Source organism: Chiloscyllium plagiosum, unplaced genomic scaffold, assembly GCF_037043375.1.
Source record: "Chiloscyllium plagiosum isolate Xiang-an unplaced genomic scaffold, Cpla_swu_hap1 HiC_scaffold_6, whole genome shotgun sequence".
Taxonomy (NCBI): Eukaryota; Metazoa; Chordata; class Chondrichthyes; order Orectolobiformes; family Hemiscylliidae; genus Chiloscyllium; species Chiloscyllium plagiosum.
In genome coordinates, this window is record NW_028270144.1 from 125,744,398 (window position 1) to 125,816,486 (window position 72,089).

General features: G+C 44.7%; 1 protein-coding gene across 2 annotated transcripts; it reads left to right on the forward strand.

Moving 5' to 3' along the window:
• Positions 1 to 20,627: 20,627 nt before the first annotated feature.
• Positions 20,628 to 52,356, forward strand: LOC122551177 (kelch-like protein 24). 2 transcript variants are annotated; one of them, XM_043692809.2, is made up of 7 exons: positions 20,628 to 20,755; positions 23,943 to 24,842; positions 25,512 to 25,696; positions 31,254 to 31,372; positions 40,660 to 40,848; positions 44,483 to 44,671; positions 47,368 to 52,356. In XM_043692809.2, exons 2-7 carry the CDS (start codon positions 23,971 to 23,973, stop codon positions 47,575 to 47,577), a joined length of 1,764 nt encoding a protein of 587 aa, XP_043548744.1. In that variant the 5' UTR covers positions 20,628 to 20,755; positions 23,943 to 23,970; the 3' UTR covers positions 47,578 to 52,356. The 2 variants fall into 2 exon arrangements, with proteins under 2 accessions (XP_043548744.1, XP_087844559.1); XM_087988433.1 differs by lacking the exon at positions 20,628 to 20,755 and adding an exon at positions 22,200 to 22,529.
• The last annotated feature ends 19,733 nt before the right edge of the window (positions 52,357 to 72,089 follow it).

Consider the following 72,089-nt stretch of genomic DNA (forward strand, 5'->3'; position numbering starts at 1 on the left):
GGCAGCAGTGCTAACCACTGTGCCACCATGCTGCCCACATTTAGAGAAGTTGTGTGAGTGGGCACCATGTGATAGCTGCAGTACATTGTGATCACTGTGAAGTTGTACACAGTGTGAAAAGCAGGAAGGCAGAGTACTATTGTGGGCGGCACGGTGGCACAGTGGTTAGCACTGCTGCCTCACAGCGCCAGAGACCCGGGTTCAATTCCCGACTCAGGCGACTGACTGTGTGGAGTTTGCACATTCTCCCCGTGTCTGCGTGGGTTTCCTCCGGGTGCTCCGGTTTCCTCCCACAGTCCAAAGATGTGCAGGTCAGGTGAATTGGCCATGCTAAATTGCCCGTAGTGTTAGGTTAAAGGGGTAAATGTAGGGGTAAGGGTGGGTTGCGCTTCGGCGGGTCGGTGTGGACTTGTTGGGCCGAAGGGCCTGTTTCCACACTGTAAGTAATCTAATCTATTTAAGTGGCGATGTATTGGGAAGTGTGGATATACAAAGGGATTTGGGGAGGGTCCTTGTACACCAGTTAATGAAAGACACAAGATGGTGACAGAGTAGGATGACTCCAGCCAAGCTCCTCTACTCCACCCATTTTTGCTTTCCCACCTTTTCCTCCCCCCTTTACTGGAGTTGTGGATTTTTTCAAACTATAAACTCATTTAGAGGGGAATGGAGGAGATGACCCCCAGACCAAAGGCTGTCGGAGGTGAGTCTCAGACTAGGCTGGTGCGGGGACACGAGTCCTGGACCAGGCCAGCATGGTGAGACATGTTCCCCACCCCTCCCCACTGCACCGGGCCGGTGCAGGGAGGCAAGTCCTGGACCAGGCCGGCAGGGGGAGGCATGTTCCTCTACCAGGATCAGGCCAATATGGGGAGGTGAGTCCTAGACCAGGCCAGCGCAAAGAGGCGAGTCCCGAAGGTGAGCCTTGGACTGAAAGCTGCCGCAGAGAGGTGAAGCCCTTGCATTACCAAGTAGCGATCAGAAAAAGCTATGGAAAAAGCACGTCCCACCCACCCCAGCCAACAAACCCCTCCAGAGACTTCCCGGTGGCAGAATCTGCAACTCCAGGGTCTGACTATTCAACCACTGCAGGACCACCCCCATCTAGAGCAGAAGCAATCCTGGGGAACAGCTAAAGGAGATGTAGGATATGCTGCCAACCACATTCCTGAGGAAGAGCTTATGCTTGACACGTTGACAGTCCTGATCTTTGGATGCTGTCTGACCAGCTGTGCCTTTCCAGCACCACACTTTTTGACTGCCAGCCGAGCAGACTACTTCATCCTGGATGCTATTGAACTCTTTAAACATCTCTCCACCTTCTGCCAAATCCGTAAAATGACTATTTTCTTTCCCCCTCCTATCCAGTGTTGAGCTCCTTAACAGTTGTTGGACTGCACCATAATAATTAGGAGCAGGAGTAGGCCATTCAGCCCCTCCAGGCTTCTCCACCATTCAATTGGACCATGGCTGATCCAACATTCCTCATGTCCACTTTCTTGTCCTTACCCCGACCCACATTCCATGTTCTGCTCAAATCTTTTCTCTGTAACCTTGCACAGTCTTCCTTGTCAAATAACAATCTCCCATTGTTTTAAATGAAAAATAAAAGGAAGAGGTAGCATGGTGGTATCATTGCTGGACTGTTAGTTTAGTGACCTGGGTGTAACTGAAGAAGGGTTACACCTGAAATGTTGACTTCTCCACCTCCCGATGCTGCCTGGCTTGGTGTGTTCTTCCAGCCTCCTGCCTGTCTACCTTGGATTCCAGCATCTGCAATTCTTTTTGTCTCTAATCCTTAACCAGTCTGGCTGACATGTAACCCCAGACTCACAGCAACATGATTGACTTTTAACAGCCCGCGAGACAATTAGAGATGGCCAAGAAATACTGGCCTAGCCAGTAATGCCCTCATACACTCATAGAGTCATACAACACGGAAACCTTTTGATCCAACCAGTTAATTCTGACCATAATCCCAAACTGAACTAGTCCCACCTGCCTGCTCCTGGCCCATATCACTCCAAACATTTTCTTGCTTATTCAAATGTCTTTTAAACATTGTAACTGTACCCACATCCATCACTTCCTCAGGAAGGTCGTTCCACACGCAAACCACTCTGTGTAAAAAAAAGTCTCTTTTATAGGTCTTTCCTCTGACCTTAAAATATGCCCCCTAGTCTTAAAAACCCCACCCTTGGAGAAAAGAAATCTGCCATTTACCTTATCTATGCCCCTCATGATTTTATAAACCCCTATAAAGTCACCCCTCAACCTCCTACGCCCCAATGAAAAAAGGGCCAGCCTATCCAGCCTCTCTTCATAACTCAAACACCCCATTCTCCGCAAATTCTGATAAATCTCTTCGGAACTCTCTCCGGGTTAATAATATCCTTCCTGCAACAGGGCAGTCATAACTGTGAATAATAAAAATTCTCCATTAAACCTGTGTTGCCCATACTTTGAGGTAATGTATTCCAGCTAATTGCATGAGACAGGTTTTTTTTTTACATTTGTTAGAACCTGAACTGTTAACAGAAGTAATATTGGACAATCAAATATGTGATATCAAATCAGCATATGCCACCTAATCAGATTGGCAGCATTACTATAGAATGATAGCTTTCCCTGGAAGTCATAGAACATAATAAGGTTATTGCCAAATCCTTAGCTTAAAAAAAACTCTGATCAAAGTTTGGGAGGAGAATGTTGAGGAATCATTTTTGGAATGCATGGATGTTTGATCAATGGAGACAGAAACAGTTGGGAAAACTCCGCTAGATCTGATTGTTTCTATCTTCCACAGATCTTGAGTTATCATTTCAGTTTAAATATGATGTTATTTCTATTTATTTGCTTATTTGTTTATTTAATTATTTATGGGTTATGGATATTGCTGGCTGGGTAATACCATTGAATGTTAAGGGGTACTGGTTAGATTCTCTTGTTGGAGCTGGTGATGACTCAAATGGCTCAGTGCTTAGCACTACTGCCTCACAGCACCAGGAGCTGGGTTCGATTCCCGCCTCAGGCAACTGTCTTGTGGAGTTTGCACATTCTCCCAGTGTCTGCATGGGTTTCCTTCAGGTGCTCCAGTTTCCTCCCACAGTCTAAAGATGTGCAGGTCAGGTGAATTGGCTATGCTAAATTGCCTATCGTGTTAGGCACATTAGTCAAGGGTATATATAGGGCAGGGGAATGGGTCTGGGTGGGTTACTCTTCGGAGGGTTGGAGTGGACTTGTTGGGCCGAAGGGCCTGTTTCCATACTGTAGGGAATCTAAGTACAAAGGTCGGTTAATTTTTTTGATCGGTAAGACATAAATCAAAAATGATTTCACTTAATAGGATAACCGGTTCAAGAGCATTAGTGAGTTTGATGGGTTTTTCCACCAATTGACAATGGATTCATGATCATTTGAAGAAATTGATTTATTATCCACTGCTATTAATGAGGTGATGATCCACCAGTAACAGCATTAACTGTTTCCTAATGCCTTTCATCAAAAATCTGGCTCTGATTTCATGGTCATATCACATTGCCTGAGAAACCTCTTTTGATTAGGGAGTCTATTTAGTTTATCACAACCTTAATAACCTCAATTAAATCATCACGTAATGTTCTGCAGTTTAGCATAAACGAGCTTTGTTTACGAAAGCCTGCCCCATAAACTGATCTTTGGAGCTCCGATAACATTCTGGTTAATTTGCAGTGCTCTCCTTTGATGTGCTCACATATCCTTTCTACACTTTACCCTATCATGGGCTTCTAATTTTATTTAAGTTAATGAAATATACACCAATGGTTTAATGGAAACTTGCAGAAGACAATAGAAACTTAGTAAATTAAACTAACGTTATTCAGGGTGATGATACATCAGCCTCTGCCCTGCCTACTGGTCTCAAAAGGCTCAATTCTGGTTTCTTGTTGGCACTCACCATGCAATTTAACCAGAATTTTTATTGCAGTAGAATAGCAAGGTACTCTTTATGTATTGCAGCCCATTAGTTGGACAGCAGAGGAACAAGTGAAGTTTTAACATAAACTCTTTAATGGGAATGCAGGTATAGAAGGACTTGAGGTGTATAGAAATCATTGATGGTGACAGGTCCAGGGCGAGACCACAGTTAGTAAAGTATACAACATCCTAGGCCTCACAAATAAGGCACAGACTATAACAGGAGGAAGTTACGTCTGTCGGAAATGCTGGTTCACCGTCAGATGGATCATTGTGTATAAGTTTGTAGGCAGGATGTGGAGAGGGTGCAGAAAATATTTACAAGGTTGTTTCCAGGGATGAGCAACTTCAATTTTTTTTAAAAATTAATTCACAGAATGTGGTCGTCACTAGCCAGCCCAGCATTTATTGCTCGGAGGGCAGTTACGAGTCACGTGTAGGCCAGACCAGGTAAGGGTAGCAAATATTTCCCTAATATTCTTCCCTAAAGGACATTACTGAGCCAGATGGATTTTTACAACAATAGAGGCTTCAGGGTCACAATTAAACTCCTGATTTGATTGAATTAAAATTCTACCATATGCTGTGATAGGATTTGAACCCACAGAACATTATCTGGATCTCTAGATTAATAGTTCAGCAAGAATACAGCTGCACCCTTGTCTCCCCTGAAAGGACGACAGCACCTGGACAGAGACATGGATAGATTGGAGATGATGGGACTATTCTCCTTGGGGATAAAAGAAGATTGAGAAGAGATTTGATGGAAGTGTTCAAATTTGACAGAAAGCTCAAGAGCCAGTGGGCACAGATTTAAAATTAAGGGACGCAATGGTGAAATGAGGAGCTGTCTGTTCCACTCGGAAATGTTTCGGATCTGAACGTGCTGCCTGAGAGTGTGGTGGAGGCAGGTCCAATCAAAGTTTTCAAAAGGGGAACTGGATCACTATCTGAAAAGGGAAATATTGCAAAACTCCAGGGAGAGGAGTGGCACTAGCTAAATTCCTTCCTTGGAGCTAGCACAGACCTGGTGGGCCAAATGGACTCTTTCTTTGCTGCAACCACTCTGTGGTTCTATGACAACTAAGAAGGGAAGGCTAAATTACCCATAGTGTCCAGGGATGTGTTGGCCATAGGCAAAGCAGGCATGGATCTGGGCGGGATGCTCTTCGGAGGGTCAGTATGGACTTTTGGGCTGAGTGGCCTGTTTCCACACTGTTGGGACTTATGTCTGCAATGCACAGTATATTTTCACATGAATTTCAGATTTTAACATGAGTATTCTGGTTTCATGTGACAATGTGCCAACCAGGTACAAAAAATGACACGGTTTTTTTATTCATTCATGGGATGAGGGCAGCACTGTCCTGGTCAGCATTTATTGCCCATCCTTAATTGCCCAGAGGGTAGTTAAGCGACAACAACATTGCTGTGGGTCTGGAGTCATGTGTAGGCCAGAGCAGGTAAGGATGGCAGTTCCCTTCTCTGAAGGATATTTGTGAACCAGATGGGTTTTCCCAATAATCAACATGGATTCACAATCATGTTGTCTAACGATGATCGTGTATCAGCAGATGCATGGGAGCCCCATCCCCCGCAAGTTCTCCTCCTAGCCACTCACCACCCTGACTTGGAAATATATTGCCATTCCTTCAGTGTCATTGGATCAAATCCTGGAATTCCCTGCCAAACAACATTGTGGGTGTGTCTATCCTCCAAAGACAATGGCAGTTCAAAAACACAGCTCACCACAACCTCCTTCAGAACAATGAAGCATCAGTGATTAATACCAAATTAGCCAGTGATGCTCGCATCCCATGAATGAATACTATATAAAAGAATTACTCAGTGGTTCAGGGAGCATCTGCAGAGGGAAAAGTGGAAATCGTGTTTCCGATCAATGACTTTCTTGTTAAAAGGGAGGAATGTGAAAAAAATCAGGGGTAGATCAAAGTGGAAGGTCTGTGCTCTGATGGAACGTAGGGGTGGTTAAATAATGGAAGCCAAGAAGGTGTAAGAAAGGCTGAGGAGTGGGTCATGGGAAAGGTAAAGCAATGAAGAATGGGTGTAGAGGAGATGTACATGACAAGAGCAGAATTACACCGACATCACACTCCTGCTCATTGACTACAGTTCTGACCTCAACACCATTATCCCATCAAGATTGATCTTAAAATTCCAAGACCAAGGTCTTGGCTCCGCCCTCTGCAACTGAATCCTCAGCTTCTTGATCCACAGACCGTGATCATTGAGGATAGACAACAGCACCTCCTCCACAATAACACTCAACACTAGAGCCCCCAGCCCCCTACCGTATTCCCTATACACCCACGACTGTGTAGCCAAAATCCGAACAAACGCCATCTGCAAGTTTGCTGATGACACCGCCATGGTAGGATGGATATCTGACAACGATGTGTCAGAACACAGGAAGGAGATGGAGGGCTTGGTGACTGGTGCAATGATAACAACCTCTCTCTCAACATCAGCAAAATTAACTGATCATTGACTTCAGAAAGAAAGGAGGAGAACACGGAGGTTGAGAGGGTGGAGAGAGTCACGTTTCTCAGAGGGATTGTAACTGACAATCTGTCCTGGACTTCCCACATGGGTGTAACTGTCAAGAAGGCACAGCACCTCTTCCTCCTCGGGCAGCTCAGGAAATTCGGCATGTCTATAAGGACCCTCACCAACATCTACAGATGCACCATTGAGAGCATACTGTCCGGGTGTATAACGGCCAGGTACGGCAACTGCTTTGCCCAGGACCATAAGAAACTGCAGAATGAACCTCTCTAACTTCAAATAATGTTGATCTCATTAATTTTGACCTTCTCTAGCAAACATCCTGTGTGGTGTAACCTGTGTACCTCTGTCGAAGTGTTTTTTTTCACCCTCTGATCTGTATGTTTCTTGCTCACTGTGATCTGCCGGTACTGTTCGTTAACAAAGCGTTTCACTGTACTCATGTACACGTGACAAAAAATTAATTAATTAAATTTATTGCTCAATTTAACGGCTGCTGTTCATAAAAAAGGGGGCTGAGGTTTTGATCTAAAATTGTTGAAATCAAAGTTGAGTCTGAATTGGTGAGGTGAGGGGGTGTTGATTTTAAAGTGACTAAGATGAGTTGCTTACATTGGGAAGTGAGAGAGAATTAAAATACACCAGACTGTTCCAAATTATAATATATATTACATCCTACATTTTGGCGATTGGGGCATATTGATTCCTAATTCACTCATTGCTAATACTCTTACATATTCTCCACTCCTGTAGAGCAGATGACCCCACACTTGTGTGCATTGTAATCTATCCAAAGTTTCACCCACTACTCACCTCTACTTGTAATGTTCTCAGTGTCAGTGCTGAGTATCAAAAGGCGATGGTTTGCATTGTGCTCTGCTGTGTGCTCACCGTCAAACACAACAAAGAACCACAGAAAACAAAAAAAAAACAATGACACGGGTCAGGAAAGAGAATGTTTCGAGTCTAGATCACTCTCTTCATCAAAGCTAGACTGCCAATGCTGGAGAAAGTGAGGACTATCATCTCTCAGACCATACACAACCTCATCACCTCCGGGGATCTCCCACCCACAGACTCCAACCTCATAGTCCGGGAACCCCGCACTGCCCAAATCTACTGCCTACCCAAACTTCACAAACCTGACTGCCCTCTATCTCCTCTGTGTCTTTCATTTTCCCGGCCCCCAATGCCTCATCTTCACCATGGACAGCCAGTCCCTGTACACATTTATCCACCAAGCCCTCCGTTTCTTCCTCTCACATCGACCCAACCAGTACCCTTCCTCTGACACATTCATTTGATCGGCTAAACTGGTCCTCAACCTCAACAATTTTTACTTTGGTCTGGAGCAATGGGAGGATTCAAAGGGGTAGCCATGGGCACCTGCATGGGCCCCAGCTATGCCTGCCTTTTTGTCGGTTACCTGGAACAGATCATCTTTCATAATTACACTGGCACCATTCCCCACCTTTTCCTCCGTTATATCGATAACTGTATTTACATCACCTCATGCTCCCACGAGGATGTTGAACAGTTCATCAACATCACCAACACATTCCACCCAACCTTAAGTTCACCTGGACCATCTCGGATACCTCCCTCCTCTTCCTGGACCTCTCCATCTCTATTTCTGATGACTGACTTAACACAGACATCCACTACAAACCCACCGACTCCCACCCTGCCTCCTTAAAAACGCTATCCCTTATTCCCAATTCCCCTGCATCCACCACATCTGCTCCCAGGAGGACTAGTTCCACCACAGAACACACAAGAGACCGCAATTTCCCCTCCCACGTGGTCGACGATGCACTCCAGCTCATCTCATCCACTTCCGATACTTCGCTTTCGAACCCCACCCCTCCAACCACTACAAGAACAGAACCCCCGCTCATCCTCACCTTCCACCTCACCAATCTCCGGATACATTGCAACATCCTCCGCCATTTCCACCACCTACAAACAGACCCCACCACCAGGGATATAGTTCCCTCCCCACCCCTATTTTGTTCTGGAGACACCATTGTCTCCGCACCTCCCTTGTTAGGTCTACATCCCCCACCAACTCACCCTCCCCTCCCAGCATCTTCTCCTGCCACTGCAAGAAGTGCAAAACCTGCACCCACACCTCCCCCCTCACCTCCATCTAAGACCCTACAGGATCCTTCCACAACCGACAAGGATTTACCTGCACTTCCACACACACATCATATACTGTGTTCGTTGCTCTCGATGTGGTCTTCACTACATTGGGGAGACAGGATGCCAACTTGCAGAATGTTTCTGAGACCTTCTCCGTGATACCCACGCCAACACATGCCACCGCTCTGTGACTGAGCACTTTAACTCCCCCCCCTCCCACTCCGCCAAGGACATGCAAGTCCTAGGCCTCCTCCATCGCCATACCCTAACCATCCAATGCTTCATGTTCCGCCTTGGGACCCTCCAACCACATGGGATCAATGTGGAATTTTTCCAGTTTCCTCATTTCCCCTCCCTGCACTTGTCCTTCTTCCTTCCCACTTATCCATTCCATCCTTCTCTCCGATCTATCACCATTACCCCCACCTTCATCTACCTATTGCATTCCCAGCTACCTTCCACCCAGCCCTACCTCGTCCCATTGGGCCACGAGCCTCATTCCTGATGAAGAACTTATGCCCGAAATGTCGACTCTCCTGCTCCTCGGATGCTGCCTGACCGGCTGTGCTTTTCCAGCACTACACTCTTCGAATGCTGATGCTGGAGGTCTACAATAAACAAGAACAGAAATTGCTGGTGGAGCTCAGCGAGTCTGGCAGCATCTGTGGAGAGTGAGAAAAACAGTGTTAACATTTCAAGGCCAGCGTAAGAAGGACCTGCTGAGTTTCTCCAGCAATGTCTGTATTTTCTGTGATGGTGTGGTGTGGCCCAGGGACCCCATTCTGATGTGGTGGCTTCTTTGTTGCATTCGCTGTAGACGATGCCAGTGAGCTGAGGAGGTGCAGGAAACAGTGGGTTCTGTTTTCTCTCGCCAGGTGAGCTTTTCATTTCCAAAGCTTTTCGATTGAGTCAGCCTCTCAGAGGTTTTGGTTGCCTCCCACAACAGGTGTTAGATGAACACGATCGATACTCTCCCAGTTTCTGTCCCAGGCTTCTATCTTCTGTATTCAGGGAATTGAGTTGGACAAATTATTTTATGCCTCTCTGCAACTGTTGGAGCTGATAACAAATCGATTTTATAATGAACTTGAAGTCCTTTATCTGGCTTTCTGGAAATAATCCAGTATAAATAAACTGACAAGAAATGTTGAAATAACTGCAGTATTTGGTGAGAGTACCTTACATTTTATGAGCAATTAACTTTTTTTGTTGACATAAACTAAGTCCTGGAACCTTCACGTGCACATCAAGTGACATTGAGTTGAGTCCTTTATTCACCGTGCTTATCTCTCTTCCTATCACCACGCACAAAACCTTACATTTTCAGTTTTGTGCAGTAAATTATAGCTGTTTACCAAGGCGCTTAATTCTTACAACATTTAAAAGACATTTGGATAAGTAAATGGATAAGAAATGTTCAGGGGGAAATGGACCAGGAGCAGGTAGGTGGGACTAGATTAATTTGGGATTATGGTCAGTGTGGACTGGTTGGACCGAAGGGTCTATTTCTGTGCTGTATGGTTCTATGACTCTAGAAGCTTCCAGCCACTAAACCAAATGGGAGTTCATTGGATTAACTTTCCTCATAGTTTCTCACCAACTTCCAACTGCTCCCTCAGTTTGTTGTGTCAAGATGGGAATTTATGCCAGCAGAGAATGATAATCCTCAAGGAAGTTTCCTATCTGGACTTTATCTTATTTCAGCCTTTCTACAAGCATCCTTCTGGACATATTCTGTTTGTTTGAGGGGCTGGGGAACCAATGGGAGTGAAATGGTCTTGTTAGACTATTGCTGGGTTATTAATCGATAGGTTAATAGTAATGAGGTAATGTTCTGGGGACCTTGGGTTCAGATCCTGCCATGGCAAATGGTGGATTTTGAATTTAATTTTTTTAAAAAAGAGCCAAATGACGATTGTCGATTGGTGGAAACCCGATCTGGTTGATTAATACCTTTAGGAAAGGTAATCTGCCGCCCTTACCTAGTCTGGCCTATATGTGACTCCAGACCCACAGCAATATGGTTGACTCTTAACTGCCCTCTGGACAACTAGGGATGGGCAATAAATGCTCGTCTAGTCACTGATGCCCACTTCCCAAGAGTGAATTAAAAGAAACGTTATATTCCCTGTAAATCAGAGGGTCAAAATCCCAGAACACCCTTCCGAACAGCAGTGTGGAGTATCCTGAAACCAATGAACTGCAGTGATGTTCAACACCGCTTTCTCAAGGGCAACTAAGGATAGGGAATAAATGCTGACCGAGCCAGCAATGCTGACATAAATGAATGCTCCAGAATTCAATCTGGTGATAGGGGTGGCGGGGTGTGTTGAGAAATTACTCACCGTGGATGAATTTGGAATTTGGGATAGCCATCCATCACATACGCCTCCTTGCTCCTGTGATCAAACAGAGAAGCTCAAGAAGATCAATTCAGACTGTAAAAGGGCTCAGCTCTTACAAAGGGAGTCTTCCTTATTTTGGACTGCAAGCAGCTCAGAAGCAGAAAATCAACTGGACCTTGATTGCGTTCACAATTGGTGGATGAAACATAGAAATTAGGAGCAAGAATTGGCCATTCAGTCCTTCAAGTCTGTTCTGCCATTTAATATGATCATGGCTGGTCACCCAACTCAATCATTTGTTCCCTAATTTGCTCCATATCCTTCAATCCCCTTAGCCTGTGAATTCCACAGGCTCATCTCTCTCTCTCTCTCTCTGGGTGAAGAAATTTCTCCTTATCTCAATGGGGGGGATACAACTCAATGGTTAGCAATGGTTAGCCTGTAGATTATATTGCAATTCATTGTACAGATATCACTTTATCGGAAACAATTGAAATAATGTATGGGAGGGATGTCTCATGGTAAAAACCCCAAATGACCAGGAATTTTCTGAACTAGGCTTGACAGCTCTCCCGTCCATCCGTGTAAAAGGCAATCCATGGAATGTGGTCTTTCAGGTTTAGTCCGTTGCCAGTGATAATGACAGGCTGATAATTTACGCATAGTGATGATTAGACAGGAGCTTGGAGTTTGCTGAGTAATTGTGGTTGCTGATTCTGCTTGGCATGCAAAAATAGTTTGGATGCATTCTGCTCTTTGTACAATCTTCTGCCTTGTTCACCTGACATTCCTCAGTGTTGCCAGAGTGGTGAGCTGGTTTAGCCAGGGCCAGTAGATTTACAGTATGTTAGATAGTTCTCTGCATTGTCATCTGCAAAGCCATGTACCAGATGCTGGTAAGCAACATTAGAATGGATGGCCAGTTTGTTCAACAGGAGCAGACATGATGGTTTGAATGCCCTCTGTCTGTGCTGTAACATTTCCCTGCTCTGTCAGTTATGATTCAGTGGTTGCTCCTGAATCAGAAAGTCATGGATTCAGGTCTTGCTTTAGAGACATTAATGAAATGAAAGCTAACATTGCATTTAATTTCCATTGAAGGTTACTTTTGACCAGAAACTCAACTGGACTTGCTACATAAATACCATGGCTATAAGAGTAGATTAGAAGCTAGGAATCCTGCAGCATGTAACTCATCTCCAGGCACCCCACTTGCCCGGATGAGTGCAGCTCCAACAACCAGCTTGATACCATCCAGGGCAGAGCAACCCATTTTGTCACTACATCCACAAACATCCACTCCCTCCACCACTGACAGTCAGGAACATCAGCATGTACTATCTACAAGATGCACTGCAAAAATTAACCAAGGTTCCTTAGACAGCACCTTCCAAACCCATGGCCACTGGTACCTGGAAGGACAAAGGCAGCAGGCACAGGGGAACACCACCCATCTGCAAATTCCCCTTCAGGCCATGCACCATCCTAACTTAGAAATGTATCTCCATTTCTTCAGTGTCATTGGGTCAAAATCATGGAATTCCCTCCCTAACAGCATTGTGGGTCTACCTTCAGCACTTGGACTACAGCAGTTCAAGAAGGCAGTTCATTCCCACCTTCTCAAGGGGGCAACTAGAGGTGGACAATAAATGTTGGTTCAGCCAGTGAGGCCCTCATCCTACGAGTAAGTTAAAACTAAGTTATCCATTTAAATAGCACTGTAGGATTGCTTTCCGCAGCACGGTGGCTCAATGGTTAGCACTGCTGCCTCATAGCAATATGGATTTGGGTTCAATTCCAGCCTTGAGTGACTGTCTGTGTGGAATTTGCACATCTCCCAGTGTCTGCGTGGGTTTCCTCTGGGTGCTCTGGTTTCCTCCCACAGTCCAAAAATGTGCAGGTTAGGTGGATAGGCCATGCTAAATCGCACGTAGTGTTCAGGGATGTGTAGGTTAGGTGTATTAGTCTAAGGTAAATATGGGGTAAAGTGTTTGGGTGGGTTACTCTTCGGAGGGTTGGTGTGGGCTTGTTGGGCTGAAGGGCCTGCTTCCACACTGTAGGGATTCTATGCTTACATTCATCTGAGCAGGCAGACTGGGCATTGACTTAATACTTCATTTGAAATGACAGTATCTTGGAGAGGGCAGAGAGCTGAACTGCTAACTCACATTTCCTGATTGTGGATTCAAGTCGACATCATTTTACTTGATAGACGGGAGTGATTTCAATACCCGTGACTACAATTATGCTAATGAAGGGTTGCTATGATATCACTTATCTGCCTTTTTTCTTGGAAGCAATAAAACACGGATTATAACTTATTTGGAATTATTGAATAAAAATGAATAAAAATCAAGCAGTGAAGGTGGAAAATTTACCTTCAGTGCACTAGGATATTGACAGGCGGTGAGAAGGTGAGTGAGGGGAGTTACCAGTGAGGGTGGGGAAGAAGGGTGCTGTTGGTCTGTCTGAATTCTGTAGTACTGTCAAAGGGCACAAAGGAACAGGAGTCGGCCATTCAGCCCCTCAAGCCTGTTCCACCATTCAATGAGATCTCTATACCTGCCTTTGGCTCATATCCCTCAATACCTTAGCTTAAAAAAAAAGCCTCAGATTTAAACAACAACTGCTGTTTGGGAAAGAGGGTTCCAAATGTCCATCACCCCTTTGAGTAAAGAGGTGCTTCCTAACATCTCTCCTGAATGGTCTGGCTCTCATTTTAAGGCCTGTAATAATGCATCTATATTCGAGACAATAAGCATAAAACTGAGTGATTAGGGCTCTTGTGGGGCAGTGGTAGTGTCTCTACGTCTGGGTTCAAGTCCCACCTTCTCCAGACATGTCATAACTTGCCTGAACAGGTTGGTTTAAAATTACTTGAAATAGATTGGTCACTCCATGGGTGATATTCTGTAGGACTCTTTAAAAGAGGGAGTGAGAGAGAGATCAGGGAAATCACAGACAGGTGCAACAACTACAGAGCTGCTTCTGTAAAGATTTTGAGGGAGTTTAATTCTTGAACGGTATATCGAGAATTCTTTTAGAACGGAGGATTATGAAAGGGGAGGAATTTCAGAATAGCTCCAGCAATACCTGTTCTTGTTTCTAATTTCAGAAATGTGTGTTGTGGTAAACTGCATTGATCAGTACATTCTCAGTCAAGTTATAAAGAAAGATGGTGGATTTGATGGTGGAGGGCATTAGATTAACCAAATAGGGGGGGATCAAGTGTCTGTGGGAAAGCATTTGAAGAACGCATTATTCTCCAAAGAAGAACCAGGCTGATTGCTAGGATGGCAGAAGAGATACTAGTTAAGTTAGGACGATATTTACTGGAGTTTAGAAGAATGGGGAAATTTTATGTAATGTGAAATGGGACTGACAACCTGGGCATAGAAAGGATGTTTCCTCACATGGGGCAATCTAGAATGCGAGATCATAGTTTTGTGATAAGATGTAGCAGATTTTACAGAGATGAGGCAAAATGACTTCTCTCAAAAGATCAGGAATCTGTGGAATTCACAATCCCAGAGTGAGGTGTTTGCTGGGACATTGAATATATTTAAGGAGGAGACAGACAGGTGTTTAAATTAGACATGGATTGAAGGGTTATGGACAGCGGACAGGAAAGTGCAGTTGAGGATGAGGTGAGGTTAACCATGATCAGGTCAAATGGGGGACCAGGCTCAAGGGGCCAAACAGCCTACTCCTGCTCCTATTTCTTTTGAAACCAATAAAATTCTAACAGGACTACACAGGTTTAACACAGGAAAGATGTTCCCAATGACAGGGAGAGTCTAAAAGCAGGGATCACAGTCTAAGGATACAGGCTAGGCCATTTGGGATTGAGATGAGGAAACTTCTTCACCCAGACTGTGAGGAGCCTGGGGAATTCCCTGCCACAGAAAATGACTGAGGTCAAAACATTGAATGTTTTCACGAAGGAGTTAGATATAATTCTTAGAACTAAAGGGATCAAAAGGTAAGGGTGAAAATGGAAACAGGGGACTGAGTTGGATGGTCACCCATGATCATATTGAATGGGGGAGTAGGTTCAAAGGACTGAATGGCCTACTCCTGCTCCTATTTTCTATATTGCGGTGAATGATTATTGTATCATGAGGTTTATTCGTGTTAGAGCAGAGAAAGGAACAATTTAGAATAGAACTTTCAAAAGAGTAGGGGGTGAACACCAAGCTGATGGGAAAGGATCTAGGCAAGGGGACAAGGCAACCAAAGATTGACAGGTGACACTGTCACGCAACAATGAATGATCTTTAATAAAGAGATATTTCAGATATTGGCTTGTACATTCCAACAAGGGTGAAAGGTTAGGAAGGCCAAGCTAGAGCTCTTTAATAAGGAAGAACATAATGAATGTGATGAAACAGCTCACAGTGTGATTCACTTGCCTTTGCCAGAAGCTACGTCTATTCATAATAACTCTGATATTTGTTGCCAAAGGGAATTTGTTGCAGGTATCTATAGGGGAGGTGACATCCTAGTGGTATTATCACTGGTCTGTTAATCCAAAAATCCAGGTAATGCTCTGAAAACCTGGGTTTGAATCCTGTCATGGCAGATAGTGGAATTTGAATTCGGTATAAAGAAAGCAAATGTGGAATTAGGGATCCAATAATGACTGTGAATTCAATGTCAATTGTCAGGAAAAACCCATCTGGTTCACTAATGTCCTTTAAGGAAGGAAACTGCCATCCTAACCTGGTCTGGCCTACTTGTGACTCCAGATCCGCAGCAATGTGGTTGACTCTTAGTTGCCCTCTGAACAATTAGGGACAGACAATAAGTACTAGCCTAGCCAATGACATCCTCATTCCACGAATGAAGTTAAAAAAAAACTTGTTCATTCGGTTATGGGGATTGCGAAACCTTTTTGAATTCTTCATAGCAATGTCTTTCCTGAAGAGAGTCTACCTTCTTCTCCTGAGTGTAATCAGCGAAGTTAGATTGACAGTTCACAGTTCTACTAACCTCCATGCCAACCATGTCCCAACCACCAGCACCTTCTTCCCGTGCTGTATAAATTGCTGTTCCCTTTCTAAGTTTGGCTTCCTGTGCCCTAGTCCTGATGAGTGTCAGACGGAGAGCTTGACTTTGTGAAGATTCTGAGCAATGTTTACGATGTGTGCTACTGATATTTAAGGAGAATTTTGTCATGGTATTTACTGAGGAAGAGCATGCTGACAAAATATCCGCACAAGTGGAGGTGGTAGAGATCATTGAGGAAATGAAAACTGAGAGATAGAATGAACTAGAAAAGCTGGCTACACTTAGAGTTGATTAATCACCCAGTCTGAATGGTTCATATCATGATTTGCTCAAGGAAGTGTGAATAGAGGTAGTAGGACGCGTTTGCCCGAATTGTGCAGTAGGGCTGAGGTACAGAGAAAGAGCCAGAGGATTGAAACCAACATTGACTCTACATAAGAGAGATTGGTCAGCAAGTCGACTGTGATTGGTAAAGGCGTTGCCATGGAGAATGCACCTATTAATAATGATTGACAGTTAACAGTCAGCCTTCGTTAAAGGGTGCAGGAGTGTTGCTTGTAACTACAGGCCGGTCAGTTTCACAGAAGCGATGGGTAAAGTTTTACAGGCATTAATCCAGGGGAACAAATCTCTCCAGGCATTTGAAAAGGTTTGAGCTAATTAGGAATTGTTGCCAAGGGGTAACATGTGGATAAGGAACAGGAGGGCATCCAGGGATAGATCCTCTGGGACACCAGAGGTAATGGTGTAGGAACAGGAAGTCATTGCAAGTAATTCCATGGCAAGTTTCACCTTAATTACTATTCTGTGCTGGATGAACAGCAGATGAGAGGGATGAGATGGAATAGTGCTGCTGATTATATGGGCTTTTACCACTACAGACTGCAGAGGATATCAAGAAAGGCAGAGAGATAAATTGTAGGTTTGAAATACAAACCGTAAATGCTGGAGAAGCTCAGCAGGTCTTGCTGTGTATGTGGAGAAGGAAAGAGAGTTAGGATTTCAAATCAAATATATTAAGGACAAAAGGGTAACGAGGGAGAGAATAGGGACCCTCAAAGATCAGCAAGGCAGCCTTTGTGTGGAGCCACAGAAAATGGGGGAGATACTAAATGAATATTTTGCATCAATATTTACTGTGGAAAAGGATATGGAAGATATAGACTGTAGGGAAATAGATGGTCACATCTTGCAAAACGTCCAGATTACAGAGGAGGAAGTGCTGGATGTCTTGAAACGGTTAAAGGTGGATAAATCCTCAGGACCTGATCAGGTGTACCCGAGAACTCTGTGGGAAGCTAGAGAAATGATTGCTGGGCCTCTTGCTGAGATATTTGTATCATCGATAGTCGCAGGTGAGGTGCCGGAAGACTGGAGGTTGGCAAACGTGGTGCCACTGTTTAAGAAGGGCGGTAAAGCCAAGCCAGGGAACTATAGACCAGTGAGCCTGACCTCAGTGGTGGGCAAGTTTTTGGAGGGAATCCTGAGGGACAGGATGTACATGTATTTGGAAAGGCAAGGACCGATTAGGGGTAGTCAACACGGCTTTGTGCATGGGAAATCATGTCTCACAAATTTGATTGAGTTTTTTGAAGAAGTAACAAAGAAAATTGATGAGGGCAAAGCAGTAGATGTGATCTATATGAACTTTAGTAAGGCATTCGACAAGGTTCCCCATGGGAGACTGATTAGCAAGGTCAGATCTCATGGAATACAGGGAGAACTAGCCAATTGAATACAGAATTGGTTCAAAGGTAGAAGACAGAGGGTGGTGGTGGAGGGTTGTTTTTCAGACTGGAGGCCTGTGACCAGTGGAGTGCCACAAGGATCGGTGCTGGGTCCTCTACTTTTTGTCATTTACATAAATGATTTGGATGCGAGCATAAGAGGTACAATTAGTAAGTTTGCAGATGACACCAAAATTGGAGGTGTAGTGGACAGCGAAGAGGGTTACCTCAGATTATAACAGGATCTGGACCAGATGGGCCAATGGGCTGAGAAGTGGCAGATGGAGTTTAATTCAGATAAATGTGAGGTGCTGCATTTTGGGAAAGCAAATCTTAGCAGGACTTATACACTTAATGGTAAGGTCCTCAGGAGTGTTGCTGAACAAAGAGACCTTGGAGTGCAGGTTCATAGCTTCTTGAAAGTGGAGTCGCAGATAGATAGGATAGTGAAGGCAGTGTTTGGTATGCTTTCCTTTATTGGTCAGAGTATAGAATACAGGATTTGTGAGGTCATGTTGCGGCTGTACAGGACATTGGTTAGGCCACTGTTGGAATATTGTGTGCAATTCTGGTCTCCTTCCTATCGGAAAGATGCGAAGCTCGTAACAGTTCAGAAAAGATTTACAAGGATGTTGCCAGGGATGTAGGATTTGAGCTCTAGGGAGAAGCTGAACAGGCTGGGACTGTTTTCCCTGGAGCATCGGAGGCTGAGGGGTGACCTTATAGAGGTTTACAAAATTATGAGGGGCATGGATAGGATAAATAGACAAACCAGAACTAGAGGGCATAGGTTTAGGGTTAGAGGGGAAAGATATAAGAGAGACCTAAGGGGCAACATTTTCACGCAGAGGGTGGTACGTGTATGGAATGAGCTGCCAGAGGAAGTGGTAGAGGCTGGTACAATTGCAACATTTAAGAGGCATCTGGATGGGTATATGAACAGGAAGGATTTGGAGGGATATGGGCCGGGTGCTGGCAGTTGGGACTAGATTGGGTTGGGATATCTGGTCGGCGTGGACGGGTTGAACTGAATGGTCTGTTTCCATGCTGTACAATTCTATGACTATGTCTCTATGACATTGGTGAGGCCTCTTCTGGAATACTGTGTCCAGTTCTGGTCACCCTGTTATAGGAAGGATATTATTAAGCTGGAGAGGATTTGGAAGAGATTTATTAAGATGTTGCTGGGTATGGAAGGTTTGAGTTATAAAGGCTGGATAGGCTGGGACTTTGGTAAAAACAATGACTGCAGATGCTGGAAACCAGATTCTAGATTAGTGGTGCTGGAAGAGCACAGCAGTTCAGGCAGCATCCAAGGAGCTTCGAAATCGATGTTTCGGGCAAAAGCCCTTCATCAGGACTTTTTTCACTCGAGCATAGGAGGTTGAGAGGCGACCTTATAGAGGTTTATACAATAATGAGGGATAAAGATAGAATTAATGGTACTTGTCTTTTCCCTAGGATAGGAGATTTCAAGACTAGGGGGCACATTTTAAGGGCGAGAGGGGAAAGATTTAACAAAGAAATGGGAGAAAATTTTATACAGCGGGTGGTTAATGTGTGAAATTAACTTCCTGAGGAAGTGGTGGATGTGGGTACAGTTACAACATTTAAAAGGCATTTTGATAAGTACATGAATGGGAAAGGGTTGGAGGGATGTTGTGGTCTGGTGATGGAGGAGTCCAAAGACCTGCACATCCTTGGTGGAGTGGGAGGGGGAGTTGAATGATATGCAGGTCTTTGGACTCCTCCATCGCCAGACCACAACAACACGACGGTTGGGGGAAGAGCGCCTCATCTTCCGCCTAGGAACCCTCCAACCACAAGGGATGAACTCGGATTTCACCAGTTTCCTCATTTCCCCTCCCCCCACCTTATCTCAGTCAAATCCATCGAACTCAGTACCGCCTTCCTAACCTGCAATCTTCTTCCTGACCTCTCCGCCCCCACCCCAGTCTGACCTATCACCCTCACCTTGACCTCTTTCCACCTATCGCATTTCTGACGCCCCTCCCCCAACTCCCTCCTCCCTACCTTTTATCTTAGCCTGCTGGACACACTTTCCTCATTCCTGAAGAAGGGCCTATGCCCGAAACATCGATTCTCCTGTTCCCTGGATGCTGCCTGACCTGCTGCGCTTTTCCAGCAACACATTTTCAGCTCTGATCTCCAGCATCTGCAGACCTCACTTTCTCCTTGGAGGGATATGGGCCAAGTTTAGTTTGGGAATATGTTCGGCATGGACTGGTTGGACCACAGAGTCTGTTTCCGTGCTATATATCTCGATGAACTGAAAGGGCCTGGAAAAATAATTAATATTCTGGGCAGGAGTTAAGTAGAGCTGATAGTAAGGGTATCTAAAGCAAAAGACAAATGGAGTGCCAGTGGTAGTAAAGAAGGGATATAGATTCATGTTAGATGCTAATGGCATAGAATAGTTCAGCTCTGGTGGGAGCGAAGACATTGGGAAAATAGGCTGGGTGGAGGGGAGAGAGGCAATCGACATGGAGGGTGGTGTTCCAGGTCTAAAGCTCTTCAACGCAACCTTAAATCCTGACAGCTGTAAGGTGCCGAAGTGGAAAAATGAGATCCTGTTTCTCAAGTTTCACGGGAACATTACAGAAGGCCCAGATCAGAAATGTTCAGATGCAGAGCAAGATTGTGTGTTCAAGGGAATTTTAGGGAATTTGGAGCTCAGGGTAGCCAAGAGGGAAGAAATTAAACGTGGAATGGGGGGTTGGAGGGCTGAAATCGTGCAACCATAAGGCGAGAGAAACAACATCACTTCATAGGTCGCTCTCAAATCCTTCCCCGTCGCTGTTTTTTTTTAAGCTGAGCGCCAATTCGCCAGTTCGGGTTTTACTTCCCTGAGGAAGTGTTTAAACAGCGATCGTTATTCCACAGAAGCAGGGAGGCGGTCTGTATAATAACAGTGCATCTCCTCCGGCAATGTTTATAAACAGCACTCGCTGCAAAAAGGCGAGTATCTGAGAGCACGGAGTTTGTGTAGAGACTGACACAGTCAGATCCCAAACGGAGGAGGAGGTAAGACACAGATAGACAAAGGATGCAAAAAAAAACAATGAAAGCGATTTGCAAACCAGAAGGATTTGTTTTACAGCCTGTGTTAACTTGGTAAATTTCGCGACAGTCTTTGCCACATTTAGATGAATGTTTAACCTTGATTGTTTGCTCTTTTGCAAACAGGGAGAGGAAACAGAATGTTTATTTTGAATTCCATTCCCCTACTTTCCGGCAAGAAATCCAGTTCAATAGTCGCCGTGGTGCAGTGGAAACACCAAACCTGATTGGAATAGAGTTTTGTTTGCCGAGTTTTTTTGTGTGTGGTATCCGATGCGTTTTGATATTTGTGTTCAGTGTTCTGCATTGAGGTCGTGACCCAGTTGGAGCCTGGTGTTTTAAGTGAATTGTTTGTGTTTACCTGTGTGTAAGGAGAATTGACCAGTCTCACAGTTCGATGGAGACAAAGCGCTAGAGAGAAGGATTAGTCTCATTGATTCTGTCACTCTGTCACTGAGGTTCGCTTGAAGAGCAGGACATAGTGGACAACACGGAGAGGAGTGGGTGAGCTGGGGACCCTGTATCTGGTACTCCCTGTCACTGAGAAAATCCATCAGGAAGTGGGCAGCTCTTAGTGCCCTGGAGACCCTGTGGGAAAAGTAGAGGGTAGATCCTGTGTGACAGTTCCCTGAGCAGACTGTCAAAGCCACTTAGACAAGCAGGAGGTTGGAAGAACACAGCAAGCCAGGCAGCATCAGGAGGTGGAGAAGTCAATGTTTCAGGTGTAACCCGAAAGTTACACCCGAATCGTCGACTTCTCCACCTCCTGTTGCTGCCTGGTTGCCGTGTTCTTCCAGCCTCCTGCCTGTCTACCTTGGATTCCAGCGTATGCATTTTTTTTTCGTCTCCTGTCTTTGTAACAAAAACCGGGACATCACTTGGCTGGTGGTGGGAAGGGCACTACCCATGAGATCATTCATGTGCACTCTGTCAATCAGCACCACCACACAGTGCCCTCGGAGCGGCTGCCAGGGTGGGGGTCAGGGTTGAGACTGTCACATATCTCCTTCTGGATGGTACAGAAAACAATAAATGCTGGGGGTCACAGCAAGTCAGACAGCATCCCCAGAGAGAGAGCAAGCTAATGTTTTGAGTCTAGATAACTCTTAATCAGAGCTGACATGAAGTGTGGAGGGGGCAGCATTTATGCTGCATTGTGGGGGGATGTTGTGGGAGCGGTGGGGTGGAGGGTGCTGGGGGAGAAAAGATGTTGCTAGTTCAGATTAAGTGATCGGAATGTGAAAGTGGCCCTTCACTTCAGTTCCAATGGAGTGAGGTCATTGAGACTCGAAACATTAGCTTGCTCTCTCTCCTTGGATTCTGTCTGACCTGCTGAGATCTCCAGTGTTCGTTGTTTTCTGTACAGATTCCGGCACCTGCAGTAAACTGGTTCTCCTTCTGGAATGTGCCTTTGCAAAGGAAGTCTGGAAAGAGCTGCAGTGGTTTTTGTTGAAATTCGTCCTGAGCAGCTCCGTGACGTGGGACTCTGTGCTCGACGGTCTGTTCCGTGGACGCACTCTGAGACAAACATCGACTGCACCTGTAGAACCATTCACTCGGTGAAAGGCGCCCTTTGGTCTGCCCGAAATGTGTCGGTCTTCCAGAGCAATGTGTTGCCCCTGACCGAGTGTTGCAGACTGGTACATTTCAAGGTCCAGGACGACGTGCTGAGTGACACACTAACACTTAGGGCAGCTGCTGCCAAGGTGCAGTGGGGAAAGAGGCCTTCCTGCTGAAGGTAATTGGGGGTCCATTCAGTTATCGGACCCTCCCAGTGCTTCAATATATGGAAATATAGTCTGATTCAAGTAAGAGAAGTCTTTGGTTTGTTCGGATGCAGTCAAACTCCAATGTTTATTTCTTTGATATGCCACTATACAGAACTGAGTTGCATTTATGAGTATTTATATATGCAAAGATTTTTTTAATCAAGAAAATATATTTTTTAAATAATGCAAAAGGAAATTGTGGAAGAACTCAGCAGATCTGGAACTATCCATGGAGAGAAAACTGACTATTTTCTAAACAGGGAAAAGCTTCAGAAATCTGAAGCACAAAGGGACTTGAGAGTCCGAGATCAGGATTCTCTTAAGGTTAACATGCAGGTTCAGGTGGCAGTTGCAAAAGCAATGATATCATTCATTTGGAGAGGACTAGAGTACAAAAGCAAGGATGTACTACTGAAGTAAGGCTCTGGTCAGACTGCATTTGGAATACTGTGAGCAGTTTTGGGCCCCGTATCTATGGAAGGACGTGCTGGTCTTGGAGATGGTCCAGAGGAGGTTCACAAGAATGATCCCAGGGATGAAGGGCTTGTCATTTGAGGAGCAGTAAAAGACTCTAGGTCTGTACTCAATGGAGTTTAGATGGATGGGGGGTGGGGGGGGTGGGGAATCTCATGGAAACTTACAGAATACTGAGAGGTCTGGATAGAGAGGATGTGGAGAAGATGTTTCCACCAGGAGGAGAGACTAGGACGCAAGGGCCCAGCCTCAGAGTGAAGGGACGACCCTTTAGAACTGAGATGAGGAGGAATTCCTTCAGCCAGAGGGTGGGGAATCTGTGGGACTCATTGTCAAAGAAGGCTGTGGTAGCCAAGTCTTTGAGTGTATTTACGACAAAGATAGCTAGGTTCTTGATTGGTCAGGGGGTCAAGGGCTATGGGAAGAAGGCAGGAGAATGGGTTTGAGAACAGATGAGCCATGACCAAATGGTGGAGCAGATTTGATGGGCCGAATGACCCAATTCTGCTTCTATGCCTCATCTTCTTGTGGTTAACATTTAGATATTTAGTGATCCTTCATCAGAACTCGTGAGGATCCTGAGACAGGAAGTCAGCATCACTGAGATGGGTGGATGAGCTGAAGACCCTATGTCCTCGTGAAACACATTGCATGAAAGAACAGTGCAAGCAGGCTCTATAACAACTTGGGTAAGAGCTTTGGATAATTACTTGAAAAGGAATAAAAGACTGGGATCAGAGAAAGAGAATTGAGTGGCATGAAATGGATAGTTTTCTCAAAGAGTTGACACAGACCAGAGGGCCGAATGGCCAGTTTTGTGCTCATTGAAAAACAGAGGGGTATCTTGAGGGCATTTAGGAGTGACAGTTTCTACCCCATGTGATTGAAAGCATTTTTCATTTCTCTAGGTAGACGGAAGATCCTTGGTGGGCAAGGATGGGATTCGGAAGCATGGGTCCAGAACACCAAACGCTAGAGACACAGATGGGCAGCAATTCTGCCACCATGGACCTTAACCTGCAGGTGTGCCACGCTGAAGATGTCTTGCAAAATCTAAACACTTTTCGTAAAAGCAGATTGTTTACTGATGTTGTACTTCGTATTGACGGTCAAGAGTTCCATTGCCATCGAGCCACTCTGTCCGCCAGCAGTACCTACTTCAGGACAATGTTCAGCACTGATTTCCAGGAGAGCAAACAGGACACTGTTGACATCAAAGGGATCTCAGCTGATACCATGGATTGTGTGATAGATTATATGTACGGAGGAAGGGGGAACATCCGAGAGGACAATGTTCTGAGTCTGCTGGAAGCCTCTGACCTCTTCCAGGTGTCCGTGCTCCGACAAGGCTGTGTGGAGTTCTTGGAGAAGCAGCTGGACCCTTGCAACTGCCTTGGCTTCTTGAACTTTGCCAACCTCTTTGCCATCCAGGCACTGTCCGAGAAAAGCAAGCGGTTCCTGCTGGAGCACTTTCCAGAGGTGATCCAGCATGAGGAGTTTTTACAACTGCCCAAGGAAGTCCTGTGTGATCAGCTGTCCAGTGACCTCCTCGCCATTCCCAAGGAGGAGATGGTCTTTGAAGCGGTGATGCACTGGGTTCGCCATGAGCTGCCCACCAGAAGACATGCGCTGAAAGAGCTTTTGGAGCACGTTCGAATTCCCTTACTGGATCGGATATACTTTGTCGAGAAAGTAGAAACGGATGAGCTGATCCTGAGCTCGAAGGAGTGTTTACCTTTGCTGCAAGAGGCACGGAGGTATCACATCTTTGGTAATGAGATAGTGTCTCCGAGGACAAGACCACGGAAGTAAGTTGTGTTTGCTCGTGGGGGACCTGGGTAGACATCATAGAGTCCTAGAGCCATACAGCACAGAAATAGACCCTTCGAGTCCCCATGGACAGGGTAGATAGAAATCAGCTGTTCCCTGAAGTTGAAGGGAACAAGGGGGCACAATTTTAAGGTGAAAGGCAGGAGGCTCGGAGGAGACTTGAGGGAAATGTTTTTCAACCAGAGGGTAGTGGGAATCTGGAAAGCACTGCCTGGGAAACCTCACTGCTTTAAAGGTATTTGGAAATGTGTTTGCAATGTCGTAACATTCAAGGCTGTGGTCTTGCTGCCGGGAAGTGGAAATAGTGTAGCATTGCCAGTACACACATGATGGGCCAAAGGGCCTCTTCTGTACTGTATGATTCTATGAACATACCTGAGTGGTGGCTGAGAGGGCGTTAGGAGTACCCTGCTATGTGTTACAATTGTGTCTCCACAACCACCTGATGAAGGAGCAGCGCTCTGAAAGCTGGTGCTTCCAAATAAACCTGTTGGATTATAACCTGGTGCTGTGTGATTTTTAACTATGTGTTATAATGTCTTGTTCTTTTGATGCTCTAGTTCTCATTTCCTGGATCAATAGTGTAAGCCTGCAGAGCAGACCAGGTAAAAACCCAACCTCACCACAGACACTTTCCTTTCACTCAGATTCACGAATGTTGCAGAGGTGATCGTCATGCTGGGAGGCTGTGACCGGAAGGGTCACACAATGCTGCCCTACACCGAACAGTACAATCCTGGGACGGGCGAATGGTCCCCTCTGGCCAAGATCCCAGACTACTCCAAGTCAGAGTATGCCGTGTGCACCTTCAAGAATGACATCTTTCTTTCAGGTCAGCAACCAAACCCTGGTCTCATCGAGTCGTCGGTGTGGGAAACTCTGTGGATCAGTGAAATCAGAAAGTGTAGGAACATGTGAGCGGGTATGCATTTCAGTATGTGTGAGCTTGTGTGTGTGTACGTGTGTGTGTGTATGTATGCACATGTGCAAGCATGTGAGTGTGCATTTGTATGTAAGGTTGCATGTGTATATGTGCACGTGTGTATACACCTGAGTGTGTGCAAGGTTGAGTGTGTGTGTATATGTATGTGTATATATATATATATACGTGTGTGTATATGTGCGCATGTGTACGTATGCATGTGTAAACATCTGAGTGTATGCAAGCTTGAGAATGTATATGACTCTATATATGTCTGTGTGTACGTGTGAGTTTGTATATATATCTGAGTGTGTATATGACTGTGTATATGGGAGCATGTGTATATATATGTGTGTACGCGTGAGTGTGTATATGTGAATATGAAACCTCTGTGTAATTAGTTTAGCTAGTTATATATCAGCTGGGCTAAGTGGGCAACATTCTTGATTTACAAGGTTCGAGGACTGTGTTCCAATTCAGGCCTTGAGCACAAGGTTCCGGGCCGACGTTCCCGTGCAGTACTGACAGAGTGCAGCACAGTCATAGCTGCTGCCATCCCAGTCTCAATAGATTTATACACTTAATGGTAAGGACCTAGGGAGTGTTCTGAACAAAGAGACCTTGGAGTGCAGGTTCATAGCTCCTTGAAAGTGGAGTCGCAGGTAGATAGGATAGTGAAGAAGGCGTTTAGTATGCTTTCCTTTACTGGTCAGAGTATTGAGTACAGGAGTTGAGATCAAAGTTTGGGTGAAGATTTGTAGCTCGGGTGCTCGTTGCTGTGGTTCTGTTCGCCGAGTTGGAAATTTTTGTTGCAAACGTTTCGTCCCCTGTCTAGGTGACATCCTCAGTGCTTGGGAGCCTCCTGTGAAGCGCTTCTGTGGTGTTTCCTCCGGCATTTATAATGGCCTGTCCCTGCCGCTTCCGGTTGTCAGTTTCAGCTGTCCGCTGTAGTGGCCGGTATATTGGGTCCAGGTCGATGTGTTTGTTGATGGACTCAACCACAAACTCCATCAACAAACACATCGACCTGGACCCAATATACCGACCACTACAGCGGACAGCTGGAACGGACAACCGGAAACGGCAGGGGCAGGCCACTATAAATGCCGGAGGAAAGATCACAGAAGCGCTTCACAGGAGGCTCTCAAACATTGAGGATGTCATCTAGACAGGGGACGAAACGTTTGCAACAAAAATTTCCAGCTCGGCAAACAGAACCACAACAACAGGAGTTGAGAGGTCATGTTGCGGCTGTACAGGACATTGGTTAGGCCACTGTTGGAATATTGCGTGCAATTCTGGTCTTCCTATCGGAAGAATGTTGTGAAACTTGAAAGAGTTCAGAAAAGATTTACAAGGATGTTGCCAGGGTTGGAGGATTTGAGCTACGGGAGAGGCTGAACAGGCTGGGGCTGTTTTCCCTGGAGCGTCGGAGGCTGAGGGGTGACCTTATAGATGTTTACAAAATTATGAGGGGCATGGATAGGATAAATAGACAAAATCTTTTCCCTGGGGTCGGGAAGTCCAGAACTAGAGGGTATAGGTTTAGGGTAAGGGGGAAAGATATAAAAGAGACCTAAGGGTCAACGTTTTCACGCAGAGGGTGGTACGTGTATGGAATGAGCTGCCAGAGGATGTGGTGGAGGCTGGTACAACTGCAACATTTAAGAGGCATTTGGATGGGTATATGAATAGGAAGGGTTTGGAGGGATATGGGCCAGGCGCCGGCAGGTAGGACTAGTTTGGGTTGGGATTTCTGGTCGGCATGGACAGGTTGAACCAAAGGGTCTGTTTCCATGCTGTACATCTAAGACTCTAAGTGAGGTTCTGCCTGCCCTCTCAGTTAGATATGAAAGACCAGCAGCACTACTCAGGGTGAGAAAGTGCCAGGGAATTCTCTCCAGTGGGCTAGCTAATGTTTGTCCCTCAATCGACATCAAAAGAAAAACACAATCTGATCATTACCACTTTGCAGTTTGTGGGAGGTGGTTTTGTCCAAAATACTGTACCAAAAACTGCACTTTAAGAAAAAAACTCAGAGACTGTAAAATGCTTTGAAATGTTTGGAAGGGTGGGAATTTAACTTTATACAAATGAATGCAGCCAAACCTCTGCCACCTGCCATACAACCGGGCATGGCTTGTGATGAAGCCCAAAAGTGCTGAGGAATGGAGTTTTCCGGGAGTCCCCTAATCACTCCCTGGTCTGGGTAGCTCAGTTGGCTGGATGACTGGTTTACAGTGTGGGTTTAGATCCTGTATCCAGCTGAAGTTATGAACCTTCTCAATCTCACCCTTTGCTGCTTTGAACCATTTACATATCATTTCAGTTTTGTCACAGAGTCAGACCACAGCATTTGGGGCTCCTGTGGCACCGTGGTAATGTCCCTGACTCTGGACCAGAAGGTCTGCTTTCAAGTCCAGGCTGTTCCTGAGGTGTGTAATAACATCTCATGAACAGGCTGATCAAAGTATGACGGGAGTGTTACAAGGCAGAAGGAGGCCATTCAGCCCACTGTCACCTAGTTCCAATCTCCTGCCTTTTCCCTAAATTCCTGCACACCATTTCTATCCCATTGGGATGCCATTTTGCAGCTGTGCAGGACATTAGTGAGGCCACATTTGGAATACTGCATTTAATTCTGGTTGTCCTTCATTAGCAAGGATACTGTTAAACCTGAGAGGGTGCAGAGAAGATTTACAGTGGTTTTGCCAGGGTAAGAGGGTTTGTGTTAAAGAGAGAGGCTGAAAAGGCTGGGGCTGTTTTCCCTGGAGGCTGAGGTAATTCGTTCATGGGATAAGGGCATTTGTGGCTGGGCCAGCATTTATTGCCCGTTCCTAATTGCCCAGGGCGCAGCTACGAGTCAACCACATTGCTGTGGAGTCACAAGTAGGCCAGACTAGGCAAGGCTGGACATTTCCTTCCATATAAGACAATCATGAACCAGATAGGTTTCTCCTGACAATTGGCAATTGATGTGTAGTCATCATTAGAGTCTTAATTCCAGATATTTATTGAATTCAATTTCAAAATTGAAATTGAAAATTCAAAACCTACTGTTGTTGTGTCAGGGTTCAAACTCAGGTCTCCAGAACGTTACCTGGGCCTCTGGATTAACCGTGCAGCGATAATCCCATTAGGCCATCACCTTCCCTTATAGGGGACCTTAATAGGGTGATATTAAAGAGGTTTATAAAGTCATGAGGGGTATGGCTACGGTGAATGGCTCAGGTCTTTTTCCCTGGGGCGGGGGAGTCCAGAACTAGAGGGCATAGGTTTAAGGTGTGTGTGTGTGTGTGTGTGTGTGTTGGGGGGGTGGGATTTGGCTAACTGTTTCCTGCAAAGAACGGTATGTGTCTGGAGCAAGCTGCCAGAGGAAGTGGTGGAGGCTAGTACAATTACAACATGTAAAAGATATCTATATGGAAATATGAATAGGAAGGGTTTAGAGGGATATAGGCAAAATGCTGGCAACTGGGACTAGATAAGGTTAGGACATCTGGTTGGCATGGATGAGTTGGACTGAAGGGTCTGTTTCTATGTGACTCTATGACTCTATCCAAAAAATAATCCAATGCCCCACTCGAATGCCTCAAATGAAACTGCCTCCACCACAGTTCCAGGCATTTTGTTTTCAATAACAGCTGCAGGGGATGGAAGTGACAGTGGCACAGTATAAATGTCACTGCGCTAGTAATCCAGAGGTTTAGGAAAATGCCCTGGGCCCATGAATTCAATTCCCAACATGACAGCCACAGTAAACGAAGATAATAAAGCTGGTTTCAGCACTATCTTGTTCACTAAGGCCCTTTAGGGTATGACTCCAGTCCCACATCAATGCGGTTGACTGTTTGATTTCCCTCTGAAGTTGCCAGCAAACCTCCCAGTTCCATGGCATTTAGGGTTGGGCAATAAATGCTGACTTGCCAATGACAGCCACATCCCAAGAAACAATAAAAAAATAAAATGCTTCAGTTGAAGAGACGAGAAGTAATTTTATTTCTCACCCAGGAGGTCCATAGGACAATACAACCATAGAAATAGGAACAGGAGTAGGCCATTAGGCCCCTCGAGCCTGCTCCATCATCGACAGGATCATGGCTGATCAGGCATTCCACGCATCCATTTTCCTGCTCTTTCCCCGTTGCCATTAATTCCCTGATAGATTAAAAATCTCTCCATCTCAGCCTTAAATATATGCAAGGACTCTGCCCCCACAGCTTTCTGTGGCAAGGAATTCCAAATATTCAACCCTCAGAGAGAAGAAATTCCTTCCCACCTCAGTCTGAAATTGGTGCCCCTTTATCCTGAGGCTATACCCTCTTGTCCTAGACTCTCCCATGAGGGAAAACTTCCTCTCAGCATCCAACCTGTCAAGCTCCTTAAGAATTCAACATGTTTCAAATAGAGTATTAAATTATGGAAACCCTTCCTCGAAATGGCAGTGGGAGCAGAGTCTTTGAATATGTTTAAGGCAGAGATGGATGGATTGATGATTAGCAAGGGGGGAGCGAAGTGTGGTGAAAGGGGCCTGGGGTCAGTAGGACTGCAGAGTAATCAGGTCTGCCATGACCTAATTGATTGGCGGACCAGAGTAGAAGGGCTAAATGGTGTTATGGACCAGGCCAGAGCCCCCTTCAAAATATTTGAAGAAGGTAGCCTAGACCCTAACTTTATTTTAAAGGAAGATGTGAAGTGAGTGTTCCGGGTGTGATACAGCTAGTGAAACAAAACAGAAGCAAAATTCTTCTGTTAAATAAATTCTTAAGCAAAACAGAATTTATTTAAACAGTTGAAATACAAACAAAAGAAAATGGAATTCAGAATAACGTAACGATTAGAAAACTTAACCGACCTGACACAGCAACTTAACTAATTAACTGTTCCAATGCAGTAACATCCCATAAACACACCCCTTGGCAAAAAGGTGCATTCAAGCATAGATTCTTAAAGGCAGGAGGGAACAGCATCCAGAGAGAGATTTCACAGGAAAGCCACTCCCCTGAACTCACACGCCTTGTGACTGCTACAGCTAAAACGAACTAGAAAACACCTGACTTGGGAGAACTGGCCGCTCCCCTTCCGGTGTTAAACTAGACACATCCGTATCGCTGTCTTTATGACCTCTCTTCAAAAAAATCCAATGACAAAATAACTATTTTACAGTGACAGCATCCTCACAATGGCATACTCTTGCTCCTACTTCATACAAACTCATGTGTGCATCATTTTAACAAGGTGTAAACATGTCTTTTTTAATGAGAAAATACACAGGGACGCACCTCTGGAAGTCCCAGTTACCATAGAATTCCAATTAGTGGAGTGCCAGATGAAAAGAAATTTGATTACTGCCCCCTGGGTGTTTATGTAAAATCCCAGTTTAATGATCAGGTCGGAAGCAGATGGGCACTTAGTTGTTTCTGTTAGACTTGTTATAAAACGTCTTTCCTTTTTATACCTTCTACAGGTGGGAACTTGTACAGTAATGACGTGTGGATGTATAACTCTCAGCTCAACCTCTGGGTCAGAGTGGCTTCTTTAAATAAAGGAAGATGGAGGCACAGGATGGTGGCACTGCAAGGCAAGGTATGGACTGGACAATGTTGTCATACTGACCATAAGACATTGGAGCAGAATTAGAACATTCAGTCCACTGAGTCTGCTCTGCCATTCAATGGAACCATGGCTGGTCTGACCACCCGTAACTCCACTTTCCTGCATTTTCCCATAACCCTTACTGATTAAAAATCTATCTTGAATATATTTAATGATCCAGCTCCCTGCAGTCAAAAATCCCACAGATTCACTATCATCACAGAGAGAAGAAATTCCTCCTCATCTCTGTCTTAAATGGGAGCCCCTAATGCTGAGAGGAAGCCTCTGATGTTAGACTTTCCCACAAGGGGAAACAACATTTCAGCATCTACCTTGTCAAGTCCCCTTAAATTAGACGAGATTATATTAGATTAGATTAGATTCGATTCCCTGCACCAGGGACCCAGGTTCGATTCTGGCCTTGGGCAACTGTCTGTGTGGAGTTTGCACATTCTCCCCATGCCTCCGGTTGCTCCAGTTTCCTCCCACAGTCCAAAGATGTGCAGGTCAGGTGAATTGGCCATGCAGTGCTGACCACTGAGCCACCGTGCCGTCTTCTAGTATGTTTTAATAAGCTCACCACTCATTCTTTTAAACTCCAGTGAACACAGGCTCAATGTAGTCAACCTTATAACACAGACCCTGCATACGTGGTATCAACTAGTGAACCTTCTCTGGACTGTCTCAAATGCCAGTCGAGAGTGTGTTGCTTGAAAAGCACAGCAGGTCAGGCAGCATCCAAGGAGCAGGAGAATCGACGTTTCGGGTTATTCCTGATGAAGGGCTTCTGCCTGAAAGGTCAATTCTCCTGCTCCTCGGGTGCTGCCTGACCCACTGTGCTTTTCCAGCACCACACTCTTGACTCTCATCTCCAACCTCTGCAGTCCTCACTTTCTCCTGTCTCAAATGACAGTATGTCTTCCTTTATATACTGGGACCAAACCTTTGCACATTATTCCTGCTGTGTTCTGACTGGTCTATAGTTTGAACAAGACTTCCCTAAGTTTGTATTCCATTCCCTTTGGAATCAAGGCCAATATTCCATTTGCTTGCCTCGTTGATTTTGGTCTTATCGGTTGGTTCTGATAACAGAAACATACAGGCCCTAAGCGTTTGCCCCAACAGTCAAAGCTGATCTCTTGTGAGAGAAGTGGTGGTGTATTGAGAACGTCACTGGACCTTGTAAAGCTCTGGCGATGGGCCTTCAATTTCCACCACGGTGTTTGATTACATTCGATGAATAAATTTGGAATATGCCGTCACAAATTTATCATCATAGAACATAGAAAAGTGCAGCACAGTACAGGCCCTTTGGCCCACGCTGTTGTGCCGAGGATTAAGTCTAATGTAAAATAAAATAACCTAACCTACGCACCCCTCAATTCATTGCTATCCATGTGCATGTCCAGCAGTCGCTTAAATGTCCCTATTAATTAGCCCCATTGATTGTTATAAAATCTCAGCTGGTTCCCTAATAGCCTGTGGAGGGGGGAGGAAATCTGCCTTCCGTGGCTGCTCTAAGCTACATGTGACTCCTGACCTACAGCGATGTGTTTGGCTCTCAACTACCCTCTGAAATGGCTGAGCAATGACATTGTATGGAAGAAGAATGCCAAGGAATCCAGGCATCATCTGCACCTATCCCCTTTAGTTCCTTGTCAAGTGCTGCCCTTATCATAGAATCCCTACAGTGTGGAAGCAGGCCATTCGGCCCATCGAGTCTACACCGACCCTCCGAAGAGCATCCCATTGACCAACTCCCTCTACCCTATCTCTGTAACCTGGAATTTCCCTTGGGCTAATCCACCCAACCTGCGCATCCCTGTAGACTATGGGCAATTCAGCATGGCCAGACCACCTAACCTGCACATGTTTGGACTGTGGGTGGAAACGGAGCACCCGGAGGAAACCCACGCAGACACATGTGGAATGTGCAAACTGCACACAGACAATCGCTCGAGGGTAGTATCGAATCCGGGTCCTTAGCACAGTGAGAGTAAGCTCTGAGCCACCCACAGAAATCTTGTGATCTTAGCTTTAACATCCAGTAACCACAACCTTGGAGAGGTTGTGAGTTCTAGATTTCCACAATCTTATTTTCTGGCTGTAATTTGCCCCCTTAGTACCCTGTTGTTCTTAATCTGAATTTATGTTTCCTGCCTGTTTTAAGGCCTGAACTGTAACCTTGGCAAAAGCAGGGCGTTGATTTGATCAAAAATCCACTTACCTGTTCCAGGTGATTATTAAAGATCCCCAAGAATGACAGAATGACAAAACTGTTACAGAACTGAAGGAGGCCATTCAGCCCATCATGCCTGCATTTACAGTCTATTTATCATGCCATTCTCCCACCTTTTCCTTATAACCGTGCACAGAGGGGAATGTGTGTCTGCTTGTGTCATCCCACTGGAGGTGGCAGAAATGGTGGCTAGTGGTCCTTTGGAATGTGGAGGTAGGTGGGGTGATAAGTGAGGACCAGGTGGTCCCTATGGCTGTTATGGGAGGGAAGAGAAGGAGTGAGGGCTGAAATGCAGGAGGCTGGTCAGACACGGCTGAGGGTCCTGTCAGCAATGATGCAGGGGAATCCTCGGTTGAGGGAAAAGACGGACATCTCTGAGGCATCCTTATCAAAGTTGGTATCATCAGAACAGATGTGATGGAGATGGAGGAACTGGGAGAATGGAATAGAGTCTTTATAGAAGGCAAGGTGTGAGGATGTGTAGTCAAGGTAATTGTTGGAGTCGCTGTGTTTTTTTAACCAGACACAGATGCTTGCTGTGTGAAGAAGATTTTCTTTAAGTTACTTCTGCTTCCATTGTTACTTTAAATCCGTGTCCCCTTGTTCTTGATCCTGTCACGAGTCAGAACAGATTCTCCCATTTACCCTCCAGGACCCTCATGGTTTTGAACACTTCAATCAGATCCCTTCTTGCTTCCAAAGAGAGCAATCCCAAATTTCCCGACCACCTTCGTCACTGAAATTCCTCCTCCCTGGAACCACTGCCATAAACATCTTCTGCACTATCTGCAATGCATTCACAGCTTTCCTTTCAAATGACATCCACAACTATACACAAACCTCCAGCTGAAGCTGAACTAGTGTTTTGTACAAATTCAACCTCACCTCACTACTCTGTACTCTGCACCCCTTTCAATAATGCTAAGGATACTGTCGGTTTTATTACCTTCTCTGAGTCATGCTGTCATCTTTAATGTCTCATTCATATTTACACCCTAGATTTCCCTGCTCCTTAACACCCTTTAGAATTGTGCCCTTTGTCTTGTATTGTTTCCCTGTGCTGTTTCTATTAAAGGTCTTATCCTGGGGTGGGGGAGTCCGGAACTAGAGGGCATAGGTTTAGGATAAGAGGGGAAAGATTTAAAAGGGATCAAAGGGGCAACTTTTTCACACAAAGATTGGTGCGTGTATGGAATGAGTTGCCAGTGGAAGTGGTACAATTACAGCATTTCTTTTTAGATTAGATTCCCTACAGTGTGAAAACAGGCCCTTCGGCCCAACAAGTCCACACCGACCCTCCTAAGAGCAACCCACCCAGACCCATTCCCCTAACTAATGCACCTAACACAACGGGCAATTTAGCATGGCCAATTCACCTAACCTGCACATCTTTGGACTGTGGGAGAAAACCGGAGTACCTGGAGGAAACCCACGCAGACACAGGGAGAAAGTGCAAACTCTACACAGACAGTTGCCCAAGGTGGGAATTGAACCTGGGACCCTGGTGTTGTGAGGCAGCAGTGCTAACTACTGAGCCACCATGCTGCCTCTTAAAAGACATCTAGATGGGTATATGAATAGGAAGGGTTTAGAGGGATATTGGCCAAATGCTGACAAATGGCACTAGGATATCTGGTCGGTATGGACGAATTGGACCAAAAGGTCTTTTTCCGAGCTGTACATCTCTATGACTCTAAGCGCATTGTCTCACAGCATGGCCCATACTGTGCAGAGATATGCAAGCTAGGTGAGCAAGCCATGGGAAATGCAGAGATAGGGCGTGGATGTGGATGGATGTTATTCAAAAGGTCGGTGTGGACTCAATGGGCTGAATGGCCTACTTCCACGCTGTCAGGATTCTGTGATTTCCATACTCTTTGTGTGCGCATGTGTGGGAGAGTTGGTGCATATGAGAGACAGTGGGGAGGTGTGTATTCATGTTAGTGTATTCATATTAACTTTAAACAACTTCTGCCCAGAAAGTGGCAATTTAGGTTGCTGACAGCCTGAGTTAGTTCTTCCTTTCAGAGAGCAATCCGGTCTGTCCTACCATCCCCCAATTTCACAACTGAAAATATCTTGACCTCACTGTGACATTTTCAATTGCTTCCTGGTTTCACTTCCATTATGACCGAGGCGAGAGGCTTATACTGTTGTTCTGGTCCTGTTGCTGCATGGGTGACAGCAAAAGTTAAAAAAAAATTTTCTCCAGTGACCAATCAAACATCTATTCGGTTTCAAAACAACCAGGTTCCTTAAAGGACATAATCATTGGTTCATTATCAAAGCAAAACCTAATTGATTTCTCTGCAGAAATTGGCCTTCTGTAAAAATAACTTATCTCAATGATTTATTATTAATTATTATCATAATAACTACAATAAAAATTATCCTTGAAGGCAAAGGATGAAATGTAGAATGTCCTGGAGTCTTTTGCTCAGACATTCTGTGTATGTGACCAAGTCATTCATCGTGAAGTAAAAGCAAATTACTGCGGATGCTGGAATCTGAAACCAAAAGAGAAAATGCTGGAAAATCTCAGCAGGTCTGGCAGCATCTGTAAGGAGAGAAAAGAGCTGACGTTTTGAGTCTAACTGTCTCTTTGTCAAAGCTTTGACAAAGGGTCAGTTAGACTCGAAGCGTCAGCTCTTTTCTCTCCTTACAGATGCTGCCAGACCTGCTGAGATTTTCCAGCGTTCATCACGAAGTGTTGTCTTTGAAGTCTCACACACTCTAGTGCTGTAGAAAATACTATTTTTGAGAGATTTATTCGCTTGTTCTTTCAAAATTAACACATTGGTTTCATTTTGATGTCAACATGAGGGAGTTTCTTTTCATCAGTGGGAGAGATCAGCTGGGCAACTTGTTCTCAGCAAGTTTCCCTCCAGTTCAATCTGTTCTGAGCAGGTTTCCCACCAACTGAATCAGATCAAGTCTGCACAATTCCAAGCCAGTCACAGTTCAGAATCCGCAGCAAATGAAGCAGTTGTGTGTTTTACAGAAAGTATTTGAAAAAATAATTCTGATGGCATCTGGATGAGTATATGAATAGGAAGAGTTTAGAAGGACATGGGCCAAGTGCTGGCAAATGGGACTAGATTAATTTAGGGTATCTGGTCGGCATGGACAAGTTGGACCAAAGGGTCTGTTTCTGCGCTGTGCATCTCTATGATTCTATGACCCTTTGTGAACTTTCAATGACCTCTTTCATTTACACTTCGGCCCATTGAGTCTGTGCTAGTCAAAAACAACTGTCTGACTATTCTAATCCCATAGCCTTCAACGCCTTGACATCGCAAGTGCATGTCCAAATACTTCTTATGTTTACCTCTCCCACCCTTACAGGCATTGAGTTCCAGATCCCCACCACCCTCTCAGTAAAAACATTTTTCCTCACAACCCCCTCTGAACCCCCTGCCTCTTACCTTAAACCTATGCTCCAGGTAATTAATCCCTCCACCAAGGGGAAAAGTTTCTTCCTGTCTACGCGCCTAATTATTTTATTCATCGCAATGTCACCTCTGCTCCAAGGAAAACAACCCTAGTATATCCAATCTCTCTTCATAATGCTCCAGTCCAGGCAACATCCTGGCAAATCTCCTGTGCATCTTCTCCAGTGCTATCACATCCCTATTATAATGTGGATTCCAAAACTGTACACAATTCTGAAGCTGAGCTAATGTTTTATACAGTTCCAGCACAACCTGGTGCTCTTAAACTCTATAGAATAGAATCCCTACAATGTGGAAACAGGCCCTTCAGCCCAACAAATCCACACTGACCCTCTGAAGAGTAACCCATCCAGACCAATTCCCTATACTTACCCTGACCTATGCACCCCTGAACTCTACGGGCAATTTACCTCACCTAACATCTTTGGACTGTGGGGGGGAAACCCATGCAGATACAGGGAGAGTATGCAAACTCTATATAGACAGTCGCCTAAGGCTGGAATCAAACCCAGGTCCATGGCATTGTGAGGCAGCAGTGCTAACTGGTGAGCCACCATGCCACCCCAGCTATCCTTCAGCTAATAACAGTGAGCAACTCTTATGCCTTCTTAGCCACTTTACCTACTTGTCCTGATACCATAAGGGACTGGTGGACATACACACTTGCTCCATGTCTATCTGCATGCCAGACCTTTTGAGAATTTGCTACACCCCCTGAATCTGTTGGAATAAAAATATCTCCCCTTTCAGCAAGAAACTTAACCCAAGACCTGGTTTGGCGTGAAGTTAAACAATACATATTTAATCAAAACATTAAGCTGTGGAGAAACAGGAACAGGAATTAGAAGCAGGTATTAGGGTTAAAGTTAAGACACTGTGTGCATTCTTCCATTCAGTATGATCATGACTGATCTTTATCTCATTACCATTCTCTCTCTGTCTCCCGATACTCATTGACACCATTAGCTTCTAGAAAAGCATCTTTTTTTTGTTTCTTACATATATTCAAGCACTTTGCCTGCATAGCCCTTTGTGATACAGAATTCCACAGGTTCAACATCCTTTCGAGAAGAAGTTTCTCTTTGTCTCAGTCTAAAGTAGCCAACTGTATATCCTGAGGCTGTGATGCCCTTGACTGGACCCCAGACCACAGATGGCAACATCCCTGCATCCAGTGGGTCTTGCTCTGTCAGAATTTATGATGTTTCAATGTGACTCTCCCTCATGCTTCTGAACCCAGTGAATACAGAGTTAGGTGATCTAAACAGTCCTCACACGGTAAACAGACCCTTCGGTCCAACTTGTCCATGTTGACCAGATATCCTAAATTCATCTAGTCCTATTTGGCACACTTGACCCATATCTCTCCAACTCTTAATATTCATGTACCCATCCAGATGCCTTTTAAAGGCAGGTTAGGTGATTTTGCCATGCTAAATTGCCCAGAGTGTTCAGGGACGTGTAGTTTAGGTGCATTAGTCTGGGGTAAATGTAGAGTAGTAGGGGAATGGGTCTGGGTGGGTTACTTTTTGTAGGGTTGGTGTGGACTTGTTGGAAGGGCCTGTAGGGATTCGATGAAAATTCTATGAAATTCTATAAATGTTGTAATTGTATCAGCCTCCACCACTTCCTCTGGCAGCTCATTCCATACACGCACCAGAGGTGATGTCCTAGTGGTATAATTGTTGGACTGTTAATCCAGAGACCTAGCTAATGTTCTGGGGACCTGGATTCAAATCCTGCCACAGCAGATGGTGGAATTTGAATTCAACAAAAATCTGGAATTAAGAGTTTAATGATAACAAATGGGACTGGGTTAATTTAAGATATCAATGACTTCCAGGTTGAAAAAACCTGGAAGGAAACTGCCATCCTTACCTGGTCAGGCCTACATGTGATTCCAGACCCACAGCAATGTGGTTGACTCTTAACTTCACTCTGGGCCATTAGGGATGGGCAATAAATGCTGGCCTCGCCAGTTTCGCCCTCATCCTGTAAATGAATTAAATAAAACAACCTCTGTGTGAAAAAGTTGCCTATCAGGTCCCTTTTAAATCTTTCCCCTCTCACCTTAAATCTATGCCCTCTAGTTTTGAAGTCCCCTATCCTGGGGAAAAGACTTTGGCTATTCACTCTATCCATGCCTTTCATGGTTTTATAAACCTCTATAAGGTTGGCCCTCAGCCTCTGACGCTCCAGGGAAAATAGTCTCAACCTATTCAGCCTCTCCCGGTGGCTCAAACCCTCCAACCCCCAACAACTTCCTTGTAAATCTTTTCCGCAATCTTTCAAGTTAGACCAAAAGACCATCGGAGCATAAATTAGGCCATTCAGCCCATCGAGTTCACTCCACCATTCAATCGTGGCTGATAGGTTTTTCAAGCAAGAGAAAGTGAGGACTGCATATACTGCAGATCAGAGTCAAAACATGTGGTGCTGGAAAAGCGCAGCTGGTCAGGCAGCGTCCGAGGAGCAGGAGGGTTCCTCAACCCCATTTTTCCACTTTCTGCCCGTAACCCTCGATCCCCAAGATACTCAAGAACCTATCTATCTCTGTCTTAAATATACTCAATGACCTGACTCCATAGCCTTCTGTGGCAATAAATTCCATAGATTCCCCACTCTCTGGCTGGAGAAATTTCTCCTTATCTCCGTTCTAAAGGGTCTTCCCTTTGCTCTAAGGCTGTGCCCTCAGGTCCTGTCTCTCCTGCCAATGAAACTATCTTCCCAATATCCTCTCTGTCCAGGCCATTCAATATTCTGTAAGTTTCAATCAGATCCACCCTCATCCTTCTAGACTCCATCCAGTATAGACCCAGAGTCTTCAAATGTTCCCCATATGTTAACTCTGGGGATCATTCTTGTGAACTTCCTCTGAACACACTCCAGGGCCAATACATCCTTCCTGAGATATGGGGCTAAAAGTTGCTCACAATACTCCAAATGTGGTCTGACCAGATTTACGACCTCCTTCCTGGAGCACCAGAAAGCACTTGCTCTTATTTTCCGGATTGACTCAGAAAGGATGCAGTCATGGTCATTTGAGTTGGGGTTGTATAAAAGTATGACCTCAAGAAGGAAAGGGAAGGACAGGAACAGGAAACAGAGCCCTTTAAATTTGGGACCCAGTTCACTAATGGATTAGGTGTAACATCTATCCATCGTACATACTGCTCTGTTACTGTGTGTAACAATTCACCCATGATCATTAAATGAATGATGTCATTGTATTGTCATTGTCTAGTGGATCAAAAGCTCAGACTGTGAAGATAGTGTGTAACTATTCAAGAGTGTGGGCAGCGAGTGAGGTAGGACACAGAGATCCTGTAAACAGTTGAACATCTTTATTAGGAGAAGGACCAGGCCATTCGGCCCTTCAAGCTGCACCGTGGCTGATCTGATTGTGCTCTCATCTCACTTCCCTATCTGTCACCCTGTAAGCCTTGTCCAGAGAAAATCTCTAACTCAGCCTTGAACATATTACTGTCACTCTGTGGAAAAGAATTCCACAGGAAAACTGCACCCTGAGAGAAAAACTTCTCTCCAGCTCCAAAATACTGACTTGATTTTGTGTGTTTTTTTGTCAGCTCTACGCTGTGGGTGGTTTCAATGGTTTCAGCAGGATGTCCAGCGTTGAATGTTACGATCCCAACTCGAACAGCTGGTCGTTCACTGCACCTCTGTTGGAATCTGTGAGCTCAGCAGCAGTTGTTGCCTGCTTAGGCAAGCTGTACGTGATAGGAGGTGCACTCACCAACCAACTGAACTCCAATAAGGTAAGGAACCACCTTCCTCCCTTTTGCTGTGAAAACCCAAGGGTTCAGGCGGCTACGCTAGCCCAGTGAGACAAAAGATTAACTCTTGAATCACCTCCTCAATTATCCCAGGTTGTTATGAAAGGTTCCAAGACACTACTTAGTTGGAGAGCTCTCCTCCCAGTGTCCTGGCTGATGTTTATCCTTCAATCGGCATCACGTTTTCAAAGAAATGGATTATCTGGTAGTGATCACGTTGCTGTTTGTGGGAGCTTGCTGTGCACAAATTGACTGCCATGTTTCTTACATCGTAGCAGTGACTACCCCAAATGTCTTTTGACAGTGCCTTCTAGAACTACATCTAGAAGGACAAGGGCAGCAGATACATGGGAACACCACCCCCTGCATTTTCCCCTCCAAGCCCCTCACCGTCCTGACTTGGAAACATTTCTGTTCCTTCAGTGTCATTGAGTCAAATTTCTGGAATTCCTTGAACTGTTGCAGTCCGTGTTCTGCAGTAGACCTATAATGCCCTTAGGGAAGGAATTCCAGGATTTTGTCAGAATCACTGGCTGGTCCAGCATTTATTGCCCATTCCTAGTTGCTCCCTTGAGAAGGTGGGGGGGAGCTGCCTTCTTGAACCACTGCAGTCTGTGTGCTGTAGGTAGAACCCCAATGCTGTTAGATACGGAATTCCAGCAACATTGAAGGAATAGCAATATATATCCAAGTCAGGATGGTGAGTGGCTTGGAGGGAAACCTGCAGGGGGTGGTGTTCCCATGTATCTGCTGCCTTTATCCTTCTAAATGGAAATGGTCATGTGTTTGGAAGGTGCTGTCTCAGGAGCCTTAGTGAACTTCTCCAGTGCATCTTGTAGATAGTACACACTGCTGTGATCGAGTGTTGGTGATAGAGGAAGTGGATGTTTGTGGAAGTGATGCCAATCCAGTGGGCTGCTTTATCCTGGATGGTGTCAAGCTTCTTGAGTGTTGTTGGAGCTGCACCCATCCAGGCAAGTGGGGAGTGTTCCATCACACTCCTAATTTGTGTGGTGTAGGTGGTGGACAGGCTTTGGGAAGTCAAGAAGTGAGTTATTTTGCTGCAATATTCCTAGCCTCTGACCTGTTCTTGTTTATGTGGAAAGTTCGGTTGAGTTTCTGGTCAATGGTAATCTCCAGGATGTAGATAGTGTGGGATTCAGGGATGGTAAGACCATTGACTGTCAAGGTTCAGTGGTTAGATTGTCTCTTATTGGAGATGGTCATTGCCTGGCATTTGTGCGGCATGAATGCTCCTTGCCACTTGTCAGCCCAAGCCTAGATACTGTCCAGATCTTGTTGCCTTTGAATATGGACTGCTTCAGTTTCTGAGGAGTTGTGAATGATGCTAAACATTGTGCAATCATCACCAAATATCCCCATTTCTAACCTTATGTTGAAGAGAAGGTTATTGATGCAGCAGCTGAAGATGGTTGGGCCTAGGACACTGTCCTGAGGAACTCCTGTAGAGATGTCCTAGAGTTGAGACGACTAACCTCCAACAACCACAACTATCTTCCTATGGGCCAGTTATTACTCCAACCAGCGGAGAATTTGTTCCCTGATACACATTGATTCTAGTTTTGCTATGGCTCCTTATGGGAAAATGTGAAAACTAAACAATAAAGCATTATTGAAATGGAAAAAAACTGCAGAAAGCTGCAAGACAAAGGGACTTGGAGGGACCTGTGCATGAAACACAGAAAGCTAGCACCCAGGGGCAGCAGGAATCAGGAAGGCTAATGGAATGTTGGCCCTTATTTTAAGAGGATTTGAGTATAATAGTAGGGAGGTCTTACTGCAACCATACAAGGCGCTGGTTAGACCACATCTGGAGCACTGTGAGCAGTTTTGGTCCCCTTATTTAAGAAAATATATTATTTCATTGGAGGCAGGTCAGAGAAGGTTCATGAGGATGATCCCTGGTCTGGAAGGGTTGTCTTAAGCAAAGGCTAAACAGGTTGGGACTCACATTGGAGTTTAGAAAATGAGAGCTCACTGAAACATATTAGATTCTTCAGGGGTTTGACAGGATCAATGTTGAGAGAATGATTCCCCTCCTGGGAGAGTCTAGGGCCAGAGGGCGCATTCTCAGACGTTGAGCTGAGAGTTACACGTACACCAAGGCAATACTGTACAGGTTCCCACCTGTTAACCAAAAAAAAAAGGAAAGACATTTTATTACAAGTCTAACAGAACAACAAAGTGCCCATCTGGTCCCTATCCGATCAATAAAGTAGGATTTTACACCTCATGTTTGCAAAAACACCCAGAAGGAGAAATAAAACTATCAACTTTCTTTTCATCTGGCATTCCACCAGTTGGAATTTTGCAGTAACTGGAATTTCCAGATGTGGATTCCTATGTGTTGTCTCTTTGACAAAGAAATACTGTTCCTAGGTTTTTAAAATGAAGCACACACGGTAGTGTGTACAATAGTCTGATCTAAGAGGAAGAGTAGACCACTCAGCCCTTTCATTCTGCTCTGTCATTCAGTAAGGTTATTTCACACATCCCCCCATTTGCAAATCAACAATCCATCCCCCTCTGTCTTAAACATAATCGAGGACTCTGCTCGCATCACCTTTTCGATGAAGTGAGTTTCAAAAACTCATTGAAACATATCAGATTCTGAAGGGGTTTAAGATGTTGAGAGGATGTTTCCCTCATGGGAGAGTCTGGAACCAGAGGGTATAGTCTCAGAATAAAGGGACACCAGTTTGAGACTGAGATGAGGAGGAATTTCTTCTCTGAGGGTTGTGAGTCTTTGGAACTCCTTGTCACAGAGAGCTGTGGGGGCAGAGTCCTTGTGTATATTTAAGGCTGAGAGAGATTCCCGATCAGTTGGGGAATCAAGGGTTACAGGGAAAGGGCAGGAAAGTGGGCGTGAGGAATGTTGGATCAATCATGATCCTATTGATTGATGGAACAGGTTCGAGGGGCCGAATGGCCTACTCCAATTTTTTTTGTTCTTGTTGTCTTATAGAAAGAGACCATTCTACCCATCATGCTTGGACTGGCTCCTCTATCCCTTTTTTTTTCTCCTTATTCCTGCACGTCATTGCTATCAAATGACCATCCAATACCTTCTTGAATGCCTCAATTGAACCCACCTCCACCAATCTGAACACGCAATCATTTGGCATGGGCAAGGAGTAGTGATGTTCCTACAGGCTAATGTATATGGGACAGACTGAAAGGAGTACAATACAGCACAGTACAGGCCCTTCGGCCCTTGATATTGTGCCAACCTTTTACCCTACTCTAAGATCAGACTAATCTATGTACCCTTCATTTTAATATCATCCATGTGCCTATCCAAGAGTCGCTTAAATGAGCCTAATATATCTGACTCTACTACTATTGCTGGCTGCGCACTCCACACAGCCACCATTCTCTGTGTAAAGAACCTACCTCTGACATCTCCCCTAAACCTTCCTCCAATCACCTTAAAATTATGCCCCTTGTGATAGCCATTTCCACCCTGGGAAAAAGACTCTGACTATTCACTCTATCTATGCTTCTCATCATCTTATACACCTCTATGAAGTACTTCCTCCTGCCCGGTTTATGTGTGGATCTCTAACAGTCAACGTCTGTTTTATTTTGTGGAAAGGTCCAGTGTTATGACCCAGTGAAAGATGACTGGACGTTTGCAGCTTCAAGTCCATTTGCTCAACGTTGCATCAATGCAGTCACCGTAAACAACATGATTTATATTATGGGAGGTCTCATGGAGAACATGTACAAGTACAACCCAATAAACAACTATTGGACAGTGATGGACAATACTCCAGGACCTCTGGTAAGCTCATGGCAACTAGTCTGGGTTGAATGTTCAGGGTGTCCATTCTATGAAGGATTCATGAAGTTTTGCCATGTCTCTTTCAGAAATAGCATGCGTTAAAAATGGGTCGGGACTTGCTGGGTAAATAACTGTGAGTTGGATAAGGATTGCCATTGCTAGTATGTAAATGATACAGGAATTGCCTCCCACACCACGAGTTGCGACTCACTACAAATTTCTGCATTGTTTCAGCTGCTTTGCTATTATCCCCCATCTCACCCTTAGCGTCGCTAGGTGACCCTCGCAAAGTTGCTGTTTTTCAAATTAGGGTTAAGTTCATTTCCAATTGTGGCCACACAAAATGGTGTGGCGAGATGTACCTTCCTACAATTCCACTCCTACTTCAGGGCCCAGAAAGGGAGTTGCACTCCTTCAGGATATAAAATATTGCACAAGATTATAGGCTAATGACAACCAAGTCCACTCCCAAGTGGCTGACTCCTAACAGCTGTCTGAAATGGCTTGCATGGTGGGGAGACACTGGACAGACTGGAACATTGGAAGCTGAGGGGTAACCTTGTAGAACTTTATAAAATCATGAGGGGCATAGATAATATGACAGCATTGATGTGGCTTGGTGGCTCAGTGGTTAACACTGCTGCCTCAACACTAAAAACTTGGGTTCAGTTCCAACCTTAGGTGACTGTCTATGTGGGTTTCCTCCACGCACTCTGTTTTTTTACCACAGTCTAAAGGTGTGCAGGTTATGGTGATTGCCCATACTAAATTGCCCCATTGTGTTCAGGAATGTGCAGGCGAGGTGGGCTAGCCATAGGAAATGCAAGGTTACAGGTATAGGGCAGGAGGGGTGAGTCTGGGTGAGATGCTGTTCGGAGGGTCTGTGGTCTCGATGGGCGAAATGGCTTGCTACTATACTGTAGCAACACTTCGAATAGTAAAGGTCTTTTCCCTAGGGTAGAGTTCAAAACTAAAGGGCATAGGTTTAAGGTCAGGGGGAAAGATTTAAAAGGGACCTGTAGGGCATCTTTTACAGTGGGGTGCGGGGGCGTTCATATGTGGGATAAACTGCCAGAGAAACTGATAGAGGCAGGTGCAGTTGCAGCATATAAAAGATGTTTGGACAGGTACATGAATAGGAAATGTTTAGAAGGATATGGACCAAATGCAGAGTAAACGGGACTAATGTAGTTTCGGAAACCTAGTCATCATGGGTGATTTGGAACAAAGGGTCTTTGACTGCGCTGTATGACTCTATGAGTTTCAAATGGCTCATGATCATCTGCCGAAGGTGCATTAAGGTTGGACATCAATACTGGCCTGGCCAGTGATGCCCATGCCCTCAAAACAAAACCAGGCCATTTGATCTAACCAGTCCTTGCAGGTATTTATATTCCATTTAAATTTTCCTCCTCCACACCCTGAACTTCCTCAGCTCACTCAAGAATAATGCTATCTTTTCTATTCCTTCATAACTTTGTCAGGGGTTCATCAGGAAAAGGGGTTGCATGTTTAAGGCAGAGATGAGGAGGAATGTCTTCTCTCTGAGGATAGTGACTCTGTGGAATACTTTACCACAGAGGGCCATCAAGGCTGGGTCATTAAGTGTATTCAAGGCTGAGACGGACAGATTTTTAATCAGGAAGGGAATCAAGGGTCATGGGGAAAAGGTAGGAAAGTGGAGTTGAAGATGATCTAATCAGCCTTGATCCCTAGCCTCTACAGCCATCAGTGTGTCTTTCTCAATTTCTATCACTCTCACGGTTGGTCCTGTCTTGCACCGATGTCTCTGTGACGTTCACTGTTATCAGTTCGTGTTTCCAGTAAGTTGTGATGCAATAGATATTTTAAGCTGAAGAAGAAGAATTTGGCTACCCCGCCATCTAGGGATCACATCCGCCCAAGGATATGATCCTGTGTGTGACTGCACCGGTCGATTTATAACCCACAGATCTTGGAACCCATTTTATTTTCTTAATTTGTTCATGGGAAGTGGGGCATCATGGGCTAGGCCAACATTTATTGCCCATCTTGAATTGCCCAGAGATCAGTTAAGAGTCACCCACAATGCTGTGGGTCTGGAGTCACATACAGGCCAGACCAGGTAAGGGTGGCAGTTTCCTTCCCTGAAGGACATTAGTGAACCAGATGGGTTTTATAACAACTGACTGTGATTACACGGTCACCATGAAACCATTCTTTTACTATTCTAGTTTTTTTAAATGAATGCAATTTTCACTAGCTGCAGTAGTTGGATTTGACCCCTACACCCCCAGAACATTAGCCTAGAGGCCATGTATTGCTCGCCCAGTAACAATACCACTAGGCCACTGCTACTCAATAGGGGAGGGTCTTATAGCTGGTGAGGGTACAGGAAGAACAGAGGTTAATGAGGGTAATGAGAGTAAAAGACTGTGGGGATTAGAATGAGGTCAGCCAGGTAGATCTTATTGAGTCTGCGTTCCTTGATTGGGGCTGTTAACGTGGGCTAATCAGGGAGCCCTGGCTGACAGATATAAACAGATGTCTCCTTAATCCAGGGACTAGCTCTGAGGTAGCTGGTCAGAATCCATGTACTGTGCACATGTAAATAAAGGGTGATGGGATACTGGCCTCTGCGCAGTTATTTCACAGTGGCAGAGGAAGCAATGGGCCATGAGTAAATGATGACCTTCTGTTTGTCTTTGGGAATGCAGGAGAACTGCGGGCTGACGGTTTGCAATGGAATGGTTTACATTCTCGGTGGCAAGGACAACATGGCGGAAGGCACAGACAGAGTCTTCTGCATCGATCCTGCCTCAGACCAACTAACCCTCGTCTCCACCATGCCAAGGTGTGCCAGTTACCATGGGTGTGTCACTATCCACCAGCGGGTGAGAAGACTTGTTCACAGTCTCATAACATGACTGATATTTCATGTTGGACTTAATATCCTTGCACTTATCATTTATTCTAAAACCTTCTGTTACATACAGAGCTGCCCCCAAGATTTGGGTTGGTTTGTCAGAAATTGAAAGATTTTAATGTATGAGTGAATAGCCTGTTGAACTAATATCTGTTAAACTACTGACCAATCACTGACCAGTACAGAACCCAACTTCTCTGCTTTACCTCATCATTGACTGTATCTGACCCCCAACTCCTCCCCCTTCCCTATTACTGACCAGTAATGACCCCTACGCCTCATTCCCCTGCCCTATTACTGACCAGTAATGACCCCCACACCTCCTTCCCCACCCCATTACTGACTGGTACTGAGTCTAACGCCTCCCCTTGTCCTATCATTGATGGGCTGATAGGTCGTGAATTTTCCAATGATTAGACAGTGCTGCATATTTGGAAGGAGTCAATGACCTTTACTCAGCACGAGGTGAGGTGAGAGTGACAGTCCTTATCATCATGGAGCCTCAGCAAAACTAGACTCAGTGTGAATCAGGGGGAATATTTTCCACTGGTTGGAGTCGTACCTGACATGTAGGAAGATGGTTGTGGTGCTTGGAGGTCAGTCTTCTCAGCTCCAGGACATCTCTGCAAGAGTTCTTCAGGGTAGTGTCTCAGGCCCAACCATCATCAATAAACTTCCCCCCATCATAAGGTCAGGAGTGAGGATGTTCACTGATGATTGCACAATGTTCAGCACCATTTGCAACTCCTCAGATACTGAAGCAGTCCATGATCGAATGCAACGAGACCTGAACAATATCCAGGCTTGCGCTGGCAAGTAGCAAGTAACATTTGTGCCACTCAAATTTCAGATAATGACCATCTCAAATAAGAGACAGTCTAATCACCACCCATGATATACAATGGTATTACCATCACTGATTCCCCCACTATCAACATCCTTGGGGTTACCATTGACCAGAAACTGAGCTGAACTAGCCGTATAAATACCGTGACTATAAGAGGAGGTCAGGGACTCGGAATATTGCAACAAGTAACTCACATCCTGATCCCCCCTACGCTTGTCCACTATTGACAATACATAACTCAGGTGTGTAATGGAATGCACCCCACTTGCTTGGATGGGTGCACCTCGAGAAACTTGACACCATTCAGGACAAAGTAGCCCGCTTGATTGGCATCACATCCACAGACATCCACTCCTTCCATCACCAACGCTCAGTAGCAGCAGTGTGTACCGTCTACAAGATGCCCTGCAGAAATTCATCCAGCCTCCTTAGACAATACCTTCCAAACCCACGACTACTTCCATCTCGAAGGACAAGGGCAGCAGATACATGGGAACACCACCATCTACAGGTTCCCTTCTAAGCCACTTACCATCTTGATATTAAGTACATATCCGTCAAGAAAGATGTGAATGCATTGGAGAGAGTACAGAAATGATTTACAAGAATCGATGCAGGAATGAGAAACTTCAGAAATAAGGAGAGCTTGAAGAAGTTGGGACTGTTCTCCTTAGAGAAAAGAAAGTTGAGAGGAGATTTGTTGGAGTTATTTAAAATCATGAGTGGGCTGGACAGAGTCGAGGGGGAGAAACAGATCCTGCTCAAAAAGGGGACAAGAAAGAGAAGACATGGAATTAAAGTGATGTGCAAAACATCTTTCTCACTCAGTGAGTGCTGAGGGTTTGAAATGCACTGCCTGGAAATGTGGTGGAGGCCGGTTCAATTGAAGCATTCAAGAGGGGCATTGGATGATTGTTTGGTTAGAAATCGTGTGCAAGGAATATGGGGAAAAGGCAAGAGATTGTCACTGGGTAGTTATGCTCATTTATTGACATAGACGGAATGGACCATAACAATCCTTTAGTGCTGTAATCCAGGCTACAGATCAAATGTCAACTGTGGTCCCTTGTACTTTCTCATTTCTGCTGACAGACACCCTTTTCTAAATTTAAATTTACTCTTAGATCCTGTTCTGATTGTCTCACTTCCCTTTTTGACCCAATCAGTGTTGCATCATTTCCTGAGCATCGTCTGTGGGTGCCTGAGGTCTCTGAGGTGATACTGTTGAGGGAAAGAAATATCTCAATATAGCTCGACTTGCCCATGTTTCTATTCTGATTAAGTAATTAACACAATTTGGAGGATTCCTGCATATCCCCACAGGATACTTGGTATATTGTGTGCAGCCTGTGCCAGCCTAACCCATAGGGGAGAATGTAATGCCCTCTGCTGTGGTGAGTTTGGATTGAGAGGCAGGATGTTGGGTGAGGACAACACTGTCTTCCTGCCTCTTTCCCCTTGAGTGGAAAGGATGACTGCCCACTGCACGGCCACTGAAGGATCTTGCCTCCTGAAGACCTGAGCTCCACAATTCCCTCCTTTAAACCTCTTTATCTCTCTTTTCTCCTGTAAGACACTCTCCAAAAACCTACCTCTTTGAGTACACTCCCCAATTTGAGATTTTTATTCATTCACTGAACCTCGGAACAGTTACAGTGCTGAAGGAGGCTATTTGGCTGGTAGAGCCTGCACTGGCTGTTCGAACCAGCATCAGTCATGGGAAGTAGGCGTCACTGGTTGGACCAGCATTTACTGTCGGTTCCTAGTTGCCCTCAAGAATATGGGGTTGAGCTGCTTTCCTGAACCACGGCACTCCATGTGCTGTAGGTTGACCCACACTGGCCTTAGGGAGGGAATGCCAGGATTTTGACCCAGCGACAGTGAAGGAACGGTGATATATTTCTAAGATGTTGAAGGTGTTGGACTGTGGTGGAAAAAATTAAAAATCACACAATGCCAGGTTATAGTCCAACAGGTTTATTTGTAAGCACTAACTTTCGGAGCGCTGCTCCTTTATCAGGTAACATCACAACCACCTGATGTAGAGGCAGTGCTCTGAAAGCTAGTGCTTCCAAATAAACCTGTTGGACCATAACCTGGTGTGTGATTTTTAACAATATTTTTCTAAGTCAGGGGGATGGTAAGTGGCTCGGAGTGGAACTTGCAGGGGGGTGGTGTTCCCATGTATCTGCCACCCTTGTCCTTCTAGATGGAAGTGGTCGTGTTTTTGGATGGTGCTGTCTGAGGATCTTTGGTGAATTTCTGCCGGGCATCTTATAGATAGTAAACCCTGCTGCTACAGTGCATCGGTGGCAGAGGGAATGGATTTTGATGAGATACCACTCCAGCAGGTCTGTCATGTCTGGGATTGATTTAGATTTTTTGAGTGAGTGGAGAAATTCTCTTCCTTGTCTCAGCTAAGGCTGCATGGCAGGGAGCACAGGTTGGTGGTCAGAGTTCACCTGTATTCCCATAACCCACGACACCAGGAATTGCTGCTGTTCCTACAGGCAAGATACACTGAGACCTCATGTAGTTCGACAGCTAAGACCAACCTCTGACTTCAGATGGCCAATGATACAATGCAAAATCCAAGATTTGTGGATTGTAATCATTTTCCCCGCCCTGCACCCCCCGCTCAAGGCAAAACTGGGTGATGATTTTATTCACCACAATTGATCTGCATCACTATAATCACAAGAGTCTTAAAGGAAGGGTTCCATACCTCACTAACATTCTGTAGATTGCAAAGATATGTTTGAAGTGTACTTCTGAAAACTGTGAATTGTGTCCTCAAATTGAATGGAACACTGGATGTGAATATCTATGATACCTCTGTTCTTACTAATCCTGTAATGTGAACACTGTATGGTTGTTAGGTGAATTCTTTCTCCGTTTTCTAGTATTCTTGCTCAACTCTCCGTTTTACTGAGCGTGTGCTACCCTTAATTCACTGGGATACTGAAGCAAAGGGTTCAGCATCAGATCCTGCAAGAGTAGGATGAGACCATTCAGCCCCTTTGAGGCTGCCCTGTCCGCATTGGTCAAGGCTGCTCCACAGTGCATCTTCCTGTTCAATTCTGGAATTCACTGCTAACCAGATAAAAGATTGTGAGACTGTGGGGGGAATAGTGACCCGGCTGGGAGCTAATGGTCAGATCACTCGTGGGGAGCAGGAAGGCCCTCCACAGATTTCACTTTCCAGGAATGAGATCAGGTTGGCATTGGTGCAGGACATGTCAACTTCAGAAATAGGAGCTGGAGTAGGCCATTCAGTCCCTCAAGCCTGACCCACGTTGAGTATGAGTTCACAGAGGACTCCAGCACTCTGGAGTTTCTCAATCTCTTGGTTGTCCATAAATGGATCACATCCTCCTGCCGCCCCCCCCCCCCCAACTCCTATAGGAGATGTCAGATGACCCACTGTGGGAGCAGCACAGCAAGATCCCACAAACAACCACATGACGATGAGCAGATCCTATGTTTTCATTGATTTCTCAGTCAGTGATGTAGGTCAAGGGATGACTGTTAGCCCAATGCCCAACAGAAGAGGAACATTCAGTTCTTCTTAAAGAAAACACTTGGATCATCCCATAGAGCAGGAAGGTGGGACCTTGATTTAATCTGGAAACTGCCATCCCTGAGAGTGGAGCAGAACCTCTGTCACTGATTGGCCATTTCGGACTAGACTCTGTGCTCGGGTTCCTGCAGTGAACTCTGACTCAGAGAAAGTGAGAGTTGGACCAACTGAACCATATATCAAATAAAGGCTGGTTGATAACCCTATTGACAACGTTGTTTAGATTAAGTTTAAGTCCTAAGTGTTGGTTACTGTGCATTGTCACTAAAACTGTGAAAGCAGATACTAACTGCTCTAAACTGCGATTTTTGTTTTAGTCTGTTAAATAACGATATAAAATAAAACTCTTTGTCACTTTATATTTGACATCTTGGTTTTATGTCTGTTCAAAATGTGTTTTTAAGGAAAAATTATTTTCATTAGTTAAGGTACATGCAAGTTTCAAAAGACATTTGTCGCTCAAAACGAGGTTATTCTGAGAGATCTCATTTTCAGGGCTACTTGAAGGAAAATCCTGCCTTGTTTATTCCGTTAGCAGCATTTTTTTTTCAATTGATTTACTTTGAGCATTCTCCCCTTTTCTGTGTCTGATTACATTTTTTGCAAATCAACTTGGCATTTCCATATCGCCTAAACCCAATCTCGCAATTTTGCAAATCAACTTGCATTTCCAGATTGCCTCACTCATGAATCACAGAATACTAGCATGCAGGTACAGTAGATAATAAAGAAAGTGAATGGAATGATAGTTTTTATAGCTAAAGGAATAGAATATAAAGGTAAGGAAGTATTGGTGCAACTATACAAGGTGTTGGTGAGACCACACCTCGTGTATTGTGCAGTTTTGGTCCCCTTATTTGAGGAAAGATGTAGTGACATTGGAGGCAGTTCAGAGGAGGCTCATTAGATTGATCCCAGAGATGAGGGGTTTGTCGTATGAAGGGAGGTTGAACAGTTTAGGCTCATCCTGTCTGGAATTTAGAAGAATGAGGGGAAGTCAAATTGAGGTCTTCAAGATGATCAAAGATATGATTAAAATAGATGTGGAGCAGATTTTCCCTCTTGTGGGGCATTCTAGGACAAAAACATCAGAGTCTTAGGATAAGGGGTAGCAAATTTAAAACAGACTTAAGGAGAAACTATTTCTCCCAAAGGGTGTGAATCTGTGGAATTCACCACCCCAAAGTGCAGTGGATACTGGGACAATGAATAAATTTAAGGAGGAGCTGGACAGATTTTTAATTGGTAATGGGTTGAAGGGATATGGGGAAAAGGCAGGAAAATAGGGGTGAGGAATATTTCCTCCACATTTGCTCCCAGGAGTACCAATTCTGCCATAGAACATCCCAGATGGCCTCCTTCTTCAAGGACTACAATTTCCCCTCCCACATGTTCAACAATGCTCTCAGGTGCATCTCCTCCACTTCCCGGACCTTTGTCCTTGAACCCCACCCCTCCAATCGCAACAAGGACAGAAACCCCCCAGTCCTCACTGTCCACCCCACCAACCTCTGGATAGACTGAAACATCCTCTGCTATTTCCGCCACCTACAAACGGACCTCACCACCAGGGATATATTCCCCTCCCCACCCCTATCTGTGTTCCAAGGAGACCATTCCTTCTGAGACTCCCTTGTTAGATCCATGCCTCCCCCACCAACCCACCCTCCACACCCGACACCTTCCCTGCCACCACAAGAGCTGTAAAATCCTGCACCCATACCTCCCTCCTCACCTCCATCCAAGGCCCCAAAGGATCCTTCCACATCTGATAGGATTTTCCTCCACCTCCACACACGTCATCTACTGTTGCTCTCGATGTGGTCTCTTCTACATGGGGGAGACAGGACGCCAACTTGCGGAGCATTTCAGGGAACATCTCTGGGACACACACACCAAACAACCCCACTGCTCTGTGGCTGACCACTTCAAGTTCTCCTCCCCCGCCACCAAGGACATGCAAGCCCTGGGCCTCCTCCATCATCAAATCCTAACCATCTGACACCTGGAGGAAGAACGCCTCACCTTCCGCCTTGGAACCTTCCAAACACAAAGAATTAATGTGGATTTCATCAGTTTCCCCATTTCCCCTCCTGCCACCTTAACCCAGATCCAACCTTCCAACTCGGCACCGTCTTCTTGAACTGTCCAATCTGTCCACCTTCCTTTCCACCTATCCGCTTCACCCACCCATCCGACCTATCACTATCACCCCCCCCCACCTTCATGTATCTATTGCTTTCCCAACTACCCTCCCCCCAGCCCCAAACCCCTCCCATTTATCTCTCAGCCCCCTTGCTCCTTGGATGTTGCCTGACCTCCTGTGCTTTTCCAGCACCACTCATTTTGACTCTGATCTCCAGCATCTGCAGTCCTCACTTTCTCTTCTGTGAGGAGTATATCAGCCATGATTGAATGGCGGAGCATTTGATGGGTAGAATGGCCTAATTCTGCTAAAGTGTCTTATGAGCTATGCGTGATATTGTAAAATGCTTCACTCCTGAAAGGTATTGTTTGGAGTGTGGACATCACCAGCATTTCATGCCCATCCCTAATTGCCCTTGAACTAAGTGGTTTACTGGGGCCATTTCGGAGGGCAGTTAAGAATGAACCATATTGCAGTGGGTCTGGAGTCACATGGAAAATGAAATTGGTGAATTAGTGGACTCCATGGGCTGAATGCCCCCCTGCTGTGAGGGAATACTTGGAGTCTATGAATCTGCGTGAATTGAAACTGTTGTAATGTCCAAAAATGAAGTCGTAGAGTCATAGAGATGTACAGCAGGGAAACAGACCCTGCAGTCCGTGCTGACCAGATATCCTAAAATAATCTAGTCCCATTTCCAGCACTTGGCCCATGTCTCTCTAAATCCTTCCTGTACATATACCCATCCAGATGTCTTTTAAATGGTGCGATTGTACCAGCCTCCACCACTTCCTTTAGCAGCTCATTCCATACACGCAGCACCCTCTGCTTGAAAAGATTGCTCCTCAAATCCCTTTTAAATCTTTCCCCTCTCACCCTGAACTTATCCCTCCTGTTCTTGACTCCCCTAACCCAGGGACTAGACCTTGTCCATTTATCTTTTCCAAGCCCTTTATGATTTTGTAAACCTCTATAAGGTCACCCCTCAGCCTCCGACGCTCCAGGAAAAACAGCCCCAGCCTGTTCAGCTTCTCTCAATAGCTCAAACCTTCTAACCCTGGCAACATCCTTGTAAATCTTTTCTGAACCCTTTCAAGTTTCACACCATCCTTTCCTATAGGAGAGGGACCAGAATTGCACATTTTACACAGTGTAGTATCACGTGCACAACATCAATACAATAATGTCTGCATAATCCATTTAATGTTCATTTTGTTGATGGAGGGCTAATTATTCACCCGCACACCCCACCACTGAAGTGGTTGCCCAACACAATGGATTTTTAAATGTTGTTCTTTCATGAGGCTTCAGTTCCCATCCTAATTTGCCCTTGAACCGAGTGGCTTCCTAAGGCTGGTTTAGAGGACTACATTGCTGTGGGTCTGGAGTCAAGTGTAGGCGAGCAGATTTGCTTCCTTAATGGACATTAGTGAATGGGGGGTCTTTATAACCATCAATAAAGGTTTCATTATTGCTGAAACTGGCTTTATATTCTAGTGTTGTTTTAGTTAAATTGAAATTCCACCAGCTGCAATGGCAGGATTTGAGTTTACATTCCCCAGAAGTTGGCCTAGGCCTCTGGAGAACCAGCCCAGTAACTTTGCTGCTAAACCTGTGTCAGAAGTCAGACGATACTTGGCCACAGTCCAACAGGTTTGTTTGAAATCACAAGCTTTCGGAGTGCTGCCCGTTGTCAGATGATCACCTGACGAAGGAGCAACGCTCCGAAAGTTTGTGATTTCAAATAAACCTGTTGGACTATAACCTGGTGTTGTGTGATTTCTAACCTTGTCCACCCCAGTCCAACACCGGCACATCAACATCATGACATCCAGTGAACAGATGTAAGACAATGCTCTGATGAAGCATCAGCAAAGAGTAAGACACCTCTTCCAGATGAGATGTTGGAACTAAGTCTGATCTGCAGGATGGAAATGGTCCCACGATATTAGTTTGAAGAAGGACATGAGTGCTCTCCCATTTGCGCTAGCCAATATGCTTATCTCCTAAACATCACTGTCATTACCACATTGCTGTCACAACACATTAAAAGTCCCTCCAAGGCTGAAAAAGGCCACCTGACATGGGGAAAGGTGCTATGTAAATGTAAGCCTTTTTGCTTGGTGAACCAGTCAGGTTTTTACAGCAATCTGACCTTTGTCTGATCTGGAAAATGTTTGCAGATTATCAGATATGTTGGGGTAGACTTTGTACCAGCAAATATTTGTTAAAACGTTGTGCGAAGGGATATTTTTCAATATCCAATACAACACAGGAACAGGCCCTTCAGTTCAAAGCGCTGTTTCCCTGTCCCTGATTACAATTAGAAAGGTAGCAGTGGTGAACTGTATCATTGACCAGCTGCAGTCCACACAGGAACGTAAGAGCTAGGAGCAGGAGTAGGCCATCTGGCCCTTCGAGCCTGCTCCATCTGCATTGCCACCTTCAGGGAACAATGGACCTGAACACCCAGATCTCTCTGTACATCAATTTTCCCCAGGGCTTTTCCATTTACTGTATAGTTTGCTCTTGAATTGGATCTTCCAAAATGCATCACCTCGCATTTGCTCGGATTGAACCCCATCTGCCATTTCTCCATCCAACTCTCCAATCAATCTATATTCTGCTGTATTCTCTGACAGTCCCCTTCACTATCTGCTACTCCACCAATCTTAGTGTCATCTGCAAATGTGCTAATCAGTCTACCTATACCTTCCACCAGATCATCCCTTCTCAATTCAGTCCTAAATCTGCTCCCTCTAATTCTGAGGCTATGCCCTCTAGTCCTAGTTTCACCCGCCAGTGGAAACATCCTCTCAACTTCTATCTTATCGATTTCCTTCATAATTTTATATGTTTCTGTAAGATGCCCCTCATTGTTCTAAATTCCAATGAATATAATCCCAATTTATTCAGTCTCTCCTCATAAACCAACTCCCTTCAACTCTGGAATCAACCCAGTGAACCTTCTCTGCACCCCCTTCAGCACCAGTACATCCTTTCTTAAGTAAGGAGACCAAAACTACATGCAGTATTCCAGATGTGGTCTCACCAGCACCCTATGCAGCTGCAACATAACCTCCCTGTTTTAAAATCAATCCCTTCAGCGATGAAGGACAAAATTCCATTTGCCTTTTTAATTATCTGTTGCACCTGCAAACCAACAGTGATAAATGTAACCAACAGTGCTTTCTTTTATGGTGAGGAAGGGGAATCAGCACCCTTCTTTATAACTCCTTCTCAGCTGATCATATGAAATATTTTCCTTTTTTCCCCAAGCAACCATTGCACTTCAATTAAAATAAACTTCATTAGAAAATGAAGGACATTTATCCAGGTTTCCTTGAGTGAGAGGAACTGGAATTTATCATCTATTAATAGTATGAAAAATATTTTAAAATGTGACTCTAAAACACACACACACAGGCACAGGTAATAAGTTTAAAAGAGTGAGTGTCTGGTACAGCTAGGGACAATAATGGTTGTGCAGTAAAAGAGACCTTCGAGTCCTTGAGATTTTAAATTCTCGACTTGAGACCACAGTTTAATGATTAACTTGCTTCCTCAGCAGTGGCAGAATCTGTGAATCTCATTTGGGTTCTCAGTGAATGGTTGTTTTCCGAATTTGTTTCTAACCCCAGGTTCTGTGTTCTAAGAAAAAGGCAAGGAGAGTTCAAATGCTTGTTGTCACTAATTCATCTTCCCTTCTCTCCACTCTGCAACTGAATAGCAGCTGTTGAAATATAGTTTAGTGTGTATCCTGAGTTTAGTTCCATTGTTTTTCAAAGCTGGCTAACTTATTTTTAAAATTCATTTGTGGGATATGGGCTTTCCAGCATTTATTGTCCGTCCCTAGTTGCCCCTTGAGAAGATGGGGGTGAGCTGCCTTCTTGAACCGCTGCAGTCCATGTGTTGTAGGTAGACCCACAATGATGTTAAGGAAGGAATTCAGGATTTTGACCCAACAACACTGAAGGAACAGCAATATATTTCCAAGTCAGGATGGTGAGGGGCTTGGAGGTTGAACTTGCAGAGGGTGTTGTTCCCATGTGTTTGTTGCACTTGTCCTTCTAGTTGGAAGTGGTCATGGGTTTGGAAGGTGCTGTCTGAGGAACTTTGGTGAATATATCTTTGATTTCAATGTACATCACCAAGAGTGGCTGAGCAGCAGTACCATTGATTGAGCTGGTCGGGGTGCTAAAGGACATAGCTGCTAGACTGGGTCTGCAGCAGACGGTGAGGGAACCAACAAGAGGGAAAAACATACTTGACCTCATGCTTACCAATCTTCCAGCTGCAAATGTATCTGTCCATGACAGTATCGGTAAGAGTGACCACCGCACTATCCTTGTGGAGACGAAATCTCACCTTCACGTTGAGAATAACCTCCATCATGTCATGCTAAATGGGACAGACTTCAATAAGATCCAGTACTTCAAGACCTGAGATGCTGTGGGCCAACAACAGCAGCAGAATTGTACTCCAACACAATCTTAGCCACGTGATCTAAGATATTACCCACTCAACCATTACTATCAAGTCAGGGGATCAACTCTGGTTCAATGGAGAGTACAGGAGGGCATGCCAGGACCAGTACCAGGGATACTTGAAGGTAAGGTGTCAAGCTGGTGCAGCTACCACAATGGACTACATGTGGGTCAAACAGAATAAGCAGCAAGTGATAAACAGAGCTAAGCGAACCCACTATCAATGGATCAGATCCAAGCTCTACAGGCCTGCCACATCCAGTCATGAATGGTGTTAGACAATTAAAAAACTCACTGGAGGAGGCGGCTCCACAAATATCCCCATCCTCAATGATGGAAGAGACCAGCACATCAGGGCAAAAGATAAGGGTGAAGCTTTCACAGCAATCTTCAGCCAGAAATACAGAGTGGATGATCCATCTAGGCCTCCCCCAGTGGTCCCCAGCATCACTGATACCAGTCTTCAGCCAAAACACTTCACTCCACGTGATAAGAAGAAATAGGTGGATGCTGCAAAGGCTACGGACCCTGAGAACACTCTGGTAACTGGCAGGTGAGCCTTTCATGTGAAATGAACATATGTGTGTGGGCTAAACATGAGAGGTGAATGAACATACATGTATGAAGTTAAACATGAGAGGTGAATGAGCATACATGTGTGAAATTAAACACAAGGGATGAATTTCTTGGCACAGCTACCTGGTTTTCCTATCTTTTGATTAAAGTGGTCATTTCAGTTTGGGCAGCTCCATGTGTTCCATATTGTTCTCCTGAAGCACGTCACTGCAGCCATTTCAGCTCAACCTTCCTTCCCTTTTTAAAAAATATTTTAGTCTCAGGTATAACAGTTAGATGATAAAATTTGATAGAACATACTTACCACAATTATAATATATTATAGGGTTATAAGCCACCAACTATAAGTCCACCGTATTGGTATCACATATAAATTCCCAAATTTCACTGAAGGTAAATTTTGCTGATTTTGGTCATTTCTAATGGTGAGGCTTATCCCTTTTATCTCTTTTAGGCCAGGGCTGGTCACTGAATATCTGCACATTTATGTTGAGATGGTGGACTTGTAGTATTATCGCTAGACTCTCACTCCAGAGACTCAGGTAATATTCTGGGGATGGAAATGTGTTGCTGGAAAAGCGCAGCAGGTCAGGCAGCATCTAGGGAACAGGAGAATCGACGTTTCGGGCATTAGCCCTTCTTCAGGAATTCCTGAAGAAGGGCTAATGCCCGAAACGTCGATTCTCCTGTTCCCTAGATGCTGCCTGACCTGCTGCGCTTTTCCAGCAACACATTTCCATCTCTGATCTCCAGCATCTGCAGAACTCACTTTCTCCTCTAATATTCTGGGGACGCAGGTTCAATTCCTGCACACAGCAGCTGGTGGGGTTGAAATTCAATGAAAATCTGGAATTAAAAGTCTAATGATGATTATGATTCCATTGTCAGGGAAAACCCATCTGGTTCACTAATGTCCTTTAGGGAAGAAAACTGCTGTCCTTACCTGGTCTGGCCTACATGTGACTCATAGAACATTGTAGTACAAGCCCTTTGTGTTGGGCCCATCTAGCCTACACTATTCCATTATTATCTATATGTTTATCCAATGACCATTTAAATGCTCTTAAAGTTGATGAATCTACCACTGTTGAAGGCAGGGCATTCCACACCTTTACTACTCTGAGTAAAGAACCTACCTCTGACATCTGTCCTGTATCTATTATCTCTCAATTTAGAGCTATGTCCCCTCGTGCTCACCATCACCATCCGAGGAAAAATACTCTCACTGTCCACCCTATAAAATTCTCTGATCATCTTCTATGTCTCTGCTAAGTCACCTCTCAACCTTCTTCTCTCTAACAAAAACAGTCTCAAGTCCCTCAGCCTTTCCTCATAAGACCTTACCTACATACCAGGCAACACCCTGGCAAACTTCCTCTGCACCCTTTCCAATGCTTCCATGTCCTTCCTATAATGTGGTGACCAGAACTGTATCCAATACTCCAAGTGTGGCCGAATCAGAGTTTTGTACAGCTGCAACATGACTTCATAGCTCTGAAACTCAATCCCTAAATCAATAAAAGCCAACATGCCTTCTTAACAACCCTGTCAACCTGGGTGGCAACTTTCAGGGATCTATGTACATGGACACCGAGATCTTTCTGCTCATCCACACTACCAAGAATCTTACCATTAGCCCAGTACTCTGCATTCCTGTTACTCCTTCCAAAGTGAATTACCTCACATTTTTCCACATTAAATTTCATTTGCCACCTCTCAGCCCAGCTCGACAGCTTATCTATGTCCCTCTGTAACCAGCAACATCCTTCTGTACATTCTACAACTCCACTGACTATAGATATACTAACCCATCTTCCATGCCCTCATCTATGTCATTTATAAAAATGACAAACAGTAGTGGCCCCAAAACAGATCCTTGTGGTACACCTCTAGTAACTGAATTCCAGGATGAATATTTCCCATCAACCACTATCCTCTGTCTTCTCACAACTAACTAATTTCTGATCCAAACTGCTAAATCACCCTCAATCCCATGCCTCCATATTTTCTTCAATAGCCTACTGTGGAGAACCTCATCAAAAGCTTTACTGAAATCCAAATACACCACATCAATCGCCTTACCCTCATCTAACAGTTTGGTTACTTTCTGAAAGAACTCAATAAGGTTTGTAAGGCATGACCGACCCTTCACAAAACCCTGTTGACTATCTCTAATCAAATTATTCCTTTCTAGATAATTATTAATCCGATCTCTTATAATGCTTTCCAACACTTTATCCATAACCGATGTAAGACTCACTGGTCTATAATTTGGACCCACAACAATGTGGTTTGACTCTAAACTGCCGTCTGCGGAATTAGGGATGGGCTGACCTGGCCAGTGACATCCTCATCCTGCAAATCAAAAAAAATCTGTTCGCCGAGCTGGGAATTTGTGTTGCAGACGTTTCGTCCCCTGTCTAGGTGACATCCTCAGTGCTTGGGAGCCTCCTGTGAAGTGCTTCTGTGATCTTTCCTCCGGCATTTATAGTGGTTTGAATCTGTCGCTTCCAGTTATCAGTTCCAGTTGTCCACTGCAGTGGTCGGTATATTGGGTCCAGGTCAATGTGCTTATTGATTAAATGTGTGGATGAGTGCCATGCCTCTAGGAATTCCCTGGCTGTTCTCTGTTTGGCTTGTCCTATAATAGTAGTGTTGTCCCAGTTGAATTCATGTTGCTTGTCATCTGCGTGTGTGGCTACTAAGGATAGCTGGTCATGTCATTTCGTGGCTAGTTGGTGTTCATGGATGCGGATGCACAAAACACTACATAGGACAAACAGGAAGACAGCTAACGATCCGCATCCATGAACACCAACTAGCCACGAAAGGACACGACCAGCTATCCTTAGTAGCCACACACGCAGATGACAAGCAACATGAATTCGACTGGGACAACACTACTATTATAGGACAAGCCAAACAGAGAACAGCCAGGGAATTCCTACAGGCATGGCACTCATCCACAGATTCAATCAATAAGCACATCGACCTGGACCCAATATACCGACCACTGCAGCAGACAGCTGGAATTGACAACCGGAAGCGGCAGATTCAAACCACTACAAATGCCGGAGGAAACATCACAGAAGCACTTCACAGGAGGCTCCCAAACACTGAGGATGTCACCTAGACAGGGGACAAAATGTCTGCAACACAAATTCCCAGCTCGGCGACAGAACCACAACAACGAGCACCCGAGCCACAAATCTTCTCACAGACTTTAAAAAAAATCTATTGTTTCTGACTTTACAATGAGTCTCTTAAAAACAATTTGAAAAGTTGCCCTTGCATTGTGTGGGTGAAGTTATCTGCAATGACATTGGGCTAGCAGCCAGGTTAAGGCCAAATCTGATTAAAACAGGCTCTTATATTGTTTTAAGGTATTTTCACACTGGATACCTGTAATCTGTTTCAGGAATGCAGTTGCACAATATTGCCATTGATCGATGTTGATCTCTGGAACATTCCAACAATCCACATTTATAGGAGTTGCTACACTTCCAAAGTATTTCAGTGGTTGGAAAGAGCTTTGAGAGTCCAAAGGTTTGACTCTAAATAGGTAGCTCCTTCCTTTTTTGATTAATTCATGGGGTAAGGGCATCACTGGTCAGTCCAGCTTTTATTGCCCATCCCTAATTGTCCATGTAACAAGTCCACAGAGGCTGGTATCTCATCACCAAGTCAACCTTTATTTACACATGAAGGGTCCTTGACACTGATCCAGCTCCCTCAGAGCCAGCTCTCAGAGTGAACAGAATCCCTGACACTCCTGTTTGTATCTGTCAACCAGGACTCCCCGATTGGACTAGACTACCAGCCCCAAACAGGGAACCCAGATTCTATGAGGGCAACCTGACTGATGTTGGTACAATCACTACAGTCCAGAGGGCAGTTTGAGTCAACAACATTACTGTGGGTCTGGAGTCACATGTAGGCCAGACCAGGTAAGAATGGCAGATTTCTTTCCCTAAAGAACATTAGTGCATCATATGGGTTTTCCTGCCAATCAACAATGGATTCATGGTCATCAATAGATTCTTAATTTCAGATTTTTAAAAACTGAATTCAAATTCCACCATCTGCCTTGGCGGATTCAGACCTGGGTCCCCGAATATTACCTGGGTTCCGAGGTTAATAGTCTCATGATAATACCACGAGTCCATTTCCTGATGAAGGGTTTATGCCTGAAACATCGACCCACCTGCTCCTCGGATGCTGCCAGACCTGCTGTGCTTTTCCAGAGCTACACTCTTCGACGACATCACCTCCCCTTGTCCTTTCTACCTGTATCTGTACATTTCATGATTAAATCCAGCTCCTTTATCCTCAAGCTACATTCAAAGACCCCAGCCAGACCTGTGTCTGTGAGTGTGCTGCCAGAATTAAGGATCTGAACTCAGTGGTATCAGAGAGCAAGGCCTCAGGCACTGGTTTCCCAGAAACTAAATCAGCACCTTTACAAAACTGACTTCGAGTTAACAAGAGGCTCAAGCGTCCTTATTCTCTCACTCATCACACACCAATACACGTGGACTCAGCAGCACGTATAAAACTGGCTGTATTAGCTTTTTGCTGATGGATGTCCTGCCTACACCCACAATGGCCTGGTGTGAAGGGAGTCATCCCAGCCTGAGGGCTCAGGCCCCTTCTTCCACCCAGACAGAGTGAAACTCTGCTGTATCATTGTTAATCACCAGTCTGTTCCTGGACAGCAGCCTAAATCCTCCCCACCCTGGGGACATCCCTGATAGCAGATGGTGGCTCGGGTGATTGAGTGAGATACGAAGGAGCTGCTGTTATTGGTCAGTCCACAGGCAATCTGTTGAAAAGCATTGAATCTCCGAGTGTCTGCATTGCCCCCTGGGAGTGGTTAAACAGTAGCCCACAAGCTGCTTCATTCTGCTGATCAGCAACACATTTAGTTCCACTCTTAAACAAATCCAATAGAGGAGATGTCTGATTGCCCAGGTTCACTACTAAAAAAACAACTGGACAAGCAATGAGATTAGGCTTAAACTTTATAAAATACTTGTTAGACCACAGCTAGGGCTGATCCCGAGACCACACCGGAGCCTTGGTGAGGCTTGGTTTCAGAGATGTGGGCATTAGTGGAGAGACGGGAGAAATTCAGACTTCACCCTAGAGCAGAGAATGGTTAAAAGAAGATTGAATCGAGGTGTTCAAGATGATGAAGGATTTCATTCAGTAAGTGAGGACAAACTGCTTCCAGTCGGGGAGGGTCAGTAACCAGAATGGCACAATTTGTACAAGACACTTGTTAGACCTCAGCTGGAGTACAGTGTGCAGTTGTGGGCGCTACATTATGGGAAAGATGTGAATGCATTGGAGGCAGAGTGCAGAAGTGATTGAAAGGAATGGATCCGGGAATGTGAAACTTCAGTGATGAGGAGAAATTGAAGATGCTGGAACTGTTCTCCTAGGAGAGGAGAAGGCTGAGATAAGATTTGATTGAGATTTTCAAAACCATGAGTGGGCTGGACAGAATGGAGTAGGAAAAGCTGATCCTGCTTGCAAAAGAGAAAAGAATGTGAGGGAATAGAAGCAAGGGTGTGGTGAAATAAACCTTTTTCACTCAGTGAGTAGGGTCTGGAATGCACTGCCTAAAAGCATGGTGGGTGCAGGTTCAATTCAGGCATTCCAGAGGACACTGGATGGTTAGTTAGAAATGGTTAAGGGGAAAGGCACTAGGTAATAGAATCGCTAAAAGCATGATGGGCTGAATAGCCTCCTTCTACACCAGAACAGTTCTGTGATTGTGTGAGTCTGTGTGATATGTGTATGGGTGTGCAAGAGTGTATGTGAGTCTTTGTATGATTGCTTGTTTATGTATGTGAGTGAGAATGAGTGTGTGGAAGTGTCCGTGTGTGAGCATGGGTGTGTGTCTGTGAGAATCTTTGTATATCGGAATATGAATGAGAGTGTACTGTTTAAGTCCAGTTCCGCTTCTTCAGAGCTGTAACCTCAATCAGCCATTTTCCTTCAGTTCTGGATGTTCAGTTTGTTCGCTGAGCTGGAAGGTTCTTTTTCAGACGTTTCATCACCATACTGGGTAATATCTTCAGTGAGCCTCTGGACAAAGCATTGCTGATGTTTCCTGTTTTCTATTTATATGTTTGAGTTTATTCTTGTCATTTCCTGTGGTGATGTCATTTTCTGTTTTTCTCAGGGGGTGCTGGATAGGGTCTAAATCAATGTGTTTGTTGATAGAGTTCCAGTTGGAATGCCGCGCTTCTAGAAATTCTCATGCGTGTCTCTGTTTGACTTGTCCTAGGATGGACGTGTTGTCCCAGTCGAAGTGGTGTCATTCCTTATCTGTATGTAAGGAAGCTAGTTACAACAAGCAAAACTAATGTCATTTACAAAATACCATGCAAGATCTGTAACAAACACTACCTTGGACAAACAGACAGAAAACTAGCCACCAGGACACATGAACATCAACTAACTACAAAACGACATGACCCCCTCTCACTAGTATTTTTACATACAGATAAGGAAGGACACCACTTCGACTGGGACAACACATTCATTCTCGGACAAGCCAAACAGAGACATGCACGAGAATTCCTAGAAGCATGGCATTCCAACCTGAACTCTATCGACAAACACATGGAGTTGGACCCCATCTACCACCCCCTGAGAAAAAGGGGAATGACATCACCTCCAGAAATGACATCACCACAGGAAATGATATCACTAATCCAAAGAACCCCAAAAATATAAATTGAAAGCAGGAATCATCAGCAGTGCTTTGTCCAGAGGCTCACTGAATATGTTACCCAGTAGGGTGATGAAACGTCTGAAAATGAACCTTCCAGCTCAGCGAGCAAACCCCAACCTGAGCTACAAATCTTCTCAAAACTCACCACTTTCCTTTAGTAGATAACCAGGTTATACCTGTCAACCCTTCTTCAGATTACCCTCGAAATGTTGACTTCTCCACCTCCTGACGCTGCCTGCCTTGCTGCTTGTCTACCTTGGACTCCAGCATCTGCAGTGTTTTTGTCTCTATTTTCCTTCAGTACCCAATTATTCTTTTCAATTTTTATGATAGTGTTCTCCAGCTCCAGTTTTTGTTCAATCCTCCCATTAAAACAGAGGGCATTGGAGTAATCTATGATACGTTGGTCTGGAGTTTCTCTGAACCTGTAGATTGACTTCATATCCTTGAATCAGATGGTCAGTTTCACCCCAGATCCAAGGACACCTGATGATCACATTGTCTTATGTTGTGACTTTCATTTCCGCACTAAAAAAAAATTCAAGTTTCACTTCAATGTTTTTAACTGGTTCCTTTTGAGTACTTCAATAATGTGGACATTGGAGATCTGAAATATAAACAGGAATTGCTGGAGAAACCCAGGTCTAGCCACATCTGTGGAGAGAGAGAGAGAGAGAGAGAGACAGTTAATGTTTCAAGTTCAATATGAATCATCTCTTGCAAGGCAGCTTCTTTTTAACCCTTCACTGTGTTAATTTTACTCATTGCTTCTTGTAGGTGACTAGAATTTTCCTGTAGTCTGGGGATTTTTCCTCCCCAGTACTTGCTTCACACTGCACACAGTTTGTCCAACTGATTCTGACTCAAGTTTTGATAGCATGGTGACTCAAGAATCTCAACATCAACCCTGGAGCTCCATCCAATGTTCCTGTGATTATATTGCCCTGAATTATTATTGGATACCCTGTGCTTCTTATATTATATTTTTTTTATTTGGTCATGGGATGATGGCATCAATGGCTGGGCCAGCATTTATTGTCAATCTCTAATTGCCCAGAGGTAATTTAAGAGTCAACCACATTGCTATGGGTCTGGAATCTGGGAAAACAATGGAAGATTTCCCTTCTCTAATGGATATTAATGAACCAGATTGGTTTTCAACTAAAATCAATGTGGTCAACATTGAGCTAGCTTGGATCTCTGCTCATCCCCGACTGAACCTATTGCTGATCGACAACGATTTGCAGAGATTGTGGTTTCCTCCCAGCAACATGTTCGCCCTGCACCGCCTCCTAACGCGCCTTGGAAGAATAATCCTTCTTACAGCTGGAGTACTCTGTGCTCACAAACAGACCATTCTCAGCCCAATGTTGGCCTGAGCATCCAATACAAGACTCTGTAACTTAGAGCTATTGAGTCATCCGCAAAGAAACAGGCTCTTCAGCCCATCATGTCTGTGCCGAAACCTGTCTATGTATGGCCTTCAGCTTACTGAGCTGCAGCTTAGTTATTTCAACAGATAACCAGCTGGTGTTCATTCTGAATCCTCTCGAGTTACATTCTGCAGTATCCATGGACAATGTCTTGAGGTGAGCTGTGTCAAAGGTTCGTTTTGGCAATATCAGCAACATGCTGTATTGGCCTTCACTTTTTACAAGTCAATCCAGAATGCAGTCTCTTGAATGTCACTGAAGTTTACTCTCCAATATTCTCACTGTGTAACAGGCTCCAAAACCTGTAGCTTTCTGTAAACTCCAATAGTTTGGGTCTGTTGTGGAGTCAGACAGCATGTTTGATGATGAGGTGGGATTGGGGAAATTTGTGTTCTGGTCACCATGAAAAGACACCAATAAAATTAATCAGCTCTCAACACTTGCAGGACAAACTAAACAAGGTGCAGCACAGGGAAGTCAACATTGAGCTGCTACCTGGTTTGTTCTGCTTTGTGGCCACAAGAGGCTGCTATTGCAGCCATAATCCTGTTCAGCTGTGATCCTATCAAATAGCACAGCAGGATCGAGGGGCTGAATGGCCCACCCTTTTTCTTATGATCTTATGATGCCCCAACATCGCTTGGTGAGAATCATCCTCTTCACTGGCATGACATGTAGAAGTTGGAGTAGACCATTCAGCCCATTCAGCCTGTTCTGCCTTCCAATACAAAAGGTCCCCAGGCTTTTTGATCTCAAAGGTAAAAACAATGACTGCAGATGCTGGAAACCAGATTCTGGATTAGTGGTGCAGGAAAAGCACAGCAGTTCAGGCAGCATCCGAGGAGCAGTAAAATCGACGTTTCGGGCAAAAGCCCAATGAAGGGCTTTTGCCCGAAAAGTCGATTTTACTGCTCATTGGATGCTGCCTGAACTGCTGTACTTTTCCAGCACAACTAATCTAGATTTTTGATCTCAAACTTTAAGTGAGATGACTGAAAATGATTTGTATTCTCCAGCCTGCTTCATTTTGTCAGAGGCCTGAGAGTGACTATGAATTTGCAAAATTCTCAAAGGCATTTATCAAGCGCCTTTAATGAAGTGAAATGTCCCATGATCCTCCACAGGAGCATTATCAAATAAAACTTGGCATTGAACCACATATGATAGGCATCCGAAAGCTTAGTCAAAGAGTTTTCCTTCAAGCCATTCTTTAAAGGAGCAGAGAGGGAGACAGAGATGAAAGAATCGCAGGAGGGGATTCCAGAGTTTAGGCTCTCGGCAAAATGGGGGAACAGTTAGAATTCACGTTGCTGAAGAGACTTGAATGGAAGGTGAGCCGAGATCTTGTAGGATTGTAGAGCCAAAGGAAGTTATAGAGGTAGGGACGGGTGAGATCATGGAGAAATTTGCAATCGACAATGGGAGGTTAGAAATTGAAGAATTGCTGAGCCGGGAGTCAACAGAGGTCACGGACAGAGAGGTGATGGTTCAGCAGGAATTGGTGTGTATTGGGACATGAGCAACAAATGAGATGGGTCAGGCTTATGGACTTAGATCCAAAGTGCCGTCATTTCCTGAAGCCACGATCTTTACTGCCTACAGGGATAAGGTCAAAAATCACATGACACCAGATTATAGTCCAACAGGTTTATTTGAAATCACAAAGCAGGGCTCTGAAAATTTGTGTTTTCAAATGAACCTATTTGACTATAACCTGATTTTGTCTGATTTTTGACCTTGTCCAACCCAATCCGATACTGGCACCTCCACATGGTCACTACAGGGACAAGGACAGCAGATACATGGGAACACATCCACCTTCAAGTTCCCACTTCAGGACATGCAGTATAACAACTTGAATTCCTGTTAATTTAGGTTCATAAACATCTACTTGGATAGCTCAATTATGGGCAGAAAATCCTCTTTCCTTCGTGGAAGGCAGATTATCATTTTTTTCTTAGTGTTCTTAGTAGGGGAATTCATGTTGGACACTGGTGAGAACTCCCCTACTCTACTCCGACATAATGGCAATGGGATCTTTGAGGTTTCCCCTTCCCTGAAGTCACACCTGAGGTCTCAACTGAACAATGACAGCGCCTCTGACAGTGTGGCACTCATTCGTTACCGCACTGCTGTGAAAACTCACGTTGTAAAAGCTTTCTCGTCAAAGAGATGTTATGACATATCTCTGGAACAGGTGGAACTTAAACATGTACCACCTGTTTAAGGTGGAGACGCTACCACTGCACTACAAGGGCCCTATGATCAGCAGCCCTAGTGTTTATTATAGAAACTAGCATCCCCTATGTAGGTCATAGAGAATGACAGCACTGTGAATGCTCTAAGGACACGGTAAGTCTTGTATATATTCTGGAGAATTGTAATCTCTGTATTTATTTCAAATCTTGGCACGGTGACTCAGTGATTAGCACTGCTGTCTCACTGCGCCAGGGACCTGGGTTCGATTCCAGCCTTGGGTGACTGTCTGTATGGAGCTTGCACATTCTCCTCGTGTCTGTGTGGGTTTCCTCCCACAGTCCAAAGATGTACAGGTTAGATGAATTGGCCATACTAAATTGCCCATAGTGTTCAGGGATGTGTAGGTTATGTGTATTAGTCAGGGGTAAATGTAGGAGAATGGGTCTGGATAGATTACTCTTCAAGGATTGGTAAATTCAGGCACAGAATTTATAGTAAAGGATCAAAGGATCAATGTGCGCTTATGCAAATGTATTGAACAACTGGGGTCTTGGGTTCATGTCACACTACAGGTGACCCCACTATATTCTGCATATACACACACTTGCTCTCACACTCTCTCACAGACATATACTCCCCCTCTCTCAAGCACACACACTCTTGAACACACTCACACGCATGCACTCACACACATATACTCCCTCATGCTCACACGCGCGCACACACATACACACACTCTCTCTCTCACACTCACATACACTCACTCTCCTCACTCTCTCTCGCTCTCTCACACACACACGCACACACATACATAAGTCAATGTGGTAAATTTGCATTTGCAGATTTGTATTTGCAGACACAATCTATTTTGTTCAAAAAGCACACAATCTGTAGACTGTCAGTCTATGAGGCATTTTATAAATTCCTACTTTAGAAATAAAATCAGCCAGGCAGATATAAGCATTCTTAAAACAATGCCTCACACCTAAAATATAGTTAAAAATCACACAAAATCAGGTTATAGTCCAACAGGTTTAATTGGAAGCACTAGCTTTTGGAGCGCCGCTCCTTCATTCGGTGGTTGCCTGATGAAGGTGCGGCGCTTTGAAAACTAGTGTGCTTCCAATTAAACCTGTTGGACTATAACCTGGTGTTGTGTGTTTTTTGACTTTGTACACCCCAGTCCAACACTGGCATCTCCAACTCATGACCTAAAATATATTGTCTGACCAGAGATATCACCTTTATTCTGATAAAATCAGAAGTTATCTTGGGGCAGTGACCTGAAAGAAATTCTGGGATTTGCCTGTTGATCAATCGAAATCTGCACCTCCATTCTAACTGATTAAAAACTAAATAGCCATCTAGGTTTGTTCAATGCATTTTCATAAGTTGTATGACCCTTTGATCTTTTACTATAAATTCTGTGTCCAATGCATCATCTCTCACTAGCTGCCTGGAGAAGGAGTCGGGGTTCTGAAAGCTTGTGGTTTCAAAAAAACTTGTTGGACTATAACCCAATGTCATGTAATTTTTGACTTTGATCAGAGATGGTATGACCCAACTCCAGTCACACCTTTTGAATCCAGGTCCATAGATGCAGTGGTAAGGATACAACCCACTGAGCCCCTTGGGGGTATTAGGTATGGCTTGAAGAGATTCCCTTTCGCAATTGAAGGGTAGAGGACATATTGTAAAATGGGACATTTGATGTGATATATTAGACTTGACTTGAGTGCTCCCCTCTCCTGTTTACACTTCAATATTGTGTCATGGTGCTTGATCTCCCAACTGCCTGAGGAATATCCTTTCAATTACGATACAGTTTGTATTCAGGTCTGACTATAACCTCTGTAGCTGAGGCACAGGAGGGCTGAAGCACATTAATTAAATATGAGTCCCTTCCCAGGGCTGGCCTCCAGGGTCAGAGACCAACATACCAGCTGTTCTCACCTTCAATCACACTCTGTCGATTAGAATCTGGTCCATCTCCTCCCTTCAAACACATGGCCCCCGTTTCTATAGTAACAAATGGTAGCCACTCTCGATTATACAGTGACATTTGCTTTAGACTCTAATAATCAGAGTCCTCAGCCGATTGCATGGAATTGGTAATTGTGCTTACCCAAGCTGACCTGGTGGAATAACACTGCTTCAATCTGCGAAATTGCACAGAGTCAACTTCAGAAACTGCGAGAAACACAACAGAATGGAAAATGATGGACAGAGTTTATTTTCTTCATCTCTGTCACATCACTTTTCCCAACCTGTTCTTTGTTTCTGTCCCTCTGTTCATGAATCTTCCTGCATTCTCTCTCTCACAGACACACATTTCAGCACACTCTCTTGTCCATTTTTTATGATTTGTTTCCTTTTCTCCCTTTATGTCTTTGACTCTCACTTGGCCTTTCCTCATTATCTATCTCTCTGATTTTGATTTGGCCACACTGTCTTTCTCACCTTCTTTTCTCATTTATTTCTATCTCTTCACCTGTCTGTC

Excerpts from the sequence above, each read along its gene's own strand:
- LOC122551177 (XM_043692809.2), top strand. The coding sequence starts at position 23,971 with ATGGGATTCGGAAGCATGGGTCCAGAACACCAAACGCTAGAGACACAG. Across the intron at positions 31,373-40,659 it reads TGGTGGCACTGCAAGGCAAG|CTCTACGCTGTGGGTGGTTT; the intron begins GTATGGACTGGA and ends TTTTTTTGTCAG. Across the intron at positions 44,672-47,367 it reads ACAATACTCCAGGACCTCTG|GAGAACTGCGGGCTGACGGT; the intron begins GTAAGCTCATGG and ends TTGGGAATGCAG.